At 36.8% G+C, this 72,089-nt stretch overlaps 1 protein-coding gene and 2 long non-coding RNA genes across 7 annotated transcripts; all 3 read right to left on the bottom strand.

Annotated features, from left to right (window-relative positions):
- Positions 1–17,349: 17,349 nt before the first annotated feature.
- LOC140837336 (uncharacterized) lies at positions 17,350–19,576 on the bottom strand. Its single transcript, XR_012119307.1, has 3 exons — positions 19,511–19,576; positions 18,124–19,410; positions 17,350–17,941 (listed from the first exon to the last, which is right to left on the bottom strand). It is a non-coding gene; the product is annotated as an uncharacterized lncRNA (long non-coding RNA).
- A 16,292-nt stretch (positions 19,577–35,868) lies between these two features.
- Positions 35,869–54,639, bottom strand: LOC140837335 (uncharacterized). Of its 5 annotated transcripts, none has more exons than XR_012119306.1 (8): positions 53,932–54,639; positions 53,688–53,759; positions 53,345–53,470; positions 52,132–53,042; positions 51,841–52,024; positions 36,638–39,702; positions 36,201–36,288; positions 35,869–36,101 (listed from the first exon to the last, which is right to left on the bottom strand). XR_012119306.1 is itself a non-coding variant. In XM_073203467.1 (8 exons), exons 4-7 carry the CDS (start codon positions 52,717–52,719, stop codon positions 36,644–36,646), a joined length of 3,726 nt encoding a protein of 1,241 aa, XP_073059568.1. In that variant the 5' UTR covers positions 52,720–53,042; positions 53,345–53,470; positions 53,688–53,759; positions 53,932–54,639; the 3' UTR covers positions 36,108–36,288; positions 36,638–36,643. The 5 variants fall into 5 exon arrangements, 4 of the variants coding, with proteins under 4 accessions (XP_073059568.1, XP_073059566.1, XP_073059569.1 ...); XM_073203467.1 differs by lacking the exon at positions 35,869–36,101 and having other exon boundaries at positions 36,108–36,288; positions 36,638–39,327; positions 39,433–39,702; XM_073203465.1 differs by lacking the exon at positions 35,869–36,101 and having other exon boundaries at positions 36,108–36,288.
- Positions 54,640–56,417: 1,778 nt separating this feature from the next.
- LOC140836198 (uncharacterized) lies at positions 56,418–57,095 on the bottom strand. The gene is made up of 2 exons (XR_012119019.1): positions 56,830–57,095; positions 56,418–56,726 (listed from the first exon to the last, which is right to left on the bottom strand). It is a non-coding gene; the product is annotated as an uncharacterized lncRNA (long non-coding RNA).
- Positions 57,096–72,089: the final 14,994 nt, after the last annotated feature.

Raw genomic sequence — 72,089 nt, 5'->3', positions numbered from 1 at the left:
ACCCGACGCCCCAGCCCTCGAGCCCACGTGTTGTGCACCTCCTAAGGACACTAGTGAACCACCCTTGCTCCGTCCGTGCCTCACGCATCGAGCCTACCACGCCTGGAGGAGGCGCGAACCCTGCACAAATCTGTGCAGGGCTCTCGGGTGGAGTCCTAGCCGCGCTAGGACTCTTTCCCGATCCCTTGGTTCGAGTCCTAGCATGTCTAGGACTCTCACCCCGACTCATGACATCCCTGGCTATGTCTCGGCCCAAGCCAAATCCAAGCCTTACCCTTAAACCGATGATACCCGAACCCAAGCTCATGACAGCCACGTTCGGCTTTTGTTTTCTTTGGTTTATTTTGCTTTATGCCGATCGTGTGTGGGTAAGTGTGGCCTCGTTCCGTTATTAAATCCTTGTTTAAACATGTATAGCATCATGGCAGTCCCCTAAAACATGCAAGACATGAATCGACACAAGAAAACGTTAGGTCGTAACGTGAATACGTAAAAACCGTAATAAAACTTCATGATCTTTGCACATACAGTTATTAAATCGATATATGATGTAATGGACGAGAAAAAGGAAGATATTGGCGTGCCTTTGCGTCGTAAACGCACGATATACCGACGGCGACGAAGAACGGGGAGAACCGAGGCTAGTTTCTGTCAAAGTTTTGAAAGAAACGCTGCTTTCCTTCACGGCCGAAGCCTTGCAGCGCCGAGGAGAAGACTTTTGCTTTTGTTAAAACTCTCGTGCGGCGTGAAAGTGAGTGTGCGTGAGTTTGTGCCCTGATCTAGGTTTAATTGTTTTTATATATAATAGTTATTTTATTAATTAGGCTTAAGGCCTAATAAACTCTTATTAAGCCCACTAGTACAAGCTAGACTTTAATTAAATTTAGAAAAGCTAAAAAAAACGTTTTCATAAAAAGAAATAGTGAATTAAATAACCGGACTGCTTAAAAGATTGAATTTTAGTTGAAAGTCCAACACCGATAAAAATATAGTCCCGTCGTATAAAATCACTGTAAAATTTCTTGTTTTCAAAAAATACGAGAAGCCATCTCCCTTAAATTAAATAAATAAAATTAATTATTTATTTAAAACATTTTTCAGCCCCCGGTCTCCGTTCCTCGATCGTCACTTGAATAACCTTAAAAAAATGCAATTTCATGCAGAATGACAATAAAATCATAATAAGCATGCATGTCACACAATTAATTAGCCATTAAATTAAATTACTCATTTTTCGTATTTTCTAGTGTTGCATGCAGTTGGATTACGTCGTCTTAATTTTGGACCTTACAGACGAAGTCTTGTATTTTGATCTGTCCATACCCAGTCTGGCAATGACAATCACATAGATACAATATCAGTATATATCTCAATTCAAAACCTGTTCTGATCAATACTCAAATCAGTATATAATCTGATCCATATCTGAACAAGGTACAATCTAATTCATATCAACGATATCACGATACAATCGAAATCATTACTGAATCTGATCAATCTAATTCAACTGATGTTTCGACGGCATAACGATACAGTCTCGATAACCCCGTCAATACAGTATCACCAGATATCCATTACAAATCATAACCCATATCCGATACAATTTGTAATCAGTCTATAATCGAAATCTCTCCAATCTCAATCAATATAATCAGAAAATCATAACAATTCCATAATCAATCTGTTCTTCAATCCGGTTTCGATTCTACGATTTGTAGTATTCCCAGAACACATAATAATGATCAAATAATAATTCTCCCAATATCATAATTTCAAATGATAACAAAACTCAATAAAACTTACATCCAGTTGTAGCGGTCAACGAGAGGAGTACAGTACCGTGTCCGGAAATCAAAATCTGATAATCGAACTCACAATCAAAATTCTAAAAAAAATGATGCTTTGAGGGAATTTCAGAGAAATTGTCTCGGTTCTTGCTGGAGGAAAGTGAAGGAATTGAAACTTTTATACGTCAAAGCATGACAAGTGTCCCACCAAGTCATAATTTGCACTTTAGTCCCTGGATTCTTCACTATTTGCAATTCAACCCTCAATAACTCTTTTTAATTCAATTTCAATCCTACTTAATTATAAAAATCGTGGAATTTAATTCATCATTCCAAAATTCGTAAATTAAATAATCTCGGATTAAAGTGATATAATCTCGGGCCTTACAAAAACTGATTTAATCAGTTCAAGCTGTTATGAGTTCAGTTCTCACCATAAAATGTAATGATATATGCAAGAACTGATCTTCCCTTATTTCAGCTGTTCAGTTTACATAAGTTAAAAGCTTTAAACTGATTAGCTTTCTTAACAAAAGATTGTTTCAATTTTTTTCACTTGATTTAAAATCAAACTAGATCTAATTCATCGGTGTTTACATTCTTAGAACACGAGCTATTGCAGCTCATTGAGAATATTGTGTTTGAAGCACCTTCAAAGGTTCCCAAACCGATCCATAATAGCTCCCACTTAAATTTTTTTGCTTTAGACGATTTTAGTTTTATAGGATGAAATTATCTGTACGTATTGTAATGCCAAACGCTTGTTATTTTACAAAAAACATAGTCGATAATAATGGTGCAACTCAAATTTTTTGAAAAATACTGAGAATTGATTTGTTTAACATAAAATTACAAAAAATATTGAGAATATGTGCATCAGATTTTAACTGTTGTGTACAAGTGTTGTAACACCTGTGCACAACATGCAACGTAATATATTAATTAACTACATAAATAAACTTTAAAAAATAAATAATACATAATAATTCACGCACAAGTATAAAACTTGTGTGGTGTTTTAGGACAAAAATGTTCAATAGAAAATTGTAAATAATTTGCAAAACCAATATTTGTGAAACTATGAAAACTATCTTCCTTAACAAGTCAATTAAGTAAATTTCATCGCAAATAAACATAAACATAATCAAATATGCAACAATTGTATTGCCGAAACTCGGAATCACAAATAACTGTTCGACCAACACTTTACATAAGTGTTGTCTTCGAGTGTCTCTAACGCCTCACGACAACACAACGAGCAGCGTGAATCGATCACGCGAAATCTTTGCTGATATAATTCTTTTCTCTTCTTGCAATTCTTGACAAACATCAATCAAAAGCAACACACAGTTGCTGTCATGATCTCTATTATTTATATACTTATTTTTCTCGAGAATTTATTCCTTGTATAGAGTTCTATACAAATAGGAAAACAAGAATTTCAATAGGAAATATGCTCTTTTGAATAATAATATGACATCTAGAGATCTTATCATTAATATCGATAATATCACAAGGTAAATATCAATAGAAAATATAATTAGTATAGAAAGACAAAACTCCATATTTAAAGAAACCAATATTATCAATAAGGAAAATTTTATTAAGCAATAAAATATTAATTTCAATCTCTCGATTTTTGTCTTTCTGGACAAAACATACAAAAATTAAATTGTCATTTTGATATGCATTATCTTTGCCAATATAATAACTCCCCATGAGTCAGATATCTCCCCCTGAATTCAAACATGTTAGTGCAGTGTTGTCAAATAGGTGTTGTAACACATATATTATAACACATAGAAAATTCATTAACAGAACAAGATAACTAAATGAAACATAACTAAAAACTTTAGAGATAATACGATAAAAGAAAAATCAAACAAACTATAGATCAAGAGAAACATCAGATTCATGCATTTTTGCATCAGCAACTGCTGCTTCAGCTTCTACTCCCCATTTTTGTTTAGCAAAAGAATGAACACCAACTTCCAACAACTCATACTCACTTAATTGGGCTTCATAGAATGGATAACATCTCGTTCAGTCTGAATTTGTTGTCAGCCAAAATCTATTTGGGCTTGAATATGGGAGGTAGAGAGAATAACATACTCTTCAATATGTTTGATTCTAGATGTTGAATCATCCATGTTGTCAACATTTTGGGCAACACCAGGCTCAAGCCAGTGAAGATCAACATTCTGGTTTCCCTTGAAAATATGCAGGTGCTAACTTCAAGTTGTCACCTGCTGTGGTGACCCGGGCTCTAACTCAATTCTGTCTGGGATTAAATGAATCTGTGAGAAAATGTGGGTCAAATTTTTTCTTTTTAACATTAAATCAAATGTTATTACTAAGCATAATCTTTCTTTATTAATTTACATTATACATAATGTACAAACATAATAAACGATTCTTGTTCTAACACATCACTCTAAACTAGTGTTTAATATACAATACCAAAATACAAGTAGTCCAAGTCTAAATACAGCCACTAGTCATCTTCTGCGCCCGTAGTCACCACGCTATCTCGAACTCATCTCTGTCGTGACCCAGATCCTGCCCCACCTGTTGTTATGCACACATACAGACATAACAACAGCCGGAAACTCCGGTGAGAACAAATCCCAGTATAAAACATGTATACATGCATATGCATAATAAAATCATAAAACACAATATCATGCATGTAACATAAATCATGGGTCCCATAGTCTATGAAACCAATCCATATTAGCATGCAATGCAATTCAAATCATGTCTTGACTCAACTCGACTCTACTCTAGGGATCCCGGGGTGAATAAGACGTCACTGTCTGTTACCTACCCTCCCAATCGGGGTAACTGTACGTCTTACTCCTAGACTTCGGTCGTGTCTGTATCGAATGTCTACAATCGGAGGAAGTCTGCTCATATGCGTCGGTACACCGAACGTCTAGTTTTGACAAATCTGTCAATGACTCTCCTATCTCAATGCTTGAATATAAATCTATAGACAAAGCATGATCATATCAAGAGATTTGAATATAAATCTATAAACAAATCCAAATCATATCAAAGACATAAACAATAAATCTAGTATGTGATTTTGTTGGGAAACTCCAATCAAATCTGATTCGAGTCGTGTCTTCCCTATAATCACATGAGTTATACCTTTCTTGTCGTAGTCCAAGCCTCGATGACGAATCTGTCAATTTCAATCTGAAATGGCAATATTGATACACATTTTATCAATCTCTAACTCAATCAACACATATCTAATTCAATATTTGATTTCGGTATCATTTGACGGCATAACGACGTAGTTCTCGATACCGGTCAATCCAACTCTCATCATATATCAATAATTAATAACCTCAACTCATATTCATCACAATCTATACATCATAAGCTCATATCACTTCTGAAATCTCTATCTTTTCAATCAAGACATGCTAAAATTCATAACAATCACGTAAGGTATCATTTTCTCGATCCGTTTACGAATATACGTTGCTTATAATCATAAAAACATATATCTAAAAGCATATCAAGATTTTTCCAACATCAGTATCTCAGATCATGTTGAAAGTTAATGAAATTTACATCCTCTTGTAGCCCTTGATGAGAGGAACTCAAAACCGAAATCGGATTTATGTTTGGATGATTGAATCTTGTAAAATCAAAGTCCTAAAATGATTGAAGCTTGGAGGGAATTTATGAAGTTTCTTCTTCTTTCTCTCGGTGCTAACTGATGAAATGAAGCCACACTATACATATCTTGCATGTCTAAGAACACATGGCTCATTTTTCAAGTGGCACGCATGACCGCGGGTGCGGTAGCTCAAGGAGCGCGGGTGCGCTGTGCTCTCGGCACCAATTTCATTTTCTGAAATTCAACGACCGCGGGTGCGGTCCCTCCATGACCGCGGGTGTGGTCTTGCTTCGGCAATCCATTCATTTTCCAAAATTCAACGACCATGGGTGCGGTCCTTCTAACACCGCTGGTGCGGTGTGGCTTCGGCCTTTCATTCAAAATTCTGAATTATGTAACTGCGGGTGCACTCCCTTTCTAAGTGCGGGTGCGATCTATTCTTGTGCTCAAAACTCTAATTTCTCATGCATTTTCTCCCCTCATTCCATGTCATGCATTCTCATATCTTTGTGTATCATATTAATGAAGACTAATGATCTCGAGCCTTACCTTTCTCTCCCTCTAAGAAATGATTTCGTCCTCGAAATCGCAGGCAATCTATCAAAGCATGAACATAAGCAATATAATCAAAACTGAATATTTACTTACATCATATGAATAACTCGGGATGTTTCTGTCTCATTTCTGATTCTGTCTCCCAAGTTGCTTCTTCGAGGCCATGACGACTCCATTGGACCCTTCCACTAGCGGAATAATCTTCGTTCTGAGTTGTTTCTCTTTTCGATCCAGAATCTGTATCGGTTGCTCGACATAACTCAATGTTTGATCAAGCTCAGCTTCATCAGGGTGAATGACATGGGAAATATCCGGCATACATCTACGCAACATTGATACATGAAAGACGTCATGTATCCCGGATAAAGAAGGAGGAAGAGCAAGTCGATATGCTCGATCGCAAATTTTCTCAAGAATCTCGTAAGGACCGATGTATCTAGGAGACAACTTCCCACGCTTGCCAAATCTGACAACGCCTCTGAAAGGAGAAATTTTCAGGAATACTCAATCTCCTGTTTCAAATACTAACGGTCTACGTCTGACATTGGCGTACTTGGGTTGTCTATCATGTGCCGTCTTCATTCTTCTCTGAATTATCTTTACTTTCTCAGTCATCTCTCGAATCATATCAGGCCCAAGTTCTGGTACCTCAGATACATCATCCCAGTAAAACGGAGATCTGCACTTCTTGCCATACAAAGCTTCAAACGGTGCCATCTCGATACTCGTCTGATAGCTTTTATTGTACGAGAATTCACATAATGGCAGTGAATCTTGCCAACTAGTACCAAAATATAGTACTACAGCTCTCAACATTCCCTTTAAAGTCTGGATAGTCCGCTCTGACTATCCGTCTGTCTGAGGATGATAAGCAGTACTCAGGTGCAATGTCGTACCTAGAGCCTGCTGCAAACTGTGCCAAAAGTGTGAGGTGAATCGTGAATCACGATCTGATACGATAGACTTCGGCACACCATGCAATCTGACCACCTCTCTGACATATAAATCTGCCATCTGATTGTGTCGGTAGGTCATTCTGTATGGAATAAAACATGCTGATTTGGTCATTCTATCAATGATGACCAAAATCGCATCACAGCCTCGGGATGATCGAGGTAACTTCGTCACGAAATCCATGGAAATGTGATCCCATTTCCATTCTGGAATGGACAAACTCTGAAGTAAACCTCCGGGCTTCTTTCTCTCAGCCTTCACCTGTTGGCAATTTAAGCACTTAGACACATATTCTGCGATATCCGTCTTCATCTGTTTCCACCAGAATTGTGTCTTCAGATCATTGTATATTTTACAGCCTCCAGGATGAATGCTAAACCGACTACAGTGCGCTTCTGACATAATCTGTTGTTTCAATTCTGAAACATCTGGCACTACAAGACGGTTATTCACATACAGAACATAATCATGTACCTGATATTCGGATATATGCACTGATCTGACCATATCAATCGATTTCTGAACATTCGGATCACTTCTTTGTGCTTCTTTGATCCTCATAATCAAGTCTGGCTCAAATTGAATGGAAGCAAGTAGCAATGGCCTACTACCTGTATCAAATGATAATCCAGACAAACAGCAATCTTCAACTAAATTCGAAACCCCTATCGTCGACAGGGATAAAGCACAAACCTTTCGACTCAAGCCGTCTACTGCTGCATTGGACTTCCCTGTATAGTATTTGATTTCACAATCAAAGTCTTTCAACAAATCGAGCCATCTACGCTGTCTCATGTTCAACTCAGATTGAGAGAACAGGTATTTCAGGCTCTTGTGATCGGAGTAGATCTCAAATTTCTCGCCATACAGATAATGACGCCAAATCTTTAATGCAAATACGATAGCCGCCAATTCAAGATCATGAATTGGGTATCGAGTCTCGTGTGTCTTCAGCTGTCTCGAGGCGTACGCAATCACATGACCTCGCTGCATAAGAACACACCCCAACCCTCTATGAGATGCATCACCATTCGCCAGTACCTGAAGGAATCATCAAGACAGGTGCACTGGTCAGCCTCTTCTTCAATTCTAAGAAGCTAGACTCACAATCTTCAGACCACACAAATGGCGTATTCTTCTGTGTCAACTGGGTAATAGGCTTCGCAATGCTGGAGAAATCTTTGATGAATCTTCTATAGTACCCTGCTGGACCCATGAAACTGCGTATCTCTGGCACCGAAGTCGGTCTAGGCCAACTGATCACAGCCTCAACTTTACTCGGATCAACAGAAATACCATCTCCAGATATAATATGACCCAAGAAGACAACATGTCTCAGCCAAAACTCACACTTGGGCAGTTTAGCATATAATCTTTCATTTCTCAGTGTTTGCAACACAATTCTCAAGTGATTGGCATGCTCATTCAAATTCTTTGAATATACCAAAATATCATCAATAAAAAAAATCACAAACTCATCCAAGTACCTCTGAAAGATGCGGTTCATCAAACTCATAAACACCGCTGGAGCATTCGTTAAACCAAAAGGCATGACAACAAACTCGTAGTGTCCATACCTGGTCCGGAATGCTGTCTTCGGTATATCAAAATCTCGAACTCTGAGTTGGTGATATCCCAATCGCAAATCAGTCTTAGAATAAATAGAAGATCCCTGCAACTGATCAAATAAGTCGTCGATTCTAGGAAAAGGGTATTTGTTCTTTATCGTTGCCTTATTCAATTGCCTGTAATCTATACACAATCTCATAGAACCATCTTTCTTCCGCACAAATAGCACTGGTGCACCCCAAGGAGATACACTGGGTCTGATATATCCCTTGGCTAGAAGATCTTCTAGTTGTGCTTTCAATTCTTTCAGTTCTATCGGTGCCATCCTATATGGAGCTCTCGAAATAGGCACGGTACCTGGAATCAGATCAATGCTAAAATCTACTTCTCGAGCTGGAGGTAACCCTGGAATTTCGTCTGGGAATACATCTGCAAACTCCCGCACTACTGGCAAATCTGCCAATGCCGGGCTCGATTTCTGTAGATCTACCGCATAAACAAGGAACCTCTCTGCTCCTTTCTGCAACAATCTACTCATAGTCAGAGCAGATACTAAGGGAATCCGAGATCTGGAATCCTTTGCATATAATTTCCACTCCTCTGTCATCTCAGGTCTGAATCTGACAATCTTGTGGAAACAGTCTACGGTAGCTCTGTACCTAGTCAACATGTCAATTCCGACAATGCAATCAAAATCAGATAAACCAAGTACAACACAGTCCAAATCAATTTCATGCCCCTCAAACTGTAGTATACAATGTCTAACTGAAGTCACAGATATAAGACCACTTCCCAACGGAGAAGAAATAGATACTACAGTAGATATTGACTCAATAGGCAAGGAATGCAACAATGCAAAACGTTCTGATATGAATGCATGTGATGCACCTGTATCTATCAATACATATGCAGGATAACCGCAAAGAAAACAGTTACCTGCAATCACGTCATCTGGCGTGTCCTGTGCCTGTTCCTCTGTCAATGCAAACACCTGAGCCTGTTGTCTGGGAGGTTGGCTCACTGTCTGGCCACCTCTGGCTCTAGGCTGGGACTGTGTGGGCGTGGGCTGGAAGGAATGGGGACAGACGAAGCTTGCCTCTCGGGCTGAGCTACTGAAGCTGATGACCCTGCACTCTTAAATCTCTGGGCACCTTTTTGGGGACAAACTCTGGCGAAGTGTCCCGGCTGTCTGCAATAGTTACATCTGCCCATCACTCCCTGGCACTGCTCAGTGGCATGCCTACCACCACACGAACTGCAATAGACACCACTGGACTCTGAACTCTGACCCTGACCTCTCTGTCGGGATCCGCTGGAGCTCGAAGAACTGCTCCCTGCTCTTTTGAACTGCTTACCCTTAGGTTTCAAAAACTCCTTCTTGCCACTACTGCTTCCACTATCATATCGAGGAGGAGGTAGTGGAAACTGTGCGGCGGGCGGTGGCGTCGGTCTCTGACCTGGAACACTCTAGGAAGCTCCTCGCTATCTGATCAAATCAGCCTCTGCTCCCTTTGCTCGGTTCAGCGCCTCAGAGAAGGTGTTAGGTCGCCCCGTGTTCACCAAGGTGAAGATATCTGGATTCAAACCATTTATGAACTGATCGGCAACTGCCTCATCATTCCCTGCTACATGTGGTGCAAATCGAAGCAAGGACGAAAATTTGGCGACATACTCCTCTATGTTCCACTGGCACTGTCTCAAATTGGCAAACTCTGCCCCTTTGTCTTTTCGGTATGATACTGGAAAGAAACGTTGGTAAAATTCATCTTTAAAAACTTTCCAAGTAATATCAATACCTCGATGTTCTAGGGCTCGTTTCGCCGTTCGCCACCAACTCTTGGCCACTTCTTGCAATTGATGCCCAATCATCTTTACTCTACGTTCATCTGAACAGGCAAGTGATTCAAATAACATTTCAATATCATCCAGCCAGCTTTCGCAATCCGCTGCATTTTCAGTGCCTTTCAAAGTCGGGGTTCGAAACGACTGAAACCGCTTCAACAGAGTCTCCATCGCGGTAGCGGTTACGTCCATCTGAGTACCGGACGTACTCCCCTGTTCTGGCACTTGTCCTGCAGCTGGTTGCGGTATCCTTCTCGGCGGCATATCTGGTTATCAAATAGGTTAGTACACAGTCTATACAAGCTGTCTCAGCCCTCCTCTGATCATATACCTCTGATCCAGAATCGGTTCTGATTCAGGCTTGACAATTATATGCTGTAAATCAACTCAGATACAGTACAACACATAATAAGGAAAGCAATAAATAATGCTAGCACATCAAAAGCAAGGAAGATGACTCGATCTACCCCTCTCATTCTATTCTATCTTAGTCTACAGAACCTACTGCTCTGATACCACCTGTTGTGGGGACCCGGGCTCTAACTCAATTCTGTCTGGGATTAAATGGATCTGTGAGAAAATGTGGTGCAAATTTTCGCTTTTTAACATTAAATCAAATGTTATTACTAAGCATAATCTTTCTTTATTAATTTACATCATACATAATGTACGAACATAGTAAACGAGTCTTGTTCTAACACATCACTCTAAACTAGTGTTTAATATACAATACCAAAATACAAGTAGTCCAAGTCTAAATACAGCCACTAGTCATCTTCTGCGCCCGTAGTCACCACGCTATCTCGAACTCATCTCTGTCGTGACCCAGATCCTGCCCCACCTGTTGTTATGCACACATACAGACATAACAACAGCCGGAAACTCCGGTGAGAACAAATCCCAGTATAAAACATGTATACATGCATATGCATAATAAAATCATAAAACACAATATCATGCATGTAACATAAATCATGGGTCCCATAGTCTATGAAACCAATCCATATTAGCATGCAATGCAATTCAAATCATGTCTTGACTCAACTCGACTCTACTCTAGGGATCCCGGGGTGAATAAGACGTCACTGTCTGTTACCTACCCTCCCAATCGGGGTAACTGTACGTCTTACTCCTAGACTTCGGTCGTGTCTGTATCGAATGTCTACAATCAGAGGAAGTATGCCCCTATGCGTCGATACACCGAACGTCTAGTTTTGACAAATCTGTCAATGACTCTCCTATCTCAATGCTTGAATATAAATCTATAGACAAAGCATGATCATATCAAGAGATTTGAATATAAATCTATCAACAAATCCAAATCATATCAAAGACATAAACAATAAATCTAGTATGTGATTTTGTTGGGAAACTCCAATCAAATCTGATTCGAGTCGTGTCTTCCCTATAATCACATGAGTTATACCTTTCTTGTCGTAGTCTTGTCGTAGTCGAAGCCTCGATGACGAATCTGTCAATTTCAATCTGAAATGGCAATATTGATACACATTTTATCAATCTCTAACTCAATCAACACATATCTAATTCAATATTTGATTTCGGTATCATTTGACGGCATAACGACGTAGTTCTCGATACCGGTCAATCCAACTCTCATCATATATAAATAATTAATAACCTCAACTCATATTCATCACAATCTATACATCATAAGCTCATATCACTTCTGAAATCTCTATCTTTTCAATCCAAGACATGCTAAAATTCATAACAATCACGTAAGGTATCATTTTCTCGATCCGTTTACGAATATACGTTGCTTATAATCATAAAAACATATATCTAAAAGCATATCAAGATTTTTCCAACATCAGTATCTCAGATCATGTTGAAAGTTAATGAAACTTACATCCTCTTGTAGCCCTTGATGAGAGGAACTCAAAACCGAAATCAGATTTATGTTTGGATGATTGAATCTTGTAAAATCAAAGTCCTAAAATGATTGAAGCTTGGAGGGAATTTCTGAAGTTTCTTCTTCTTTCTCTCGGTGCTAATTGATGAAATTAAGCCACAATATATATATCTTGCATGTCTAAGAACACATGGCTCATTTTTCAAGTGGCACGCATGACTGACCGCGGGTGCGGTAGCTCAAGGAGCGCGGGTGCGCTGTGCTCTCGGCACCAATTTCATTTTCTGAAATTCAACGACCGCGGGTGCGGTCCCTCCGTGACCGCGGGTGCGGTCTTTCTTCGGCAATCCATTCATTTTCCAAAATTCAACGACCGCGGGTGCGGTCCTTCTAACACCGCGGGTGCGGTGTGGCTTCGGCCTTTCATTCAAAATTCTGAATTATGTAACCGCGGGTGCACTCCCTTTCTAAGGGCGGGTGCGGTCTATTCTTGTGCTCAAAACTCTAATTTCTCATGCATTTTCTCCCCTCATTCCATGTCATGTATTCTCATATCTTTGTGTATAATATTAATGAAGACTAATGATCTCGAGCCTTACACCTGCATTAGTCAGTTCTTCATCTATGTCCTTGAAAAATCCTTGCGATTCCAAAATCCCATAGATCAAGGATGGAAAAGGTAGTTTGGTGGATTTGAATCCTCCATCCGCCAGCTGCAGGACTGTATTAAATACCATCCGACCGAAATTGAAAGCAGTACTGCCATTACCATTCAAGTAAAGAACAACGGCTATTTTTTTCTTTAATAAATTCCCTATTGATGTACAGTGGCCAAAAAGCTAAAGAAGCTTCAGAGTAAAATTTGTTGAGCAGGATTTGCTCACATTATAGTCCACAGTGTCCATGATGTCTTCAGTGTTGACAACATTAGCCTCAACATAGACAACAACATCAGCTACATCAATAAAATAACTTTCATTACAATCACTATCTTCTGACTCATCATCATCATAATGTTACTCAGTCTAAAAATTAGATTCAGAAGAGGGAGTGTTAAAATATTTAGGACGAATGTCCCCAAATTCTTGTCGCATCTCTTCATCGGGTTCGTTATCACTAGAGAGGCTTTTCTTTTCTGGTTTTTCTTCTTTTAGGTGAGAACGAAACTCAGGCAAGGATTTTTGTAGTATGTAGAATCAAAAAGATCACTAGGTCCTGGAACATCCTTTGGTTCTTCTGGAGATTATGATTGAACAGTAGCAGTAGATGATATTGTGTTCTTCGCTGCAACAGCAGGTTTTGGTCTTGCGACCAACTCAAAATCTTCATCATCAGATGATATTTTCTAGAATTCTGGATATTATAAAGTTATTTGCGTTCAAAGGCACGAAAATTTATAAGGTACGATATCTTCTTTCTTCTAATTTACTTATAATTTGTGAAAATATTTAGTTTGAATGAAACATAAATACATCTCATAATAAAGATTTTAGCCAAATGATTTATTTTCAAATAATTTGCGAAATTATTTTGTTTTTCTCTAATATTAATTTATCAATTTTTTTTTCCGTTGACATCTTCAATAGATTGTATTAGTCAGTTTAATTTTTTCCATTTTGGAAAACTAAAATAATGGATTACTAAGTATTTTGAAAAATAGCTCAAAAATCCGATATGGTTGGGAGTTTGGTAAACCCGTTGGGAATAATCGAAAGACAATACAAAATAAATTTTTTGTGTAAAAGTTGCAAGCGGAGGAATCGAGATAAGAGTCATATAAATTGATTGAGTAAATATAAGGATCTAAGTTAGAACTTTCTAATTTTAATTATTTTTTTAAGTGTGAAAATACCAAAAGTGAGTGGACCTAATTTGCTGGAAATATTCTTGTTTATAAACTTTCCCATAAAATTGTTCGTTTCAAAATTATAAATTCGATTAAATCAATTTTTTTCTTAAAGTTAATAAATTTTTCAAAAAAGGATATATATATTGGATAAAAATTTCACAAGTACATATAAAAGGAATGTTTTCCCCAAATTACATAAATGTTATTTCAACCATAATTTTTGTTTTGTTTATGCTACTCCAATGTTATAAGTAAAATATTTTCTCCGGTGATAGTTTCAGTAGATTGTATTTATCAGTTTATTTTTTCCATTTTGGATAACAAATATCATGAATCACTAAGTATATTGAAGAATGCCTCCAAAACTTGATATTGTTGGGAGTTTGGTAAACCCATTGGAGATAATCGAAAGACATTACAATAAAAATTTTATGGAAAGTTGTAAACGGAGGAATTATAAAGTTAAAACAGCATATTGCACATGTTTTTGAAAATGTTGAGTCATGTAGTAAAGCTCCAAAGGAGATATTATTGATGCTACGGATATATCTTCAAGAGACTAAGTCGGTGAGAAATCTAACCAAAAAAGAAAAAAAAATTGCATTAAGTGCAATTCAACATAGCAAACATGAATTCGAAAGTGCCAGTGGCAGTGAGGATGATTATAGATTTGATAATGTCAATGAAGAAACTTTAGAAGAAGTGGAAAATAGAGCTTTGCAAAAAGCAATGAAAAAAGTCGTAAAACAAGAGCATTCGAGGAGGAGATGTGTAACAAGTATGGTTCAAGTAAATTAATTATGTTATCATTTTACTTGATGAACAACCATATTTAATTACAAAAGTATATATTTATTACTCTATATTCTTGAATTTCATGAAATTTAGGTGGCAGTTCATCACTTGGTATAAATCTCAATTTTAGAAAAAAGATGTATCATAGCTTTAGCGTAAGAAAAGGAGCTCAGCTACCTTCGAAAGGAGTTGATTCTTACATGTTTCCATCAAAACGAAAGAGTATAAAAAATTGATTTGCTCCTGAAAAGATATTTATTTAATTAATTTATATATTTTTCCAAAATCCTCAATTTATATTAATTTTTAAAAAATATACACACCGTGACCGTTCCGCGAAATGTCATAAGAACTGAAACAGTGACCTCTGCGACAGTCTCCGCGACCGTGATTGCGAACCATGCCTCAAACCAACCTAATAGTAGGGCATATAGAACTTAAGGCAGGGCATGGAACCGGAATGCCAAGCCAGCAAGTGGTAAACTATGATTTGCATTGTTTTAATAGCCGATTTTTGATCCACTAGCTTAAGACTAAGACTTATCTGATGAGCATGATGACGCAATATTACTTTAATGACTTAAATGACATTGAAATCTTGTATTTCTGATTGATGAAACCGCAGTTAGGTTTAGCTTCATGGCGAAAATCGTGATCGACTAGACAATGCTTGTTATTGTTTGGAAGGGAAGAAAAAAATCTCAAATTTTAGAGGTTACTTTCAATCCTTGGGCAGATACGACGCATTGGCAAATTTCTTGCTGATAGTAGCAGAAGCAGAACAAATGTTGTTCTTTTCGTCAGATTTCATACTTAATTTATTTTTATTTTTTTTCAAATATCGATCTTGATGCGCTCAAAAAATGTGCATCCATAAAAATACCTTGAATCGATGATCACGAACCAATTCTTCAATATATCGAATCAAAGCGCTCCAAAAATATAACTGTGTATCAAAGAAAATGGGTGACATGACTCCGCCCGGAGGCGAAGCTACTCCGACGCTCAAGTCAGTATCGTGTTTGAGAGAAAAATACAAGACTAGCGTAAATAATGGTAGTTGAAAGCGTACTTTAATTAGGGTTAGAAGCCCTTTATTTATAGGTGTGGAGTCTTAGATGATAAAGAATTTTGTAATATATGGTAACAAGATTTGTGAATATTCATGCAATATCTTGTAATATCTCTAAAATATAAGTAATGATATGATAGGATTTTTACCATATCATCACTAGTACCACCCACAAAAAATTGACGAAGAGTGAAATGATGGAGGAACGTTAAATGAATGAATTATATTTTAGAGTATGTAAGATAATATTCTCGTTGCATATAATAGTGTCCTTTGAGCGTTTGTTGTGGAGTGTGCTTTCTGAGATGAGACAAATTAATCGCTCAATGTAGTCATCTGATATTGAATAGATAGTCAAATGATTTTTCCTCTCGAGTCACTAGAGAGTCAAAAGAGCCAAGAGTGGCTATATTCCTCCATAAGAAGTCAGGTCAAGATGTCGAGACCAGCATAAATAAGAAGTTCGAGATATATCGACAACTGAAAGTCGAGCTCAGATGAAGAGCCATAAAGAATATCCTGCTAATAACCGAGCTAAAATGATGAGCTATAAATAAGATCCTGTTGAAAACCGAGCTCAAATGAAGAGCTATAGATAAGATCTTCCTGAAAATCGAGCTCAAATAAAGAGCTATAGATCATAGTCTGCTGAAAACCGAGCTAATGATGAGCTACAAATAAGATCATGTTGAAAACCGAGCTCAAATGAAGAGCTATAGATAAGATCTTCCTGAAAATCGAGCTCAAATAAAGAGCTATAGATCATAGTCTGCTGAAAACCGAGCTCAAATAAAGAGCTATAGATCAAGGGATCATAGTCTGCTGAAAATCGAGCTCAAATAAAGAGCTATAGATCAAGGTCTGCTAACAACCGAGCTCAAATAAAGAGCTATAGATAAGATTTTCTTGAAAATCGAGCTCAAATAAAGAGCTATAGATAATATCTTGCTGAATACCGAGCTCAAATAAAGAGCTATAGATAATAGTCTGCTCAAAATCGAGCTTAAATAAAGAGTTATAGATAAGATCATGCTGAAAACCGAGCTCAAATAAAGAGCTATATATAATAGTCTGCTGAAAATCAAGCTCAAATAAAGAGCTACAGATAATAGTCTGCTGAAAATCGAGCTCAAATAAAGAGCAACAGATTAAGAATCAAATTAAAGTTGTCGAGTGCGAGATCTAGCTTATATGTTTTCCAAGCCGAGTTGGACTTCCTAACTGACGAACACGAGGTTAGACTTGTATATTTGCCAAGCCGAGTTGGGCTTAATGAGTGCCGAGCGCGAGGTCGGACTTGTATATTTTCCAAGCAGAGTTGGGCTTACTGAGGTTCCGAGCAAGGTCGGGCTTACTGAAGTGCCAAGCAAAGTCGATTGATGCGCTTAAAAAATGTGCATCCATAAAAATACCTTGAATCGATGATAACGAACCAATTCTTCAATATACCGAATCAAACCGCTCCAAAAATATAACTGTGTATCAAAGAAAACGGGTGAGATGACTCCACCCAAAGGCGAAGCCACTCCGACGCTCAAGTCAGTATCGTGTTTTAGAGAAAAATACAAAACTGGCATAAATAATTGAGCGTAAAAGCGTCCCTTAATTAGGGTTAGGAGCCCTTTATTTATAGGTATGGAGTCTTAGATGGTATAGAATTTTGTAATACATGACAACTAGATTTGTGCATATCAATGCAATATCTTGTAATATCTCTAAAATATAATTAATGATATGATAGGATTTTTACCATATCATCAATAGTACCCCCCGCAAAAAGGTGACGAAGAGTGAAATTGTAGAGGAACGTTAAATGAATGAATTATATTTTAGAGTATGTAAGATAGTATTCTCGTTGCATTTAATAGTGTCCTTTGAGCGTTTGTTGTGGAGTGTGCTTTTTGAGGGGAGCCAAATTAAGCGGCCAATATAGTCATCTGTTACTGAATTGGTAGTCAAATAAATGTTCTTTCCAGCTGAGTCGATAAAAAGTCAAAAGAGCCAAGAGTGGCTATACTGCTCAATAAGAAGTCGGGTCAAGATGTCGAGACCAACATAAGATCAAACATATATAAGAAGTTCGAGATATATCGATTGTCGTGAGAAGATAATATGCGTCCGAATAGACCATGATTAAGATTCTGAACAAAAATACAGTCTGATATGATGTTCTGATATGTTTGAAGTTCATACTCAAATAAGAGTTGTTGATGAATATCTACTGAGAGTTGAGCTCGGATGAAGAGCGATAAAGAATATCATGCTAATAACCAAACTAAAATGATAAGATATAGATAAGATCCTGCTGAAAACCGAGCTCAATGAAGAGCTATATAATATCCTCCTGAAAATAAGCTCAAATAAAGAGCTATAGATAATAGTCTGCTGAAAATCGAGCTCAAATAAAGAGCAATAGATAATAGTCTGCTGAAATCCGAGCTCAAATAAAGAGCTATAGATAAGATCCTCTTGAAAATCGAGCTCAAATAAAGAGCTATAGATAATATCCTGCTTAATACCGAGCTCAAATAAAAAGCTATATATAATAGTCTGCTCAAAATCGAGCTTAAATAAAGAGTTATAGATAAGATCATGCTGAAAATCGAGCTCAAATAAAGAGCTATAGATAATAGTCTTCTGAAAACCAAGCTCAAATAAAGAGCTATAGATAATAGTCTGCTGAAAATCGAGCTCAAATAAAGAGCAACATATTAAGAATCAAATTCAATTTGTCGAGTGCGAGATCTAGCTTATATGTTTTTCGAGCCTAATTTGACTTCTTAACTGACGAACACGAGGTTAGACTTGTATATTTGCCAAGCAGAGTTGGGCTTACTGAGGTGCCGAGCAAGGTCGGGCTTACTGAGGTGCCGAGAAAAGTCGGGCTTATGTAATTGCCAAGCAGAGTTGGACTTACTGAGGTGCCGAGCAAGGTCGGGCTTACGGAGGTGCCGAGTAAAATCGGGCTTTCTGAGGTGCCGAGCAAGGTCGGGCTTACTGAGGTGCCGAGCAAGGTCGGGCTTACGGAGGTGCCGAGTAAACTCGGGCTTACTGAGGTGCCGAGTAAAATCGGGCTTACTGAGGTGCCGAGCAAGGTCAGGCTTCTGAGGTGCCGAGAAAAGTCGGGCTTACTGAGGTGCCGAGTAAAATCGGGCTTACTGAGGTGCCGAGCAAGGTCGGGCTTACGGAGGTGCCGAGTAAAATCGAGCCAGGCTTACTGAGGTGCCGAGAAAAGTCGGGCTTACTGAGGTGCCGAGCAAGGTCGGGCTTCTGTAATTGCCAAGCAGAGTTGGAATTACTGAGGTTGCCTCAAAGTTAAAAGTTTATTCTTTCTGTTTACGATCCATGTCTTGTATCCTATATTTCTCGAGTCATCGAGTAGGACCTGGCTATGTTGTCGCGAAGTGCCAAGCTCATGTGCCCACTAGTAAAAATGACATAAGTTGAGTCCGAGCCCAGTGTGTAGCAAAATATAATACGCTTGAATTCTGCACCAAAACGCAAAGTGCCAAGCTCATGTGCCCACTAGTAAAAATGACATAAGTTGAGTCCGAGCCCGGTGTGTAGCAAAATATAATACGCTTGAATTCTGCACCAAAACATAAAACCAAGACACAAGGAATCCAAAATAATAATAATTTTAATGTATATCTTGGCATCTACAATTTATCAAAAACTATCACGATTCGAGTAATGATCAAATCCCAAATAATTCGATTTAAGTGTGGGCCATAAGTTTTGAGTACCTAACATAGTAAGTCTTGAATTATGATAATCTAATGTACGTAGAACTGTGAACTCTCGTTCACACTAATCATGGGAGAAAATTCAACTGCATGTTTGAATGATTCTTAATTCCTAAGACTGCATAGGTAGGTCGCTGGCGGGAGTATAAACAGAGTGAAATTATATATCTCAATTGTTATTAAAAAAAATAGGAATGCAACTCTTAAATTCATCTAATTGACCCACATAAGGCATATTTCTAAAGAGCCAAACTCATCATAATTTAATTAAAAATTAATTTGAGCAAAACAAAGATTGGTTGCCCAAGAGAGCAATCGGATGATCTAGGTGTATAAGACCAAATGCCCTTACTAATTTTTATTAGAAATAAGATTTAATTGAAAAATATCTTTCGACCAACGTGAAGTTTATCGTGAATTTTAACCAAAACTTCAAGAATTTAGAGCAAAATTCCCATAGGCACTAACAAATTCTCAAATCCCCCTCATGAAATGAATCATCGTAGAACAATCTATTATTATGAACCAATAGACTAGGTATTCCTTTGTCAATCATGCGGTCACTTGAGTCGAGTTAATTCCCAAAGAAAGACCTGGTAAAGTGTGAAGAAATAAATGTTCCGAATGTGATAAACATGCAAAGAAGAACTAAGTATCCCATCCCCTTAGGCCAACAGACAAGAATATAACAATGGGAGTCACTTTGATCCGGTCCACAATATTTTCTCAAACAAATTTACTTGTGAAAGCAAACGAGGTGCTAATATTCAACTGGTTTTTTATTTTATTTTATTTAAGTTTACTGACTTAATGTACATAAAAATAGTAAGTCTAAGGAAATAATAAAACTAGGAGCAGAGATGGTGCTCAACCAAGAAACATGTGGTGAGGATATGAATGTTGAGAGGCAATTTTTTTTCATGACTAAGCTAAACTGAAGCTAACAGGAATCAAATCAGTAGAGTAGGCAACGAAAACGCCAATTCAAGCAATTGATCAATCACTTAAAAGTGTGGCAGAAGTGGGAACAAAGGTGCCTAGAGCAGGGGAATAATCGAGCACAATTCCAAGACAAACAGACCAAGTTGACAATTGAAAATGAACCAGAGGTCACACAAACAATACAATAAATCTGTAGAACCCGTAATTTGGACCGCGTATAAACCATGCATAATTCCTAGTAATTTAATTGCTTGAGTATTTAAATTCTTTTCTTTGAATTTATTTATGTTACCCAGTAGTTTAATCGTCATCTTTTCAGTATATAAGTGAGGCCGGACTGGAGATGGAGTTTTGAGATAAGCTAATAAAGATTTATTTAAGAAGTGGTATTCTAACATGTTTATTTCATTACATTTCAAAAGTTCGTGCATTAAGATTTTTAAGTTACATTTCACGCTCGATCGAGGATCGGAGACCGGGGAATTTTCAGGAAAATTATTTTTATTTCACGATTAATTTTTATAAATTAATTTAAAGCATTTTTAAGTGTATTTTTGAAAAATGGGAATTTTGGATATTTCTACCCGCAAATTTTAATTTTTAGCGGTACGATAATTTTATCGAATCGGGGGACTTTTTAATGGTTCGGCTATTATTTTCAAAATCTTTCCAACTCGAAATATTTTTCGAGACTGTGTTTGAATTTAATGGGCCTATTTTTAAGCTCGTCGGGCTAAAACTCTTTGAAGCTTTTGATTAATCAAATTTAGGGCCCATTAACTACTAATTTATTATATAATTAAGCACCTAAATCATTTTTAACCTAAACCTAAAGCATCTAGCCGACACCTCCTCCACTCACAATCCATCCTCGTGAATGGCTGCTGCTAGGTGTCGGTGAAACCATTTTCTCCTCCAAGCAAAGAGTTTCCTCCTTCGGTTGTTGGCTCTCAATCATTTGTCCAAGATTTATTCACAGGCACGCGAGGTATTCATTGTTTCTCATCACACACGTTTATATACTGCTGAATGTGCTGGCGCATGCAAAAGAGTTTCGATCCAGTCCTTTTCTTGACTTTTGTGTTCGGTTTTCACATATTCATGCCACCCCATGTTTTGTGCTCACGTTTTTTTTAGTTTTGATGCAAGGGACTGCCACTTTCGGTTGGTAAGGAACTGTCTAGACTGTGTCTTATGAGGCTTAGGTGTTGGTGAGCAGATCCGATCGAGTAGTAGTGTTTGAGGGTCGTACGGGTTAGATCGAGTCGTGAGGGAGAGCCGGCCGTGCATGGCTTGACCCAAGCCTTGAAGCTGACCCTCTTGGGTCCGTGGAAGGTCTGGGAGATGGCTGGGAGCGGCTGGTCTCGGCCTGCAAGGAGAACCGAGAGGCTGGGTTAGTTGGAGAGTGGCCGCAGGTTTGCTCCCTCTCGGTTGTACGCCGTTCGGGCTGCATGGGGTCAGTATCACGGGTTGAGTAGGACCAGTAGGATACTAGGAGTGGACCACGGGCACTTGGACGAGGGAGAAGTTCAGATCTTGGAGGTGTTGCTCGATAGGGAAGAAATGCAATAGTTGCTCGGGTTATGCGTATGATTTTACAGCAACATCTCGCGTGGGTTGGGCTTGGTTTAGGAGGTCCTTAAAGCCTTAAGAATGAGATTAAAAGGTTAGACATGTGGAGGGGTTAGGGGACCGAAAGATTTTAAGAATTGTAACCATGTGTTGGAAGATGATTTTACAAAGAGGGGGCCGAGAGTTTGGCTTGTTCTAGGATTTTGGCCGTGAGTTAGGGGCCTAATGACATTGGTTTAGGAGTATTATAATGTTTGTAAATTATGGTAAAAAAAAAAGATGGGAAAATTTTAGTTAAATTTTTTTGGTTCGATTCGGGTTAAAATCGAGACCCCGGTCTAGGTTTTAAAGCAATTCGGTTAAGTTATGAAATGTGCTCGAAATTACGTCTAGGAATACTTTTAAAAATATTTTGGGATATTTTAAGGAGTTTGGTAAGCTTCGGGTCAATTTTAGAGGTCTAGGGTTGAAACGATAATTGTTGGGTTTCCAGGGGCAAAATGGTCATTTTGGACCCGGGGTAAGATTTTGGTCCTAGCAGCGCCCTGAGCACAAATCATGATATTTTTAAATGTTCATGCATCACGTTTACGATTTTTTTCTCTATTATAATAATTATGGTGCATGCTTGATTTAAAGGAATTAAGAGAGAAAAAGTAAGAAAGTGAAGAGCACTCCATCTCCGCCGCGCCGCGTCGTTATTTTGTTTGTTTTCTGTCAAAACAAACCAAGGCATGTTTATATCTTCTTTCACTCTTCAATCAAGTCATATAGGTATTTTTAAATATAGCAAGTACATGATTTTAATACAAGATATTTCAGTATGCGATTTAATTATATTACGTGCATTAAATAGAAAATGATTATTTTTGAGATTTATGCGATATGGCTTGTGGTTCATTCACTATGTGGGAGCATTATTTATACGGTCGCCAGTGACCGCTCAGTTCAGGTTGGTACCACCCGGTCGCCAGTGACCGATCAGTTCAGGATGGTACCATCGGGTCTTCAGTGACCGCCAGCTCAGTTCCAGGCTCCCCGGTAGTCAGTTACCGATCAGTTCAGCTTAGTGCAGTGGCCACAGACGTAAAACATAATCTCAACAGAAAATTTTACCAGTTATTTCAATACAGGCTCCAAGGAGCAAATATTTTTACTATGATTATCAGTTCAGTTATGCACGTATTATAATTGCTCAGATCAGTTTATTTTCAGCATGATTACAGATCATTTTCAGTATGCCTCACGACATGATATTTTGCCCCATGCATATTTTACTTCAGATTTTATTCGTTACCTGCGATATATGCATGCTGAGTCTTTAGGCTCACTAGACTTGATTGTTGTAGGTACTGATGAGGTCAGGGCCGAGGGCGGGGACCAGTGAGCTAGCTTGGGTCGGCAGTAGTGGCACCCAAGGACCTCAGTGCAGCAGTTGCTATTTTATTCCGCAAATAAATTTTTATCAGTCATTGGACATTTTTTTAAATTGTTATTGTGGACAAACAATTATTTCATTCCGCTGCTTTTATTTTAAACATTGAACTTGATTCATCAGTTGGTTTTATGAGTAAGGCCATTTAAGTTCTTTTAAAAAGAAAATTTTTAATTTTCCGCAAAGTTTCAAAGCAAGCGGTTTTAGGGCCTTCACAAAATCCATCAATAAGCATGACTGAACAAGGAAATACGACAAACGATTCCCAAGAGAGATAGATGCAAAAACAAAGATGCTTAAGTTATTGAATGTTGCTGAAAATCAATGGTACCATGATAAATCGTAATGAGAATATAGACTTATCTTTGTTCCTCGATTGTGAAGGCAGATTCATCAAAGAACCGTCAATCCGCCAAGCCGCGATCTCTCTAATTTTCTAAAGGAAAACGCCAAAATGTTGAATATTCTTATCACTTTTGATTCTTTGAGATTCAATATATCAGTTGTGTCCACGGGGATTGCTCCATTAACAACTGAGCTTAGCTGCAGTGTTAGATAAAATAATACATGTCCTGTTCAACAAAGCTACAGACCGGTCCCCTTAAAGCGATTTCATCGAACTGTTGGGGGATGTGCAACTTTACATTCATGTAATGTGTTGATAGGGTTGTTGGGACTTGGGACTCCACAAATTTTTTTATCAAAGGCTCGCAAGTGTCGTGCAACGAGTGGTTAAAATCATGGTGGGCGCTTTGACAAGGCCAACATAAGCGAGAAGAGATGATCAAAGGAAGACATTTGATGAAGTGGGTGGTGACGGTGAGGCGTTTGGTTGCACACTTAATTGTAATAGAGGTCGAGAATAGTCTTGGCGGCCAGCCTTTGCCCTGGGCTTTGATAAGGTGTGGTCGGATTTAAGTTTGGCGACCAATGAGATTTTAGCGAAATCCTATAAAGGTGGCTTTTTGCTCGGTTTCAACAATAGGGATTTCTGTCTTGGGTTATTTTATGGGAGGTTCTGTAGGTGATTAGTATATGCAATCAAAAAGAGAATAATATTGGAGGATTGGCGGCGAGGATGTCCAGTATCTTCCTCCATGGTATTTTCTTCCTTTCTTCATTCTTAAATCAACCGTGGAGAGTATAATCATGGGATTAAATTTCTTCCCACAGACGGCGTCATTGATGCGCTTAAAAAATGTGCATCCATAAAAATACCTTGAATCGATGATCACGAACCAATTCTTCAATATACCGAATCAAACCGCTCCAAAAATATAACTGTGTACCAAAGAAAACGGGTGAGATGACTCCGCCCAAAGGTGAAGCCACTCCGACGCTCAAGTCAGTATCGTGTTTTAGAGAAAAATACAAAACTGGCGTAAATAATTGAGCGTGAAAGCGTCCCTTAATTAGGGTTAGGAGCCCTTTATTTATAGGTGTGGAGTCTTAGATGGTATAGAATTTTGTAATATATGGCAATTAGATTTGTGCATATCAATGCAATATCTTGTAATATCTCTAAAATATAATTAATGATATGATAAGATTTTTACCATATCATCAGATCTTGAATGTCATTATAGTCGTGTTCAAACTGTATTTTTTCTAGCATAGAAACCACCTAAAACATTTATGATGTAGTTTATTGAATGTATCAGATAAAAACGTCGTCGTTGCATTCGAAAAAAATGGGAAGTAAAAGAATCCCTACCAGGTCTTCAATCTTCTTTTGATTTTTATTTTTCAAGGGAACTTAGTTTTGTCATTTGAACAAGTGATTTAATTTAAGTCGATTAATTACATTGTGCTCGCTTTAAATGCTTACATATGCGAGACTTGTGAAATTTAAAATAAGTTTGACACATTGTAAATTTAAACTATGCTATTTTTCAGAACCATAGGAACATGCTAAAGAAAAATGGATAGAATGTTCAAATTGCTCTGTAGAAATGCAAATGGAAAAAAGTACATGATTGAGAAACCAGGACATTTGAAAATAAATTTTTTATCTGTAAACATAAAAACCTTCTGAGGTCAACTTACCTAACGATCCCATATAATATCTAAATAATTTAGATGAAATAAGAAATAAATAACACTCAGGAGTCATTTTTTAAATGAAATAACGTTCTACAACCAGATTTACTTAGATATGGCAATAGGATGGATTTGAGACGAGCTTGGTCAAACTCAAGACCCACCATGCCACACTTCTAGACCCACCCTAACTCGAAACCCGACGGGTCCAATCCGCGCTGGACCTGTTGGACCCGGTACATAATTTTTTATTTTTTAAAAAAATTGTAATTTTTAAATTAGTTACTACACAATAAAAAAATTATTAAATTAATAAATTATCAATTTCAACTCATAATCAAATAAAAATATCATAATAAAATAAAATTATTAAAATTCTCAAATATGAAATAATATTATATATTAAATTATTTGTTATTTAATATAATAAAAAAAATATGGATTATTAATAATATATATACCTATACGTATATTTATATATATAATTGGAGGGTGGTTCCACGTAGAGTTTACTAAATCTCAGGACCCATCTCACTTGTAGGCCCGCTTAACATGGTCTAAATCCATCCAGAACGGGGTGGGTTTAATGCAGAGCCGGATTTAAACTCGGCCCAACCCGGTTCCGTTTTCATCTCTAGATTTATTCATCCAAAGTTGGGCAAGAATATTTACCATCACTGCTCTATTTGATAGTCATAATTTCAACAAAGAAATCGTTAGCTAAGTCGGAAACATCGAATAGCTAACACATTGTTTTGTATGCTATTTGTGAATTTTTTTCCCAATCCGTTCACTTTATTTAGTAAATTTTTGATTTTGTAAGACCCGAGATGCTATCAATTTTATGAGACCCCGAAAAGAAAATATTATTGATGGCATTTTTGTAATTAAGTGGAAAAATACTTAATTTAAATTTGATGGCAATTTTGTAATTAAGTGGAAAAATACTTGATTTAAATTTGATGGCAATTTCGTAATTATTGGGGGGCCGAATTGCAAATAGTGAAAAGTTAAGGGACTAAAGTGAAAATATGGAAAGTTGAGTGGGACACTTGTCACCACCATACAACTTGTTATATACATTTGCAATTCCCTTTAAATCTTCTAAAAAGAATCGAGACTTCCATAGATGAAAATTCCTCAAGCTTCATTTTGCCTTAGAAAATTGGTTGTGCAAGATCCGGCCATCCGATTTTTAATCCGAGCACAGTTTTGAGATCTCCTCGTCAAGAGCTACACAAGGACGTAAGTTTTGTTACGTTTTGAGATGTTTTGAAAATATGATGTTGTCAGAATTGAATATGATTCAGATATGGTGTTTCTGCTGCAGTAGATAATGTATAATCGAAGTCAGATTGAAGAATAGACTGTTTATACAGTTGTTCTGATTTTCAGAAGATATTGATTGAGATGGAACACTAGAATTGTATTGTTCCTGATTCAAGAATAGAGAAATGATTATTCTCATGTATTCTGAATAGACTAGTCAGTAGATATGTGAAATCAGATCGAAGAAATTATACCGTATGTCTGTATTATGGATTTCAGTGTTTCTTGAGTTGAAATTGATAGATATTGATATGATGGAATTAGAAGAATGATAATATGGTATTGATTATGAGTTCTGATATGATATCTGTGATATTGAGATTGACAGAGTTATAAGACTGTATTGCTATTTCCGTCGAAACGTCAGCTGATTCAGATTGATCAGATTCAGTTATGATTTCGATTATATCGTGATATCATTGATATGAATTAGATTATATATTGTTCAGATATTGATCAGATTATATACTGAGTTGAGTATTGATCAGAACAGCTTGTGAATTGAGTTATACATTGATTCAGTGTATTTGATATTGTCATTTCAGATTTGATATGGACAGATTCGAGACTTCGTCTTCGTCAAACCAGGAAGACAAAGGTATAATTCATGTGATATTCGGGAGGACACAACTCAAATAAGATCCTATTTGAGTTTCCCAGCAAAAATCACATAGTAGCTTTATTGTTTATATTATGCTTTGTTTACAGATTGTTATACATTGCATTTTAAGATGATTGTGCTTTGTTTACAGATTGTAATACATTGCATCTAAGATAGGAAAGTCTTGACAGCTCAGTCAGAATTCTAGACGTTCGGTGTATCGTACATAGGAGCAGACACCCTCCGATTGTAGCACCACGATACAGCCATGGCCGAAGTCTAGGAATAAGACGTACAGTTACCACGATCGGTTGAGTAGGTAACAGCCATTGACGTCTTATTCATCACGGGATCCCTAGAGTTATAGTTGAGTCGAGTCTAGACATGATTTGACTAGAACTGCATGCGTTTATGGATGTGGTTTCATAGACTATGAAACCCATTGTTATTGCTTTCAGTTATGATAGCATGTTTTTATGATTTGATTTGAGTAGCATGTTTAACTGATTTGTGTTGCATGCTTATTTTGAGTTGATTTCATAGATTATGAAATCTATTGTTTTTAAGTTTATTCATGATAGAATATTTCATGATTTATTTTATGTATATGCATGTTTACCATGTTTTATACTGGGATTTATTCTCACCGGAGTTATCCGGCTGTTGTCTTGTTTTGTATGTATACATGACAACAGGTGGGACAAGATCGGGGTCAGAAAATGATGAGAGAAGATGAGTTTAGCGTGGTGATTCCGGACTTGGATATAGATAGGTTTTATTACTAGAACTTTAGTAGTTGAACCTTAGATTAATTGAAAGACTGTTGTACATTATTGTACTTTTATACAGATATGTATATTATTTAGATGCCGTTACCTTCCGCACTTATATTTTAAAAGAAAAATTTTTAGATCCTGTTTATCAGAACTGATAATTAAATCCCAACAATGATTAAGAAATTGATTAGCGTCCGGGTCCCCACAACAGGTGGTATCAGAGCAATAGATCCTTTAGATTGAGAAAGTCAGAACTGATAGATCCCTTAGACTGAGATAGAAGAGAATGAGCGGGGTAGATTGAATTTTCTTCCTTGCATGTGATTGCTAGCATGAAATTGATTTTAATGTTGATTGACATTGTGTGTGCTAGCATGAATGATTGCTTTCCCTATTACATGTTGTTTGTATCTGAGTTGATTGCAGCATGTAATTGCTAAGACTGAATCAGAACCGATTCTCCATCAGAGGTATATGATCAGAGGAAGGCTGAGACAGATTGTATAGATTGTGTACTAATTTGTTGATATTCAGATATACCGCCTAGAAGAATTCCAGAAAGGGGTAGTACTTCGACTGAACAGATAGATATGTCAGAAGCTCAGATGGAAACGCAGTTGAATAGGTTTCAATCGTTTCAACCGCCGATTCTGAACGGAACTGAGACGTCAGTAGATTGTGACAATTGGCTTGATGAGATAGAAATGTTATTTGAATTTCTTGATTTCACAGATGAGTGTAGAATTAAATTGATTGAGAACCAGTTGCAAGAGACTGCAAAAAGATGGTGGTTACTAACCAAAGGAGCCTTAGAACAGAGTCGTTCAGTGATTACGTGGAAAATTTTCAAGGTTGAAATTTATCAAAGATTTTTCCCGTATCATATAGAGAGGACAGAAGTGCAGAATTTACAAACCTGAGACAGGGTCAGATGAGTATTGATGAGTATTTGGCACAGTTCTTCACCTTGTTACGTTTTGCCCCTCACGTGGCTAGGAATGATGAAGCTATCTCTAGTCAGTTTATACAAGGATTTAATTAGGAGATACGTTCATTGGTGAATGCAAAACGATCGATTAATTTTGTTGATACCTTGAACAGAGCCAAAAGAGCAGAAATCGTTCTGATGGGACGAAAGGGAGCATCGTATGATCTTCCAGCACAGAATTTACAGAAACTGCCTTCCAGAGTTGAGATTGGCAGTAGTAATAGAGAACAGAGAGAACCACTGAAGATTCGAAAAAAGCAAGTTGAGAAGTTAGAAAGTGGTTCGGCTAGTTCCAGTGATTCCAGTCCGAGTTATACTGGAGTATATTGCAGGACCTGCGGAGGGAGACATCCCACAGAGCACTGCCAAGGAGTGCCTGGTAGATGCAATATCTGTAAACAGTCGGGACACTTTGCTAGAGTTTGTACCCAGAAAAGTTCCCGAAGATTTTAGGGAACAGAGTTTAATTGAGAAACAGATTCAGAACGCACAACAGGTACTATTCTGTATGATTATATTGCCTATGTATTGATATATACTAATGCATTTCATACGAATATCTGTGACTGGGTTGCATGGAGATATGCTGTATCTGTTGGGTCTGTTTGTACTGTAGTATTAATTCCCTTACTTGTAAGGAAACTGTTACTATCAGAGATTTCTGATATGTTGTATCCTACAGTAAGATGAGAATGAAATCGAGATAGAGTATAGTGTACTGGTGTTTTCTGATAAAAAACGCATTATTGATATTTGTATGCTAAACCAGTACAGACATATTGTAGAATTTGTTCCAGAAATGGTAAGATTCAGATCAGAGATGACTGATCAGTGGAGATACCACAGTAAGGATTATAGATTTTAATTCCTTTGATATCTGTATTGTATATGACTCGATTAATACAGAAAGGAGCAGATTGCATCCTTATGTATTCAGTAGACCCACTGAAATCGAGCCTAGCATTGGCAGATTTGCCAGGGATAGACGAGTTGGCTAATGTTTGCCTAGATAAGATTTCAGATCTGTAAATAGATTTCAGAATTGAAATGAGATCAGGTATTGTTTGTATGTTAGATTCAGTACAGAATGATATTGAATATACAGAATGATACATACCGAATTGAAAGAATTGATAGATCAGAAGTATTCATATGATTGATGCTCATTATATCTATGATATATTGATATAATTATAGCATCTGACTGATTGAATCAAATATTAGAAAGCCTGTAGGGAATATTTGAAGATTTTGTCGAATATTCTGAGAACTATGATTAGTGTATACAGAAATTGTTCAGATAAGAATTTTGCTTGAAACAGATGGTATTCAGATTAGGCAATATCTGAAGTTAGTATACAGATTGACTGTGATACAGTTGAAATTAGGATCAGTGACAGAAAATGATATCGATGTCAGAAAGATCAGAAATGTCAGAATTGTCAGAAATTTATTGTCTGATTTGGCAGATTATTTATTCGACTGTTGCTTCATATCTGCTGAGTATTGTTATTGTTCTAAATCAGTATTTGAGACATCTTCGATTGTGTTGGGAGCATCTTTTAATTGCAGATGAGATATAGCAGTTGATCAGAAGGACATAAAGATATTTACCAGAAATCCTTATTTACTGAGTTCACTGAACTCACTAGATCTGTATAGGATATTGATATTTCGTTTCTGATTTGTTATTACTGTTGTTTTGAATCCGTATGTGATACAAATTGTGGTGAACCGTTGAGATTGTATACAGTTCAGTTGTATCAGAGTTGATTTCGAGAGTTACAGTAGTTCAGAAATATGATCAGAATGTTCAGAACTGTATTTTGATAATCAGAACAGAGCCTCAGTCAGAATAACAGATATGTGATTCTGTGTTTTGTGTGAAACTGATTATTTTGTGGTATCAGAATGTTTCAGAATTGTATAACAGAATTGATATCGATAGTCAGAGCCGAATACCAGATAGGTATTTCTTCTTTAATTTATGTTATTAACTGAATTGTTTATGTCGAATGGTTCGAATATGAAATCACAGATAGTGTCAGAAATGCACAGTAGTGGATTCAGTTTTCATTCTGACGTCTGAGAATGTATTGTATTCGAACAGATAGTTTTGATATAGACAAATTAGATCAGTCGTAACAGAATTTGTCTGAAATGTTGGCAGAAATTGTACTGATATGTCTGAATCGCTAACAGAAAAGACAGAAAGATAGAAATCAGAAGATTATTACAGATTATGTATATTTTTGAATAGAAATGGAAGTACATTTCTATTGCTTTCGTAATGAAATTACCGCCATTTTCTACAGATTGTGATATGCTATGATTATGATTGACAGATTGTTCAATCTATATCTATTAGTTTGTACAAGATGATGTACAAACATGACCAAATGACAAGATCGATGTCAAGAAAAGGTCAGATTAAACAGAATGTTGAAGTAGATTATATCAGATTGTGATTTTTGATTTATTTTGCACTTATGGCAGATTACCCCATAAATTATGTCGCAGATGATTCACCGACTGATAGATAGTCAGAGTTTACTATCCAGATATTAGAAGACATTGGTAGAACTTTAGTGCTGGATGTTAGCACTAATTGAGATGATTTATTGTCACTGTATGACTTACTGCATGACGATAGCTATTAAGATAAGTTCAGAATAAACAGATTTAAAGAACCAACGTCGGATGATGACGATTGGTATTTGAAACTGAAGATTTCATATGTCCTTGATTAGGATAAACAGAATTGATAACAACTTATAGTACTGATATGTTATAAGCTGTGGATTGGCATATACGGCTGTTGTATAGCCAGTAAGATAAGATTGATTTTGTCAGAAGGAATTGGAAAAGTATTATGATGATATACTTAGTGAATTCTTATTCCAGATTGGAATCAGGGATTGAGTTTCAAGTTAAACTCTAGTATACACTTCTTCTGATATATCTGAATTGATTAATTGCGAGTTCGAGGACGAACTCAGATCTAATAGGGGGAGAATTGTAAGACCCGAGATGTTATCAATTTTATGAGACCCCGAAAAGAAAATATTATTGATGGCATTTTTGTAATTAAGTGGAAAAATACTTAATTTAAATTTGATGGCAATTTTGTAATTAAGTGGAAAAATACTTGATTTAAATTTGATGGCAATTTCGTAATTATTGGGGGGCCGAATAGCAAATAGTGAAAAGTTAAGGACTAAAGTGCAAATATGGAAAGTTGAGTGGGACACTTGTCACCACCATACAACTTGTTATATACATTTGCAATTCCCTTTAAATCTTCTAAAAAGAATCGAGACTTCCATGGATGAAAATTCCTCAAGCTTCATTTTGCCTTAGAAAATTGGTTGTGCAAGATCCGGCCATCCGATTTTTAATCCGAGCACAGTTTTGAGATCTCCTCGTCAAGAGCTACACAAGGACGTAAGTTTTGTTACGTTTTGAGATGTTTTGAAAATATGATGTTGTCAGAATTGAATATGATTCAGATATGGTGTTTCTGCTGCAGTAGATAGTGTATAATCGAAGTCAGATTGAAGAATAGACTGTTTATACAATTGTTATGATTTTCAGAAGATATTGATTGAGATGGAGCACTAGAATTGTACTGTTCTTGATTCAAGAATAGAGAAATGATTATTCTCATGTATTCTGAATAGACTAGTCAGTAGATATGAGAAATCAGATCGAAGAAATTATACCGTATGTCTGTATTATGGATTTCAGTGTTTCTTGAGTTGAAATTGATAGATATTGATATGCTGGAATTAGAAGAATGATAATATGGTATTGATTATGAGTTCTGATATGATATCTGTGATATTGAGATTGACAGAGTTATAAGACTGTATTGCTATTTCCGTCGAAACGTCAGCTGATTCAGATTCATCAGATTCAGTTATGATTTCGATTATATCGTGATATCATTGATATGAATTAGATTATATATTGTTCAGATATTGATCAGATTATATACTGAGTTGAGTATTGATCAGAACAGCTTGTTAATTGAGTTATACATTGATTCAGTGTATTTGATATTGTCATTTCAGATTTGATATGGACAGATTCGAGACTTCGTCTTCGTCAAACCAGGAAGACAAAGGTATAATTCATGTGATATTCGGGAGGACACAACTAAAATAAGATCCTATTTGAGTTTCCCAGCAAAAATCACATACTAGCTTTATTGTTTATATTATGCTTTGTTTACAGATTGTTATACATTGCATTTTAAGATGATTGTGCTTTGTTTACAGATTGTAATACATTGCATCTAAGATAGGAAAGTCTTGATAGCTCAGTCAGACTTCTAGACGTTCGGTGTATCGTACATAGGAGCAGACACCCTCCGATTGTAGCACCACGATACAGCCATGGCCGAAGTCTAGGAATAAGACGTACAGTTACCACGATCGGTTGAGTAGGTAACAGCCATTGACGTCTTATTCATCACGGGATCCCTAGAGTTATAGTTGAGTCGAGTCTAGACATGATTTGACTAGAACTGCATGCGTTTATGGATGTGGTTTCATAGAATATGAAACCCATTGTTATTGCTTTCAGTTATGATAGCATGTTTTATGATTTGATTTGAGTAGCATGTTTAACTGATTTGTGTTGCATGCTTATTTTGAGTTGATTTCATAGATTATGAAATCTATTGTTTTTAAGTTTATTCATGATAGAATATTTCATGATTTATTTTATGTATATGCATGTTTACCATGTTTTATACTGGGATTTATTCTCACCGTAGTTATCCGGCTGTTGTATTGTTTTGTATGTGTACATGACAACAGGTGGGACAAGATCGGGGTCAGAAGATGATGAGAGAAGATGAGTTTAGCGTGGTGATTCCGGACTTGGATATAGATAGGTTTTATTACTAGAACTTTAGTAGTTGAACCTTAGATTAATTGAAAGACTGTTGTACATTATTGTACTTTTATACAGATATGTATATTATTTAGATGCCGTTACCTTCCGCACTTATATTTTAAAAGAAAAATTTTTAGACCCTGTTTATCAGAACTGATAATTAAATCCCAACAATGATTAAGAAATTGATTAGCGTCCGGGTCCCCACAGATTTCTTGCAGTTTGCGTAACCGAAGGAATTGTAAACGAAAATCGAATTAAGATCCACATTTTTTGATTTTACAAGTCGGATCTCAAGTTGGAACGATTTCGTGCCTGGCCCCATGCAAATTTTTCTGTTCAAACATTTTTGGCACGCACAATGGAACCATGCCGCCAAAGAAACGAGGAAACACCGATAATTATGAAGGGAAGAATCAACCATCAAAGAAAGAGATCCATGAGACAGAAAGAGATGAAGAATATAGTAAAAGATAACTTTAGGGAGGAAGTTATGAGAAAAATGTTTTCAGAAAAGAAAATCTTGGCCACACATCATAGGAAGTGTTGACGAATAAAATACGTTGGATGTTGCGGATGTTAACTGTAAGAATTTATATATACTAGCCACCGAGGCACACGCGTTGCGTGTGTTATGAATATATGAGGTTAATATAATAAACCTTCATGATTTTGCAACACCATGAAATTAAAAAAAAATTACTTGATATATTAGAAGCAAGGGATTCCAAAATTTAAATATATTTGCCAAACTTAATTTGTTACCTCACATGATATAAGTGTTGATGTTCAAAAATAATATTCTTTTGAAGCAATAATATCATATCATGTAAAATAATGATAGAATTCAATGTAAAATAAGTAAACAAATAGTCAAAAGAGGGTCTAAAAAACATGAGAATATCATCTCAATTTAATTTATTGAATATCAAAACCTAAAATTTATCTTTTATATTCATCTAATAAATTAAAAAATAAAAAATCAAGTTGTAGATATCTGTAATCATTTTATGCATAATCGAAACCCTTTGGTCAAGCGTAATAAGAAAATATTAATTTTATCGAATCATACCATAGTAAAACATAAACATACAAATCAAATAGAACAATCTATTAAAGCGTGCTATTAAAAATCGATATGACAGAACAAAATGTAAACTACTGCCAGTATTTCGCTAAATACATGGCAAATAAAGTAAAAATGGGCAAACTATTTTTATTTAAAAAAAAAACTGAAATATTGTAAGTAGATGACTTGACAAAGAGGAAGAATACAAATTGGTGCAATAGTGGCAGAATGTAAATTTAAGACAAACAATTATAAAATTAACCTTGTTACAATTAAATCATGGTCGGAATACACATAAAATATTTTGCTTAAGTTTAAATAGAAATTAAAAAATTAAGTAGATAGAACAATGAAAATTATAAATTTGTAAGTCCATGCTGAGGTAGAGTTTATTACTGTAATACAAAAAATGTTAAAAAACCGCGGCTTTGGCTATTGATGGAGATTATTTGTTGGATTAATGCCTCCATCATACATGTTCTTTATGTACCAATCTTCATATTTAAATACATATGCGGCAATATTCAAATATGTCAGATAAGTAAATATGCTCATCTGGCATATAAAAGTTCAGATTTTGCCATCAGGACTCTGCTAGATATTGAAACATTTGAGTTTACTATTTACCAAGCAAAATGTAAATTTGTCTCTAAAGATTATAATAAAACTATGTCTAAGAATAAATAATATAATGATTTATTGAATCTGTTGAGAGTATGTGAGAGATTAGATCATAAGATCTTGAAGCTCGTAATAAATATATTATCTGACCTGCAAGATCAAAACGAACAGACGAATATGATATAACCATTAATATAATGCAACATAATAAATGATAGGTCATAAACTAATTCACTGTTAAAAACAAACCAGATGAAGATGGGGGCGAGTAGATCTGATCCATTGAATTGAGTATGTCATTTATACAAATACTTTGTTTGCAATCAGTATCCTTCAGCTTTTGAGAAAAAAAACACAAAGGCAATTCATAATCAACAAAGAAATTAAAATTAAGCCAACAATCAAATAATCATAAATAATATGTTTATATATTAGGCACTACCCAAGATCTGTTTAGATTTGATTCAATAAATATAGAAAGTATAGTAGAAATGCCAGAAACGGTTATTCGGGTTGCGTGATAAGATAGATGATGAGAAATAGATAATTATGGGCAGAGATAAAAACGTAGACAATAAAATTTATTAGCATCCCCCAAATTATAACGTTGAAACATGTAACACATAATGTTTGTACATAATGTATTTTTTGAAAAAAATTAGAATAAAGAGAGTTGAATTGCTCACAATTAATTATTCTCTATTAGGTAGCAATACGTCTTTGAAAACCACGTTTCTTGTGAATATTCCAGATTGACGCTCTAAATTCCCATCTTTTACCAGAATTTTTGTAGAATTTTGTGAGACTCCTCTAGAAAGTGCCACATATAGCCGACCATGGCTGAACACATGGTTACGCAAAAATATGCCAATATTTGGGATTGTTTGACCTTGTGCTTTGTTTATTGTTAAAGCAAAACTAAGCCTTATGGGAAACTGTCGACGTGTCAACTCAAATGGTAATCCAGAATTATCTTCACTTTTCAAGGGCATTCTATGTAGAAAGAATCTGGTACCCTTGTGAGTACCTGTTATGATCTCAGCATCTATAAAATTTCTACCAAGACTATGGCATATTAATCTTATCCCATTGCATAGACCAAGTTCGGGCGCAACATTTCTCAAGAGCATGATAGGGCTTCCTACTTTCAATATGATTTTATGTGGTGGCAAACCACTTGGACAAAGGGAATTCAAAAATTTTTCTTGAAAGAGGTTGTGATTGTCACCTTCTACACTATCCCAAGAGGTATACTCTTTTTCCTCTCCAGGAAAATTGATAATGAGCATTTGATTAATATTGTCGACATCAACATTTTTTGGTGTGATGATGGCTCTATCAACCATATAGTTTTCATCGTTAACATGATTTATCATATTAGGAAAAATAGAATCAATCAAAATCTGAATTGATTGTTCTCCTTCCCATGGTATGATAATTGAATCTGGTAACTTTATGAAATCACGATTCACAGTATGTTGCAATCCATCACCTATGCGCAAGAGAAATTGCGAGAAGTCAGTATCTTGAGCAGATCTCATATTTTGCTGAAGGTGTATTATCTTTAAGCAATGCCAGAATGTTGACCTTGAAATACTTGCAGCAATTTGTTCTGCCTTTGACCCTCGTTTAACAACCGGTAACACTTGTCGAAAATCACCACCAAAAACCATTGTCTTCCCCCCAAACGCTATATGATTGTCCATAATATCTTGAAAACTCATACTGACGGATTCAAAAGCATAGCGATTTGCCATTGGAGCCTCGTCCCATACTATAGATGATGCACGTCTTATTAGATCTGCAAGTTCTGATTGTTTTTTTATTTGGCACAGTGTTGATGCTGTTGGTCTAAGTGGAATTAGAAATCGTGAATGTGCAGTTCTTCCACCTTGCAACAATGTTGTAGCTATTCCAGATGTTGCTACGGCAATTATAATTTTACCTGTTTTTCTCAAATGTGCCAACATTGAGCGGTATAAAAAAGTCTTACCAGTAACTCCAGGACCATCAATGAAGAAAAGTTTTGATTGGTTTTGCATAATACTTTCTACGATGGTGTCAAACGCAATCCTCTGCTGAGCATTCAAACGTTCAATAGCTCTCAAATCATCATCAGAAATATGATAAGAAAGCTCATCCTCAATGATTCTTGGTAGTGTTGTGTCTTCTAAAAACTCAGCACTTATTGTTGGCAAATCAAAATCATCAAGTTTCTTTTTGTACTGAAGCAACAACCTTCGTATCTCAAGCAATAACTTATTGATGATTAAGTTATTTGATGAAATGTCTAGACCATAATCTTCACACATGCAAGGATGGAACTCATCCCAGAGTTCTCGAACTGTTGTTGGTTGACAGAACACCAGTATGGATACAAATAACCTTCTAAATGAAGATGACATTTTAACAGCACGTGCTTCTTCCAGACATTGTATTATATAATCATCTTGCTGAAGAAGTCCTCTCATTTGAGCAGACTCCTTAACTGTTGAATATGTTACCCCATTCACAATCATTAGATCTTCAAAAGATGTTGGGCCTCTGACATGGTTTAAAAGGATACGGAGATAAAACCTCTCACCTTCAGATGGTGACACAACATATACTCTCCCAACCACTTTATTGTTGCTTCTTCGACGAATCCATTTTTTCCCAGATTTCACCCATGTGTAATATTGTGGAAATTCTCGATATAAATACTTTCCAATCAAGTCAGGATTACAATTAATTTTGAAAAATTCTGTAAGCATAGTCTTCGAGTTGTCATCATCTGCTAGTAGATCACTTACATGTTGTTGGGGGACAAAATAAACCAAATGTTGGTTTAGTGTATGTAGTTGTAACCTAATGACTGAAGGATACATCCTACTGAACTCAAATGAGAAAATTCGCCACAATGCTTCAGGCGCACAAATCCACCTTCCATCCACGTACTGTTGGATTTCATCACAATTTTGCCCATTTCGTAACTCTAGTGCGACCCGATCAGGACCTTTATGGATGTACTTGTATATGTACTTGACACATTTAATCCCTCCACATACTTCAACATTAATATGACAATCATATTTTAATAAAAGCCATGGATTGTATGGGACAACCCAACCATTATCAATGAAGACGTTGTCATTGTTGGTAATTGATACTTGGCCACCTTCACGTCTTCGATACAAAGGATATGAATCATTTCCTCGAGATGTGTATTCCACAAATGGCTTTGGAAAGTTCTTACATTTACCATTTACCATGCATGGACAATTTGGATTGATTGACCCACAGGGCCCATGTATCATATGGTGGACTACTGCTTTGTGTAGATTGGGTTCTTCTGTTTGTGAAGGTATTTCAGCACGCACAACTGAGTCAAAGTGATCTGGAGTACACAACTTGTCATTATTTTCAAATATGACCAGCATATGAACATGAGGAAGCCCTCTTTTTTGATACTCAATGACGTACGAATAAGAGCGGACCTTACCCAAAACCCCCCTATCCACAATGTCTTTTTTAAACTCTTCAAATTTAGATTTAAATATCCTTGTAATCAAATCTGGACGGTCTTGAGATGATTGACCAGGAAGTAGTTGATATTTTATCTCATTCCAATTCGGATTGCATGTCATGGTAAGCATTATATCTGGTTTTCCATATGTTTGTACCAAAGTCATGGCATCTTGATACCGATGGTACATATCACGTGGGCTGCCACCGAAAGATGATGGCAAAACGATTCTGGTACCAACATTTCCTGTAATGCATTTTGATAAGTGCAAGATTTGCACTTAATCTATATTAGAATCCATTTGAATCATGCTTGTTTCGAACAGAATTATGCGTTTTTGGTTTGTTTTGATTGTCATTTCAGGAATGGAGAAGATAGCGGACACGATGCCAAGTGGACAAGAAATGCAAGACCACGAGCACGCCATGGGACAGAAGTGTGCGCGCCATCGCGCCGCAGTCGCGCGCACATTCACTCAAGCCCTCGAACAGAGCCTCGCGCGCGCCCGCGCGAGATCACGCGCAGCCGCATGCAATGATGTGCAGAATGATCGACAGTGGCATGCGCGCCATCGCGCCAAATCTCGCGCACCCGCGCGCACCCATACAAGCGAATGACCAGACACCTAAGCGCTGTGGCGCCAGTTCATGCGCACCCACGCGCACAGACCTGAGAGCGACGCGCGCAAGCGTGACTTCATGCGCTACCGCGCGAACATGCATGGCCAGAGGAGCAGCACCGAGCGCGCCACCGCGCCGTTTCATGAGCTACCGCGCGCGCGCCGCATCCAGAATATTATAAATTGCACGAATTAGGTCATACTCGGGGGCAGCCGTCACTGGAGAAACAGAGGAGATCTTCAGCCGTCCAGGGAGAAAAAGACGCGAGAAACGGAGCGCATACTGGAGACAAAGATTCATAGTGTGAAGAACAGTTACAAATACGAAGAGCGACGGATCTGGGGACAGAGACGACACTTCGGATTTGTTATCTTTTCCTTTGTTTCTTCACTTTATTGTGTAGCGATGTCTAGAACTACGAATATGTCTTGTTTTCTCTTGGATTTCGTGATGAACTAAATTTCCATTTTAGAGGCTGACGTAACTTTTTCTATACGATTATTTGACTGGATATTTTTATGATTGAATTCCGTTTTATTTAGTTGTGTTCTCTACTTTTATTTCATTACAATTTACTGGCCATAAATTGTATGTGGTTTGATTAATTCTACAACTCGGGAGAGGGATTAGGATTATAGATCATTAGAGACGCATCGTTGACTGTTTATATCGTTCAGAAGGCGTATAACTTTAGCGAGGCTTGAGTAAGAACATTATTTGCATTTACCAATTAAACGTGGATTTTATTAGGAATAATTGAATCAAAGTTTGATTGGTACAATTTATTCGTCACTTGGGAAAGGGGGAATAAAATACGTAAGTGTTATTGGCCATTAAATAATAGGAATTCAGGAATTTAAATACAACCAGATGAATTATCGTAGAAACTTAGTGAAATCATTCCTCTAGATATTTTCTATCATTGGTAATTCTCCATTCGGTGATTAATTTAATTCATTGTTTTCACATACTTCGTTCAAACAAACCAACCTTTCATTTGATTTTTCTAGATAAAGTCTTGGCTATTTGAATTACGAGCATTGATATAGATTTTATACACACTCCTCGTGGGATCGATATCTGTACTCTAACCAGTACTAAAACTTGACACCGTACACTTGCGGTAGGAAAACGCGCAACAAGTTTTTGGCGCCGTTGCCGGGGAGTGTCAAATTTGAATTTATATCAGTATTGTTACCAATTAGTCTAGATTTTAATTTAGAGCTTTTATTTTTTTTTATCTGATATTGATTAAGCGTTTTATTTTTCTTCCTGTTTGACAGTGTATTTTAAGATCGCAAAACTCAGACTTGCTTATTTTTTATCCGGAGATCGAAAGAACTGCGAGAAGATTAAGAAAAGCAAGAAGAGAAGAGATTCAAGCAATGGCTGAGAACAGAGAAAATGACAGACGCGACCAACCAGAGGCGATTCCTATAAGAGATCACTTCAGACCAGTGATCAGCAATCATTACTCTGGGATTGCAAGAGGGACAATCAACGCCAATAATTTCGAATTGAAGCCCGCTCTAATCAATATGGTTCAGCAAAACCAGTTTGCTGGAACAGCCACATCTGATCCTCATGTTCACCTGAGAACTTTCTTGGAGATAACGGACACGGTAAAGATTAATAATGTTTCTGATGATATTATTAGACTGCGTTTGTTTCCGTTTTCTCTCAGGGATCAAGCACGAGGATGGCTACAATCACTTCCCTTGGGAAGCATCACGACATGGCATGAGCTAGCCACGAAATTCTTAGCGAAATACTTTCCCCCTGCAAAATCTGCCCAGTTCAAGATTGAGATCAGCACGTTTAGGCAGACTGAATTCGAGCAATTGTATGAAGCATGGGAAAGATACAAGGAGCTGTTGAGAAAGTGCCCAAACCATGGCTTCGAAGGCTGGGTGCAGATTGAATTATTCTACAACGGTCTAAATGGGCAAACAAGAGGAACAGTGGATGCTGCAGCTGGTGGTACGATCTTTGCCAAATCTCCGGAGCAAGCTTATGACTTGCTCGAACAGATGACGATAAATAGCTACCAGTGACCGTCGGAAAGGGCAGGAGTAAAAAGGACAGCTGGAATTTATGTTGTGGATCCTATTACGTCACTCACTGCTCAGGTATCTGCATTGCCCACTCAAATAGCAGCGATGAACAAAGTGAGTACATCTGAAATCGAGGGTCCATCGATGGTTGCTGAAGAACTATCCACCCCTGAAGAAGCACAGTATATCAACAACAGAAATCAGGGTGGATATGGAGGATATAGAGGTAACCCTCCCCCTAACACTTATCATCCTGGATTAAGAAATCACGAAAACTTTTCTTATGCAAACAATAAAAATGTGTTGAATCCTCCACCGGGGTTCAATACATCAAAAAAGATTTGGTAGGTACATTCGTTGCTGAGTCTGGAAAAATGATGGCGAGAACTGAATCTCGTCTTGACAATATGGAGACTCACATGGGAAACATGGGTGCCACAATGAAATCTTTGGAAACGCAAATCGGACAGTTGGCCAATGCTCTAAAAGATCAGAACAAGGGGCAATTTCCCAGTAACACAGAGGTGAACCCAAAAGAACAGTGCAAGGCAGTCACTTTGAGGAGTGGGAAGGACTTAGAGGTACAGAGTCCCAAAGAGAGAGTGGACAGTGAGAAGACAGTTGAAGAAAGTGAAGTGGAGGGATCCACGGCTGAAATCAAAGTTGAACCACCTCCAGTGTATAAGCCGACTCTACCCTATCCTCAGAGATTCAAGAAGAAGAATTTAGATGATCAGTTTGCAAAGTTCTTGGAAATTTTCAAGAAGATACACATCAACATACCATTTGCTGATGCTTTGGAGCAAATGCCGAATTATGCAAAGTTTATTAAAGATGTGATGTCTAAAAAGAGGAAGCTGCAAGAGTTTGAGACAGTGAAGCTTACTGAGGAGTGCAATGCCATACTACAAAAGAAATTACCACAAAAATTGAAAGATCCAGGGAGTTTTACTATTCCTTGTTTTATTGGTGGTTCTCATTGTAGTAAAGCTTTATGTGATTTAGGAGCAAGTATTAATTTGATGCCATTTTCTATTTTCAGGAAATTGGAGCTTGGAGAAGTTAAACCAACTACTATCACCCTACAGCTTGCAGACAGAAGTCTCACGTATCCGCGTGGGATCGTCGAGGATGTACTGGTAAAAGTGGATAAGTTTACTTTTCCTGCTGACTTTGTGATTTTAGATATGGAAGAAGATCATGATGCTCCATTGATCTTTGGGAGACCATTCTTGGCGACTGGAAGGGCATTGATTGATGTTCATAAGGGTGAACTCACCTTGAGAGTTGGCGGAGAAGAAGTTATTTTTAACATCTATCACGCCATGAAGGGATCGAATGAGGTAAGCACTTGTAAAATCATTAATGTTATAGACTCATGTATGTCTCTTGATTGTGCAGGAATGAGGGATCCTTTGGAGAGCTGTCTGATAGGTGCGGCAGGAACTGTTGATGAAGATAATTGGGAAGTGAAAGAGCAATTAGTGGCTCTTGAAGCACTACAAAAAGAAAAGAGAAAAGATGCACCGCACGAGGAGTTGGATGTAAATGAGAAACTAGAGGCAATACCACCTTCCCCTGAGTTGAAAGAGTTGCCAAGCCACCTGTGTTATGCTTTTTTAGGTGAGAAGTCGACGTATCCGGTAATTATCTCTTCCTCCCTTTCGTGTGATGAAAAAGATAAATTATTAAGAGTGCTGAGAGAATACAAAACTGCTTTAGGATGGTCGATATCTGATATTAGGGGAATTAGCCCCACTATATGCATGCATAAAATTTTGATGGAGGAGTCGTATACTCTTTATGTGGATCACCAGAGGAGGTTGAACCCAGCAATGAAAGAGGTTGTGAAGAATGAGGTACTGAAATTATTAAATGCTGGTGTAATTTATGTTATTTCTGATAGTAGCTGGGTATCTCCTGTCCAAGTAGTACCAAAAAAGGGTGGAATGACAGTGGTAAAAAATGAAGATGATGAATTAATATCTACTCGAACTGTAACTGGTTGGCGAGTATGTATTGATTATAGAAAGTTGAAAAATGCCACACGAAAAGATCATTTTCCATTGCCTTTTATTGATCAGATGCTTGATAGACTTGCAGGTTATTGTCACTACTGTTTCTTAGATGGTTATTCAGGTTATAACCAAATTGCTATAGCTCCGGAAGATCAGGAGAAAACAACATTCACATGCCCCTATGGCACGTTTGCCTTTAGGAGGATGCCTTTTGGGCTATGTAATGCACCTGCCACTTTTCAGAGGTGTATGATGGCCATATTTGCAGACATGGTGGAGGAGATAATGGAAGTCTTCATGGACGACTTCTCGGTATTTGGCTCGTCATTTGATCATTGTTTACATAACTTATCCCTTGTTTTGCAGAGATGCCAAGAAAAGAACTTAGTTCTTAACTGGGATAAATGCCACTTTATGGTCCAAGAGGGCATAGTCCTTGGACATAAAGTGTCGTCTCGGGGATTAGAAGTGGACAGAGCCAAGGTGGTTGTCATTGAAAAACTTCCTCCACCAAAGAACATCAAGGGAATAAGGAGCTTCCTCGGACACGCGGGGTTTTATCGTAGATTCATTAAAGTTTTTTCTAAGATCACTAAACCCCTGTGCAATTTACTTGAAAAGGAGTCGACTTTTATATTTGATGATAATTGTTTGCAGGCATTCGAGAAGATAAAAATGGCATTGGTGACTGCACCAATTATGATAGTGCCGGACTGGGAGCAGCCCTTTGAGCTGATGTGCGATGCAAGTGACTATGCAGTAGGTGTAGTGTTGGGCCAGAGACGTGATAAATTCTTTAGATCAATCTACTACGCAAGTCGTACCATGGATGCGGCACAGCAAAACTACACAACTACCGAAAAGGAGATTCTTGCAGTAGTATTCGCCTTTGCAAGTTCAGACCCTACTTGGTAGGTACAAAGGTAATCGTTTTCACTGATCATGCAGCTATCCGATACTTATTTGCCAAGAAGGACGCAAAGCCACGCTTGATAAGGTGGATCTTGTTGCTCCAAGAGTTTGATTTTGAAATAAAGGATAGGAAGGGATGCGAAAATCAAGTGGCTGACCACTTGTCAAGACTTGAGCTAGAAGAGAAGGAAGAAGAGGGAGCCATACAAGAGACATTTCCAGATGAGCAGCTTTTTGAGGTAAACTTTGTACTTCCTTGGTTTGCTGATATTGCTAATTTTTTGTCTTGTGGAACCCTTCCCCCAGACATGAGCTACCATCAGAAGAAGAAATTCGTCCATGATATAAAGTTCTTCTATTGGGACGATCCGTTCGTGTATAAGAGGTGTGCTGACCAAGTGATTAGGAGGTGCGTGGAAGGTCTTGAAGCACAACAAATTTTGGAGAAGCGTCATTCTTCACCATATGGTGGACACTTTGGAGCGTCACGAACAGCGGCTAAGGTATTGCAATCCGGTTTTTACTGGTCTAGTTTGTTTAAGGATAGTTATACCTCAGTAAAATCATGTGATAGATGCCAAAGGTTAGGAAACATCTCTAGGCGTCACGAATTACCACTGACAAATATTTTGGAAGTGGAACTTTTTGACGTTTGGGGCATAGATTTCATGGGACCTTTTCCCCCTTCCTCTGGTTATTCTTATATTCTGTTAGCTGTTGATTATGTGTCGAAATGGGTGGAAGCAATCGCCACCAGTACTAATGACTCTCATGTTGTAGCAAAATTCGTACAGAAAAACATTTTCACCAGGTTTGGAACACCGAGAGCCATCATAAGTGACGAAGGTACGCATTTTTGCAATAGAATTTTCAACTCACTATTGGCCAAATATAATGTGAAGCACAAGGTCGCACTAGCATATCATCCGCAGTCGAATGGACAAGCTGAAGTATCCAACCGGGAAATTAAGCAGAAACTGGAAAAGACTGTCAACACAAACCGGAGGGATTGGGCTATAAATTTGGATGATGCGCTATGGGCTTATCGGACTGCATTCAAGACGCCTATTGGGATGTCTCCCTATCGGCTGGTATTTGGAAAAGCATGCCATCTACCATTGGAGTTGGAGCATAGGGCATTTTGGGCTGTATAGAAGTTGAACTTTGATTTGAAAGCGTCTGGCGAGGTTAGAAAACTACAATTGAGCGAGATGGTCGAATTCCCAAATGATGCATATGAGAATGCCAAGATCTACAAAAACAGACTAAGAAGTGGCATGACAAAATCATAGTTCGAAGAGAGCTCAAACCAGGACAACAGGTACTGCTGTACAACTCTCGTCTGAAGTTGTTCCCTGGTAAGCTTAAGTCGCGATGGTCGGGGCCATTTGTTTTGGAAACGGTGTCGCCCTATGGAGCTGTCGAGCTGAAGTGCAGTGATGGACGAACTTTCAAGGTCAATGGACAGAGGGTTAAAGCATACTATGGAACTGAAGTGAGGAATATTGACAATCTTAGTCTGGGTGAACCCAATTGACAGGACTGGTAGTCGGGCTGATGACGTTAAACCAAGCGCTGTGTGGGAGGCAACCCACATTTATTTATTTTTGCATTCGCTCTGCTTCATTATGTCATTTCAATTTCATAGTTAATATTTTTAACTTTCTATATTTAAGTATTAACTTGAATTGTTTTATTTTTGCAGGTTATTAAAAAAAAAAAAGAAGAAAAAAAAAGGGGAGAGTACAGAGGCCATCGCGCGGCAGCGCCATATTACGCGCGATGGCGCGCACTCATATATTGGAAAAATACAGTGGGGTACGCGCGGCAGCGCCATATCACGCGCACCCGCGCGGCGTAAAACTTCACTCAATTACAGTAACGCGCGCGCGGAAGCGCCACATCTCGCGCGGCCGCGCGCTCTCAATTCTTTCCAAAATACAGAAGCGCGCGCGCGGCCGCGCCACTTCTCGCGCGACCGCGCGCAGCGTACCAGATGTTTTTTTTAAAACCCTACCCACCGAATTTTTCACACACAAAACACATCCTCCACCACACCACAGCCGCCTCCCTCGATTTTTCTCTCCTAAAATTCATCACCCTCACAAATCCTCTTCCAATTCACTCAACCCACAACCCTCCATCAACAAAACTACTGCATAACTCCTTCAATCCACCTTTTTTCTCTCATAAACACATAACCCATCTCTCCCAAAACCAAAAACACCGCCGCCGCCGCCGCCGCTCAGGCACGCCGCCGCCGCCGCCCTTCGCCGCCGGTTGTCATCTCAAGCTATTGTCTTCAAGGGTATCTTTCTTCCTCATTATTATTGTTTGGGGTCAATTTTCAGAATTCAAGCTTTGTTGGTGGCATTGTGCTCTTTATTTTTTGATTATTGGTGTGGATACAAATTGTTGAAAATTATGCCGCCTCGAAAAAAATCAAAGGACGGGGCTTCCTCGTCTCGTTCCTACAATGCTAACAAATTTTGGAACGAGGAAGCCTTTCGGGTATATGAGAGCACCATGTCTAGGTCGATTATTCCAGAAAGAGGGCTAGATATGACATACCCCGATTGTGCATTCATTAGAGAGGTCGGGCGACGAGGGTGGATGGATATAGCCCAGTCTCCGCCAGACGCTGTGATATCCGTAGTCCGTGAATTTTATGCGAATTTGAGAATCAAACATGAAGAATACGGAGTTTTGGTGCGAGGGCAACTTGTATATTTTGATTCGGCCACTATTAATGCAATCTACAATCTGCCGGATTTTGAAAATGACGGGTACACTGAGTTGATCACTGGGGATGTGAACTACGATGAGATTATCAGGACCTTAGGCTTCGAGGGTGCAGAGTGGCGATTGAATCAGGGCTCCCCAATCACTTTGAAGAAATCTGATTTACGCCGTAAACCACGCAGTTGGGCATCTTTTATTCTCTCACGGACCATGCCCTCCTCACATCAGACAGAAATTACAAAAGATAAAGTGGCGTTGATTTACGCCATAATGACTGGGCGGACCGTGGATTTGGGGAAGCTTATTAACAGTTATATCATGTGTGCTGGTACAGGACTTATGACCGTCAGCCTCCCTTGCCCACATACTATCACTGCATTATGTCTTTATGCCGGTGTGCAATGGAGCGCAGATGAACAGGTCTTGAAAGCCAAAGGCCCAATCTTGGTATGTGAAGTAGAACGTTCGCGCTTTGGAGACGAAATAGAACGGCAAGAGGCCAGGGCAGAGTACAACCAGCGAGCCAAAGCACGCAATCCACCACCACTACCATCGATTACTCGTTCTAGTTTGCGAGATAGGATGTTCCGACTGGAACAAGAGTCGCGGGCTGAGCGCCGAGAGCAAGCCGAACACCGACAAACCACTAATACTTTCATGTCCTACATGATGGATTTCACATCGGCGCTTGCCCAGCGATTCCCACCTGGACCCGAAGATGTTCCTTACCCACCACAACCAGCCTGGCCACCACAGTACCCGCAGCACATGGACGAAGATGATGAAGATACTAGGAATGATGATTCGAGCCCCGAGTTCTGACACTCGGGAGCGAGGTATGTGTTGTCATGTTTTTCATTTCTATACATTGAGGACAATGCATACTTTAAGTTTGGGGGGTAACAAATTGCTTGTTGGAATTTTTATGAATTTTTTTATTTTGAACAGTAGTTAGTTTGATTTTTTTTATTGCATTCTTTATCTGTTAGGAAAAGTCATGGATAAGTAAAATGTGTGATCGATGATGAAAACTGAATTGCGATCCTGAAATGTATATGTGTTCCTGATAACTTAGGAGTTACAATTATTTTGCACTGTCGTGTTTGTTGATATTATCGTTGCTTAGAGACAAGTTGCATGTCTGTGATGCTAAACAGATGAGGGAAATCTGATTATTGGTAATTCTTGCATGACATTGACTGACGCTTTTGCAGATATAGAAATGATCTAGGCATTGTTTTCACAACATCTTTGGGCCTGTGTTCTTTGTTTACTGTCAATTGTAGCCCTTTGAGCTTAAAAGTTAATGGAGATGCTTACTTTTTCTTCGTGCACCTATTTCATCTATCATTTTTATTGAAAAGTGCATGTGACTGGTTTGTATGAGTTGACTAATGGATTGACGGTAGTCTAGAACTTGTTTGAGCACTTTTCGAGGCGAAATACGGATATCATGTGACATAGGAATGATTTAGGCGATCTTTGAAACCATTGAGCCTTCGAGCCTACCAAATGAACATGAAATATCCTTAGTGTCCCATTTTGAGCCTACTAAAAATCAAGTGGTGTGTGTCAATGACATACAATTAGCCCCCACTTGTATCTATTCTATATCCCACAGCAACTACCAAATGAAGCTTATACACTTATTTTCCTACCTGATTTTGAGAGAAATAAATTCATTGGTGTTGTAATGATTCAAATGCTCCTTGAAAAAAAAAAAATTAATGTACAGAAAGGAGTTCAAAGAGAAGGAAAACAATGAAAAGAATGAATCAAAAGTGGTAGAAAGAAAGCTTTTGGGAAATGAAGGATATGAATGAAAAGAAAACAATAAGTGGGTGGTGGTTGAAAAGAAAATAAAAATGGGTGAAGTTGATGAAGTTCAAATATTTCTCTCAAATTTTGATCTTCATGCCTTTATTGTAGCCATGAGCCGTAGCCTAACATTACAAGCCTACAAGACCTATTAACCTTGTCACATTTATCCAATATACTAGTGGAGAAAAGTTGCTCAAGTCAAGCCTATGGATACCAGAAAAACACTGTCATCAAGTATAAACTTTAATCACTTGCATGCAAGCATCTCAAGGGGTGATTTCATCTTTGGTATATTTCTGTTGAATATTTATTGAGCCAATTAAACACCGATAAAGTCCTATGTGATCTGCGAATGCAAATTTATATTTTGATGAAGTGTGAGTTGAACTAAACTGATGATGTCTTGATTCTGTAAGGCGAATGGGCATTACAACTCTATTTGAGCATTCGATGGGGTAAACGAACATTGACTTATCACACACACACGTGACTCTTGGGAAATCGTGAATTACATGAAATTAGATGAGTCGGAGGTCAATATCACTTTTCGTATATCCGTGACTTTAGTAGTGGCGTTAATCTTTTCTTTAGTTATTAGCTTTTATTCTATTTTGCTCGGGACTAGCAAAAGTTCAAGTTTGGGGGGTTTGATATGTTCAAGATTTGCATTTAATCTATATTAGAATCCATTTTGAATCATGCTTGTTTCGAACAGAATTATGCGTTTTTGGTTTGTTTTGATTGTCATTTCATGAATGGAGAAGATAGCGGACACGATGCCAAGTGGACAAGAAATGCACGACCACGAGCACGGAATGGGACACAAGTGCGCGCGCCATCACGCCACTTCACGCGCAGTCGCGCGCACATTCACTCAAGCCCTCGGACAGAGCCTCGCGTGCGCCCGCGCGAGATCACACGCAGCCGCGCGCAATGATGTGCAGAATGATCGACAGTGGCATGCGCGCCATCGCGCCAAATCTCGCGCACCCGCGCGCACCCATACAAGCGAATGACCAGACACCTAAGCGCTGTGACGCCAGTTCATGCGCACCCGCGCGCACATACCCGAGAGCGACGCGCGCAAGCGCGACTTCATGCACTACCGCGCGAACATGCATGGCCAGAGGAGCAGCACCGAGCGCGCCACCGCGCGCGCGCCGCATCCAGAATATTATAAATTGCGTGAATTAGGTCATACTCGAGGGCAGCCGTCACTGGAGAAACAGAGGAGATCTTCAGCCGTCCAGGGAGAAAAAGACGCGAGAAACGGAGCGCATACTGGAGACAAAGATTCATAGTGTGAAGAACAGTTACAAATACGAAGAACGACGGATCTGGGGACAGAGACGACACTTCGGATTTGTTATCTTTTCCTTTGTTTCTTCACTTTATTGTGTAGCGATGTCTAGAACTACGAATATGTCTTGTTTTCTCTTGGATTTCGTGATGAACTAAATTTCCATTCTAGAGGCTGACGTAACTTTGTCTATACGATTATTTGACTGGATATTTTTATGATTGAATTCCGTTTATTTAATTGTGTTCTCTACTTTTATTTCATTACAATTTACTGGCCATAAATTGTATGTGGTTTGATTAATTCTACAACTCGGGAGAGGGATTAGGATTATAGATCATTAGAGACGCATCGTTGACTGTTTATATCGTTCGGAAGGCGTATAACTTTAGCGAGGCTTGAGTAAGAACATTATTTGCATTTACCAATTAAACGTGGATTTTATTAGGAATAATTGAATCAAAGTTTGATTGGTACAATTTATTCGTCACTTGAGAAAGGGGGAATAAAATACGTAAGTGTTCTTGGCCATTAAATAATAGGAATTCAGGAATTTAAATACAACCAGAAGAATTATCGTAGAAACTTAGTGAAATCATTCCTCTAGATATTTTCTATCATTGGTAATTCTCCATTCGGTGATTAATTTAATTCATTGTTTTCACTTACTTCGTTCAAACAAACCAACCTTTCATTTGATTTTTCTAGATAAAGTCTTGGCTATTTGAATTACGAGCATTGATATAGATTTTATACACACTCCTCGTGGGATCGATATCTGTACTCTAACCAGTACTAAAACTTGACACCGTACACTTGCGGTAGGAAAACGCGCAACACATTTGGTCGATATGTGTAATTTGTCAGTTGTAATATATGTTTTGAAAAATGAATCTTTAATAATTAAGTTATAATACCTGCATTATTTTCACCTCCATGTAAACAATCTTGCAATCCTTGGTAAAGTTCAGAACGTATATCACGTTGATTTGAACGTATCCATCGTAGTCTATGTGTTTCAATCTTTACGTAATTGTCAACTACGTATTGTTGAAGTAGACGGCCTCCTCTATGTAGCAAAGATGACGAATTTTCTCTTATCTGAATAAGAAGATAATTTACAATATATGAGTATAGGTGTATATGTAAGTTATAAATTGTTTTTAATTAAAAAAATGAAGCATAAAGTAAAATGTTTTCTCACTGACCTGTAGCATATATGCATAGTAATTTAAGCATGTTAACCGGGTACCATTGATATTTCGGCTATTTATATCCCAACCATATGTACCATATGGCAGAAGGAGTGGATATTGCAGAGGATCATAATAGCCAACTACATCTTGAATGCTGATAAGATTTCCACCTATACCTTGTATAGTAATATCTCGACCGCTCAAAGTTTCTTGAAATTCGTTGTCAACAATTACAGCTACTACTTGAGATGTTGTTGGTAAACTATATTGATGTTCATTAGGTTTTTGTTGCCTGATGATGAGCCTACAGTTAGGTATGTCTTGACATTTGCCAATTTGTCGAAACACGTGCACAAATGGATTGTGTTGATCAAGAATGTTTTGTATCTTAAGAAGTAATTCTCGCCTTAGTTCTGGATTTTCATGAAGTCTATTGTCTATATCATGATCTGTGTCGACAATCCACATCTGCATGTACCGTGGCCTACATTTCTCATTTGGTAGAAGACTTCCAATCGAGTGATATATTGATCCATGGGCACGAAATGCGTAAATTCCATGTGTACTGGTTGTTAAGGACTCATCTAAGTTGACTCCCATCGATGTAAAAGAGAAAACATGATTGTATGCCCTTATGAACTGTCGAAAATGCCTGCCTTCCTCATTATCCGCTTTATACAACTCTTGCAATTCAATAGGAGAAGGGATATGATCCAAATTTGTATTTCCATTTCTACAGCAGAATTGTCATGTTTCACCATGAAACAACAGAGCTTGGCAATGCATACAAATTCTTGTGTCAGACAATTGCCATAGATAATTTATCCCACTTTCACAGAAATTTCTTGCTAGATTACGATATCGACGTGGACGTGGATATCGTTTTATGTTAGTAATGACATTGTTTTCACTGAAGTTAATTCCTGCAATATTGTTCAAATTAATCTTTAAACTAACAAATTTAAAAAGAAATAGTTGTTGGAAGATTGAATAAATAAGCTTCCTAGTTTATTTTCAAATCAATCTTGAAACGTTTAAATGATTAAATTTTTGTGCATGAAATTTTGAAGATTATATTAAAAAGATTAAAATCGATCAATTGGTTCATGGAGTTTTATCAAAGTTAGTAAATAATATATTGAGAGAACATAGATGACATAATGCAAAGTCATTAAAAAAATGGTACATGTTACATCCAAAGGAGTATTTGAATTTAGTAGATTACCTTGCTGATTTAAATCAGTTAGACGTTGATATGTGCTAGTACTCCCTTGCTCAAAATTTGATGTCATTGTTTGATAAGATAATGTCTGTATACGACACACTTGTCCAACCGTAGTTGCGGTGATTCCTGACATGAAAAATGAACGTTAAATAATTAATTATGTTGTTGTTCAAATTATTAGATATGAAAAATATGTAAATGATGATGTTAAATTAATAAAATATTATAATTTTATTTATTACATGTGGATGTAGTATCAAATATTGTTTTGCATATATTATAATATAATATTTAAAAGAAATGTTCAAAATCGTTTGACTTTATACATGTAAATGAAAAATACCATATTGATTTGAAGAAGTTTCTGTTATTGCATGTGATGTGGTAGTCTTAGCCAAATTGTTGTTGAGGGGAACTGGAAAAACATGTAAGAGCGTTATATGTTTGTAGAAGAATGAATAAATAAATAAATTTCTGAAATAATAATATAAATAAGAATACGTGATTGAGTTATATAAAATTAAAAGTATTAAAAATGAAAATAATGACTGATAAATAGGAAGCATTACATATTTTATGTAACATACCATTCAAATGTGTAGTAACATCTGTCATTTCAACGTTGGATTCATCAGAATTTGTAGCATGTGCACTTCTATTTATACGTTTTTGGTAGTTTGACCGACGTCGATCTAGATTTGTTTGTCGTTCAGCTTGTGTCATTAATTGTCTTTGTGTTCGTCGTCGCGCTGTGTTTAATTGACGCCTTTCATTGTCATTGCGATTGGTATGAGTAGTAGCCCGTGTAGGAGGAGAAGACATTAAAGCTAAATAGTATTTAAATATGTGTAAATATTTAGAAGAAAACTATTAAATATTGGTATCGACATGGTTAAGCTCCAATAATTAAAGAAATGCACAAACATGTTCGTGAATTACATGAATATACCAGCATTAACCTTAAATAGCTCCAATAATTACTCTCACTCAAACATTACTAAGTTGAAAATTAAAAAATGCAATAACATATTCGGGAAGAAAGTTGATGGCGGAAGATAGTAACATGTTTTAATTGGATAAACTATTATGGGAACATGAATAAGATTTATGTCAACTGGTGCAAACTTTGTATAACATAAAAAAAACCCTTATTATATAATGGGAAACCTTGAACAACATTAATAAATTAAATAAATATTATACCGAAATGAACGAATTGCAAGGAAGCCTTAAATCTACACTTCTTTTGCAACCATTTGCATTACAACCCATAAACCAAAACAAAATAAATAGCAATATAAACCAAAACAAAATAAATAGCAATGAAGGAAATTAAAAAGTGAGTAGATAGTCATTACCTTTTAGGGCCGGCGAATAATATTTTTCTTTCCTGCGATTCGTTTATGGTGGTTTATGAATACAAAATAGAACAATTTCATGTTTTTAGTATCAACTGATATTTTTCATCAAAGAATAGGTGGAAAGGAAAAACCGTGTGAATTGTGCAAAATAGGAAACAAATTTAAGAGAATGTTCGATAAATCAAACATTATGTTTTGTTGCCGAAATCTGAGGGTAGAAAGTGTCCCTTGCTCATTGGTTCGTCAGAATTTAGTTATTTGCGCTGTGTAATTCAGACAAATAAAAAAATTAAATTTTGTTTTATCGGATTCAATTTGTTTCCTAGAAGAGTAGGAGGAGCACAATCTTAGAACCATCTATTACCAATATGGCTTGTAAAATAATTCGTAAATTGAAACGAACAACGGGAGAGATTGATGGCAAAAAGTCACAAACTAACATGTTTCAGTGTCTGATCGTGATTGAAATTTATAAAAGAAATAATGGCTTGAATGGAAAAGATAAATGAGAAGTATCACCCACGAAACAATTAATAAATGCAACAATATAATGGAAAACAATGAATGTACATTAAATAAGAGAAAAGAATGATGGAAAAAAGTTATCATGTAGGATACACAACTAAGTTATTATGAGTTAATTAAAATAAGATTCATAGTAGTTGTGATATTTTTACTATAAATAAATGTTATTGAAATAATTATTAACTTTACCAGATTGATTCCTTAAAAATAGTTAAGAAATTTTTTTTTTCTTTGCACTGTTCAGAATATTATATAAATTTTAAACCTAGTAATGTTTGAGTGAGAGTAAAAAATATTATTGTGTTTACAACAAAGATGGAGAAAAGGTAATTATATAAGATAGATAGGGTTTGGTGGGACAAACAAAGAAAAAGAAGGTACGAAACGAAGCTTACCTTTTATTAAACCTTGAAAGTCAAATTTTTTTAGAAAAAATCTATAGTACTTGTATATTACAATAGATAATACAATAGAGAAAGCTAGGCAAGAATTGGCTTAAATTGTAATCATAGAGAAAGCCAACCAGTATCACCTAATTAATTTGATCTGGTCAACCTCCTGAATAGCCACTGAATGATATCGTGCCAAAACTACCCAATTGAATGATATTGGGAGCGTTTGCAAGTAATGTCATCAAAGTGATATTGGGTGTAAAAAGTAATAGTAATTTAATTTGTTGGATAACTACCCTAGAGTTCTCTTGAAACGGACAGACACCAAAGGTATATTGTTCGAGGTTGTTTGGACAATTATGGGACATATTTTCAACCAAGTAAGGCGATTTTGATTAATTGTGATCCATTCTTTAGCCACATAAATTGAATAGATTATACGAAATTTGCAGCAATCTAGTTCCCTTGGATTTTTTGTCTTTAACATGTATTTTGATAAATTAAGATTATTACTTGATGTGTTTTTCATACAAAATATAATTGACGGTGTTGAAATTTCATATTATTTGTTTGATTGTGATATTAAGGTCTTGTTATTATGTAACATTATTCATATTCCAGTCACTCATATTACTGATAACAGATTCCTGTATAATACTTTTCGAGTCAGTGCGAAAAAATTGTACATTATACGGCAAATAAAAATACGGTTCAATGCCATATTTTTTTTCCAAAATGAAAAATAGTTAAAATAGAAGACAAAGTGGTGACGTATTTATCAAAATTGAAAATCTATAGCATGAAGAATAATAACATAAAAAACTTGAATCCACGGCCAATATTTTACTAACCCTAGATTTGAAAAATCTATTAAATTTTTCGCCAATGTGAATTCCCTATCAAATTGCAGATATTACATACCTCTGTGAGCAGCATCATTGTTGCATAAGAAACACAACAATTATTTCTCTCATTCTACCATCAACGGTAATGGTGATGTAAACATCTTTGCAGGTTAAATGGAGTCCCGGAACAAAATTTTCAGTTTCTTTTTGAAAGAAATATCCTCTTTCCTTTTATGGCGAATATATCACTGTTATCAAGCTGCAGCAGAGATTTAAACCAATAGAACCAAGTTTCAGAATTGTAATCAGGGAGAAATACAAATAACAATTCTAAGCAAGCAATATAACAGAGTAATTAATACCTTGTGTTTTAAGGAAGTAAGCGCCTATTCTGAAGAAATATTGGAGAATGTATAAGGTGAGTGTTCATCAATAGTTTCTTGAGCGTGCAGAGAGATGATTTGAAGGGGTAAATAGGAGAGGACCATGCAGAGAGAAGAAGATTTGTGAGGGTAAATCAGAGAGAATCGTGCAGAGAGTTGGTGGTTGGTTGGAGATGAGGAGTTATTTTGAGAGATAAATATGTTTGAAATGAAACAAAAGGATAAAAGGGGGAGAATCGTGCAGAGAGAAGGTGGTTGGTTGGAGATGAGGAGTTATTTTGAGGGATAATTTGAGAGATAAATATATTTGAAACGAAACAAAAGGATAAAATGGCAAAACAAAAGGGCAAAAGGGTAAACCAAAATTTGGTGTCCGCACTGGTAGTTATTAAGTGGGTCTCAGCTTTAATAAATAGTAGAGATATGGGTTAAAGGTAATGGGTCACCCATGAGGGCCGACCCGACCCGACCCGACCCGACCCAAACAATTCAAATTGGTAAATTGAATTTATGGAGGGAGTGGTTATTTTTCTAAATAACTTCCCTAATCCTACTCCACAATATTATTGATGATATACAAAGGGCCGAGACTTAGTTCTTCAAATTATTGAAACAAAATCATATCACAATTGTTAAGCATTTGGATTGTGAAATATCGATTCCATTCCGTTCGTGATTGGCGTCGTGACATTGAAGTGTATTAATATATTCGGAACAAAGTTAGTAATTCAACTACAAAGATCCTAAATCAAAGTATGAATTATACGATATTCGAGTTAGATTTTCCGTCATTGGTATCAGAGCATATGTTAGTTGATGTTCTAACTTATTTTCCAATTTATTAATTTGATTCGGAAGTTTTTTTGTTCATTAATTGAAAATGATGGGTCCAAACGAAAGTGAAACGATTGATCCAAACGAAAGTGAAACGATAGTGATATATTTGTTGTTTCAATTGAAAATTGATATTCGGTCATTGTGTTTTTCCAAAGGACAGAGAAAAAAATGAATGACTTCCGTATAAAATATATTTGTTGCAATATAGTCAAGCGGTGAATTTTTTTTAACTTGGATTGTAAAATATTGAATCTACTTCATCGAATCAATTCATGAAATTACCGCATGCACCACGTTTTCATCTTGCTTCATGGTGGCACGTTTTCATTTTTTTTAAAATGAACCACTGGACATTGGACATGACATGGTTATGTAAATATTACCTATATATTTTACATGCAAAAGTTAAAAATACGATGCTTCATGATTATGAATGTGAAGAGATTTACAAATTTTATTTGAGAAAATTGAATATTCTTTGTTCATATATAGATGAATGTGGGTCTGTCACCGTTTTAAAATGGTATATGTTGGTAACCATTTGAAAATGGTGCAATTTTTTTTGAAGTTTATGAATGGCATAGATAAATAAAATAAAAATTTTTTATGGCTACATGTGATCCATAATAAGAGTTTCATGTGTTTAATATCAAAAGATAGTTTGCCAATAATATTGAGAATGAGAGATTGTTATGATGTATGAAATTTTTTCATTTTGAATATTAAATATTAAGGTTGGTTTTTTGTATCCAATTTAACATTTCCTCTCATATTAAAGATATGGCAAGGATTAAACACACTCTAAGTATTCTCCAGGGAGCAGCTAAAGTTCAAAAAGCTCCTGAACGAATAGCAAATATCATATGTTTAAGCATTATAAAATGGATGCCACACACACCTTGCCTCAACATATTAAAGTTTGGGATAGCAAACGTTTATATCTTATGCATTTGGGTCATCACTTTGAACATGATATAATAGTTGGACTATTATGAGATTCTCTAACTGGACGTTGGAAGAGCATAATCGATGATATACTTAACCAAAGGGGATCAATGATCTACCTTGATGAGTTGAAGTCATCATTGATTAAGAGATGGGAGAAAGATGTTGAACTTGAGATGAAGAAGACATTATCTTTAAAGATAAATTCTGGAGTTCGTCTTTTGAAGTTCGCTCCATCAAATATGCTCTCGAAGAGAATGACCAAAATGATATCCCGCATGTGTAAACATAAAAAGAAATTAGATTTTCTTTAGAAAGATGACTTGTTATTATGTATGTTTATTTTAATCTTTAATATTTGAGCATATTATGTGACATATGTAATGTAGTGTGTGTTTTATCTATGTTTAAATAGAAGCATGCATGTATTATAAACTTTGATGTTAGTTTATTTTAATACATGTTTATCTACATATGTTTATTTGGAATTTATTGATATTTTCCAAATTAAGTGGGAGTTTTTTAGGTTGGAAGATTTTGAGTTATTGTGGGGACCCGGACGCTAATCAAGTCCTTAATCATCATTGGGACTAATTAATCAATTTATAAAACAGGGTCTAAAAATTTTTCTTTTTAAATTGCGGAACGTAGTGAAATAAAACATATATACATCTCAGTATATAAAATACAAATCCTGTATTACAAAGCATTTATTCAAACTAGAGTTTAACATCTAATATCAAGTGTTCAAACCCTATCTCAGATCAAAGTCCGAAGTCTCCACTCTAACTCGATCTCTCCTCATCTCCTCGACCCTGAACCTGTCCCACCTGTTGTCAAGTACACATACAGACAAGACAACAGCCGGATAAACCGGTGAGAATAACTCCCAGTATAAATCAATAAAACATGCAATCATATAAACAAATACAAAACATGTAATCAGGTATCAACAACATGTAACACATCTGAAACATAATCAATAGCACACTGTCAACAATACTCGTAGCTACAAAATTCAGACTAGACGCAATCCTAATCTAGGGATCCCGGTTCCAGACGTCGGTCTGCATATATCGACTAACAGTAATAGAAAAGACTCCAGTTCTATCCACACCGATATCGATTAACAGTAATAGAAAAGACTCCAGTTCTATCCACACCGATACAGTATCGATTAACAGTAATAGACGAAACCCTTATTCTATTCACATTGATATATTATCGATTATCAGTAATAGAGCAAGCCCTGATTCTATTCACATTGATTTGATATCGATTACCAGTAATAGAACAAAGTCCGATTCTATCCACATCGATATAACATCGATTAACAGTAATAGAAGGAACGATGAATCTATCCACATCGATATAATATCAATCAACAGTAATAGAATAAGCTATACATCTATCCACATCGATGTAATATCAACTAACAGTAATAGAAGAAGTTATCAGTCTACCCACATCGATAATCCATCATCTAATGACAGACTTTGGCACTACCGTCAATACACCATCTTATGACATCGTGCAATGTGCCCGTGGCGATCCCACCACTAACGGCACTTCTGTCATAAGATTACTCTTCTAATACCTGTAATCTATAACTCAAGAAAACAAGTATATCAATCAATCAATGCAAATATCAATGCAATAAAGTAAAGTATGTGATTTAGGGAAACCCAAGTCTAAACCGACTCAAGTCCATCTCCCGATACCACATTGACTTATACCTTTGTCCTCATGATCTGATGAAGACGAAGTCTCAAATTCACGTCTGTCCATATCAATCTGAAATCACAATATTGAATAGGATGTGTCAATCTACAGCTCAATTCAAAGCCTGTTCTGATCAATATCGAATCAAGACACAATCCAATCCATATCGACAATATCACGATATAATCACAATCAACACTGAGTCTGATCAATATCAATTCACTGATGTTTCGACGGTATAATAATACAATCCCAGTAACCCCGTCAATCCCAACATCACAGATATAATACAGAACTCAAAATCAATATCAATACTAAATTCTATATCAATTCTGTACAATCCCGCAATCCCGGCAATACAATATCAGTACAAGCAATTCAACAACTCATCTAATCCCAATCTGGTTAATATCAATATATCCAGTGATACAATACAAATCAGATATTAATTCCAGTATCACAAAATCAACAATACCCTGATTCTGATATCAATTCAGTATATTACAATCGAATAAACTCTGAAAATTCATAACAATTCTATACACAGTCCGTTCTTCAATCTGACTTCAGATATACGATGTCTACTGTGTCAAGAACATCATATCTAACTCCTATTCAATTTAGACAATATCATAAATTCAAAACATGTCTAAACGTAGCAAAACTTACGTCCAGTTGTAGTCTATGTTGATAGGAACTCGGTACTGAAGTCGGATTTAAAATCTAACGGGCGGATCACTCGAAAATCACGATTATAACCCTCGAAGAAAACTTGAAACTCTCTGCCCTCGATTCTTCTTTTTTTCTTTCTGAATTCAAAGATTGATATGTATATATATATATATATATATATATATATATATATATATATATATATATATATATATATATATATATATATATATATACACACGTAGCATTTCGAGAGACCAAATGGCAACTTTTCCTATTGCATGCCGCGCGCTCGGGCGGTAAGAAAGTACCGCTCGGGCGCGGCATTTTCTGTCCGGTTTCTAACTTATTATCCATTGGCGCTCGGGCGGTAACTTTCTACCGCTCGGGCGCCACATGTTCTGTCCCAAACTTCTTCTTGTGGGACGCTGGCGCTCGGGCGGTCCTTTTCTACCGCTCGAGCGCCGAAGGTTCTGTCCAACTTCTTGGCTAACCATGCCACGACGCCCGGCCTCGTCATTTGAGTTCTTATAACCTCCATTATGTCAATTAATCAACGTCTGATTACAATACTTAAATCTCGGGCATTACATTTCTCCCCCTCTTAGATCTGAGTTCGTCCTCGAACTCGCCAATAATCTATTCAGATATCTCAGAAGAAATGTATAACAGAGTTTAAACCAAAACTCAAATATCTGATTCCGGTCTGGAATAAGAATTTACTAAGTATAACGTCATAATACTTCTTTAATCCTTCTGACAGAATCAATCTCGCATTACTGGTTATATGACATTCGTGTAAACCGATCGACAGCTCATCACATATCAGTACCATCAGCTGTTATCAAATCTGTTTATTTCAAGCAAAGACATATACAATCTTTAGCTTCAAATACCAATTGTCATCATCCGATGTTGGTTGCTTCAGTCTGTCCATTCTGAACTGTCTTAATAACTATTGTCATACCGTAGTTCATTTAGTGACAATAAGTCATAACATCTAGTGCTAACATCCAGCACTAAAGCTGTACCAACATCTTCCAATATCTGGCTAGTACATTCTGACTATCTATCAATCTGTGAATAATCTGCAAAATAACTTATGGTAGGGTCTGCCATAATTGCAAACTTACTCAAAATCACAATCTGATATAGGCTACTTCTACATTCTAGTCACTCTGACTATGCTCTGACATCAATCTGTGTCATTTGGTTCTGTTTGTACATCATCTTGTACAAACTAATAGATATAGATTGAACAATCTGTCAATCATAATCATATTATATCACAATCTGGAAAATATTGGGATAATCTCATTACGAAATTCATCGAAATATACTCCCCATGTCGAATCAGAAATATACTAAGTCTGTAATAACTCTTCTGATTTCTCTCTTTATGTCTTCTCTGTTAGCGATTCAGACATATCAGTACAATTTCTGCTAACATTTTTTTGTACAAATTCTGTCACGACTGATCTAATCTGTCTATATCAACTCTATCTGTTCGAATACCATACATTCTCAATCATCAAATTGAAAACTGAATCCACTACGGTACATTTCTGACCCTATCTGTGATTTCAGATTCGAACTATTTGATACAAACAAATCAATTAATAACATAAATGAAAGAAAATATACCTACCTGGTATTCGGCTCTGACTATCTATATCAAGCTTTGTTGTACAATTCTGACACATCTGACATCACAAGATAATCAGTCTCATACAAAATGCAAAATCACATATCTGTTTCTCTGACCGATACTCTGCTCTGATTATCGAAATGCCGTTCTGACCACTCTGCTCACGTTTCGGAACTGCTGAAATTCTCGAATTCATTTCTGATACAAGCTGAACTGTATATACTCTCAACGGTTCATAAAATCTGTATCAATACTGATTCAGAATAACCATAATCTATACTAATCTAGTAAATATATAGGATTGTAAGTTCTAACAATACTATCGATTCTGAGAAATCAATCAGATCTTCATGCCATACTGATCAACTGCTATATATCATCTGCAAATATAATATGCTCCCCAAACAATACAATCTGTAGAAAATACTGATCTAGAAGCAATAATTCTCAAGTAATTTGAAATACAATCATATCAGATAATATGTCAACTCATATAATATCAATCTCTGACAATTCTAACATTTCTGACTGTCTGATCGTTCTGATATCGGTATCTGATCAGTCACTGATCACAATATCAACTGTCTTAAAATCAATCAGTATACTAACATCAGATATCATCTATTCTGAATACAATCTGTTTCAACAAAATACATATCTGAACAATTTCTGTATACAAGAATCATAATTCTCAGAATATTTAATATGATCTTTCAAATATTCTTTCAATTCATTTTGTATTATTCTGTATAGTCAATACCATTCTGTACTAAATCTACTATACAAACAATACCTGATCTCAATTCAATTCTGAAATTTATCTTTCTGATATAAAGCAAATCTGCAATCTTATCTGAAAATTCATCAGTCAACTCGTATACCATTGGCAAATCTACCTATGCTAGGCTCGATTCCAGTACATCTACTGATTACATAAGGATACCATCTGTTCCTTTCTGTAATAATCGAGTCATATACAATCTGAGTATCACAAGAGTTCTGAATCTAGAATTCTTACCGTGAAATCTCTACTCATCAACCATATCTGGTCTGAATCTTATATTCTAGTTCTGTACTTGTTTAGCATATTAATATCAATAATGCAATCAAATCTGAAAACACAAGTACATCATCATCTAATTCAATCTCATTCTCATCTTACTGTAGTTTACAATATTTCACAGAAATCTCTGATATAAATCTTTCTTTCCTAACACAAGGAAATTAATACTACAGTACTACCAGACTCAACAGGTACAACATATCTCAATGAAATTCTTTCAAAAATACTCATAACCAATGCATTAGTATATATCAATACATATGCAACATATCATAGAGTAACAGTACCTGCCACTATATCATCAAGTGTCTCCTGAGGCTGTTCTTCGATCACCATATCCCGATGGTCCTGCTCCCTGAAATCTTCGGGAACCTCTCTGGGAACAAATTCTAGCAAAATGTCCCGGCTGTCTACAGATACGGCAACTACCAGTCACTACCTGGCATTGCTCTGTGGAATGTCTTCCTCCGCAAGTTCTGCAATACACTCCGGTATAACTCGGACTGGAACCACTTGAGCTGGAGGAACCACTCCCCAACTTCTTGAATGACTTCTTTCGAGCTTTCAACAAATCTTGTTTTCCACTCGTGCTGCCACGATCAAATCGGAGAGGGGATTGCTGTGTCTGGGATTGCTTCACACACAACCTCCCTAGCTGTCTAATCAGACTCGCCTCAGCTCTCTTCGCTCTACTCAAGATATCCGCAAAATGGTAAGGTCGCTGTATATTCATCAATGCAACTATCTCCGAGTTCAACCCTCTGATGAACTGATTCACTACAGCTTCATCATTCCCAGCCAAATAAGGAGCAAAACGCAGTAGAGTAGAGAATTTAGCAATATATTGGTCAATATTCAGCTGCCCTTGGCTCAAATTCTCAAACTCTAATTTCTTGTCCTCTCGGTACGAAGCTGAGAAAAATCTTCGATAGAATTCAGTTCTGAATATTTCCCACGACATCACTGTACCTCTCTGTGCCCACATTCTTCTACTGGTAATCCACCAACTCCTGTCGGCTTCTCGTAACTGATAAGGCACCATTTTAACCCTCTGTTCATCTGTACAGTTAAGTAAATCGAACAAGATTTCTATATCATCAAACCAGTTCTGACAATCTTCAGATGTCTCGATACCACTCAGAATCGGCGGCTGAAATAACTGAAATTCTGTCAACTTTACTTCCATCTGAGTTTCTGATGCATCTATCTGTTCAGATGAAGTACTACCTCTTTCTGGAATTCTCCGAGGCGGTATATCTGATTACCAAAACATTAGTAACCCAAATACAACAAATCTGTTGCAATCTTTCTCTGATCATCTTACTGCTGATCATGAATCAGATCTGATTCATACTCAATAATACACAATACCAATTCACATCAGAACATCAGGTAACAGGTATTTTTAAAGCAGTAAACATAATGTCAATGCTAGCATACACAATGTCAGTCAACATTATAATAAATCTCATGCTAGCAATCACATGCAAGGTAAGAATATTCAATCTACCCCGCTCATCCTTTTCTCTTTCTCAGTCTAAAGGATCTATCGCTCTGATAATCTCAGTCTAAGGAACTATCGCTCTGATACCACCTGTTGTGGGGACCCGGACGCTAATCAAGTCCTTAATCATCATTGGGACTAATTAATCAATTTATAAAACAGGGTCTAAAAATTTTTCTTTTTAAATTGCGGAACGTAGTGAAATAAAACATATGTACATCTCAGTATATAAAATACAAATCCTGTATTACAAAGCATTTATTCAAACTAGAGTTTAACATCTAATATCAAGTGTTCAAACCCTATCTCAGATCAAAGTCCGAAGTCTCCACTCTAACTCGATCTCTCCTCATCTCCTCGACCCTGAACCTGTCCCACCTGTTGTCAAGTACACATACAGACAAGACAACAGCCGGATAAACCGGTGAGAATAACTCCCAGTATAAATCAATGAAACATGCAATCATATAAACAAATATAAAACATGTAATCAGGTATCAACAATATGTAACACATCTGAAACATAATCAATAGCACACTGTCAACAATACTCGTAGCTACAAAATTCAGACTAGACGCAATCCTAGTCTAGGGATCCCGGTTCCAGACGTCGGTCTGCATATATCGACTAACAGTAATAGAAAAGACTCCAGTTCTATCCACACCGATATCGATTAACAGTAATAGAAAAGACTCCAGTTCTATCCACACCGATACAGTATCGATTAACAGTAATAGACGAAACCCTTATTCTATTCACATTGATATATTATCGATTATCAGTAATAGAGCAAGCCCTGATTCTATTCACATTGATTTGATATCGATTACCAGTAATAGAACAAAGTCCGATTCTATCCACATCGATATAACATCGATTAACAGTAATAGAAGGAACGATGAATCTATCCACATCGATATAATATCAATCAACAGTAATAGAATAAGCTATACATCTATCCACATCGATGTAATATCAACTAACAGTAATAGAAGAAGTTATCAGTCTACCCACATCGATAATCCATCATCTAATGACAGACTTTGGCACTACCGCCAATACACCATCTTATGACATCGTGCAATGTGCCCGTGGCGATCCCACCACTAACGGCACTTCTGTCATAAGATTACTCTTCTAATACCTGTAATCTATAACTCAAGAAAACAAGTATATCAATCAATCAATCAATGCAAATATCAATGCAATAAAGTAAAGTATGTGATTTAGGGAAACCCAAGTCTAAACCGACTCAAGTCCATCTCCCGATACCACATTGACTTATACCTTTGTCCTCATGATCTGATGAAGACGAAGTCTCAAATTCACGTCTGTCCATATCAATCTGAAATCACAATATTGAATAGGCTGTGTCAATCTACAGCTCAATTCAAAGCCTGTTCTGATCAATATCGAATCAAGACACAATCCAATCCATATCGACAATATCACGATATAATCACAATCAACACTGAGTCTGATCAATATCAATTCACTGATGTTTCGACGGTATAATAATACAATCCCAGTAACCCCGTCAATCCCAACATCACATATATAATACAGAACTCATAATCAATATCAATACGAAATTCTATATCAATTCTGTACAATCCCGCAATCTCGGCAATGCAATATCAGTACAAGCAATTCAACAACTCATCTAATCCCAATCTGGTTAATATCAATATATCCAGTGATACAATACAAATCAGATATTAATTCCAGTATCACAAAATCAACAATACCCTGATTCTGATATCAATTCAGTATATTACAATCGAATAAACTCTGAAAATTCATAACAATTCTATACACAGTCCGTTCTTCAATCTGACTTCAGATATACGATGTCTACTGTGTCAAGAACATCATATCTAACTCCTATTCAATTTAGACAATATCATAAATTCAAAACATGTCTAAACGTAGCAAAACTTACGTCCAGTTGTAGTCTACGTTGATAGGAACTCGGTACTGAAGTCGGATTTAAAATCTAACGGGTGGATCACTCGAAAATCACGATTATAACCCTCGAAGAAAACTTGAAACTCTCTGCCCTCGATTCTTCTTTTTTTCTTTCTGAATTCAAAGATTGATATGTGTATATATATATATATATATATATATATATATATATATATATATATATATATATATACACGTAGCATTTCGAGAGACCAAATGGAAACTTTTCTTATTGCATGCCGCGCGCTCGGGCGGTAAGAAAGTACCGCTCGGGCGCGGCACTTTCTGTCCGGTTTCTAACTTATTATCCATTGGCGCTCGGGCGGTAACTTTCTACCGCTCGGGCGCCACATGTTCTGTCCCAAACTTCTTCTTGTGGGACGCTGGCGCTCGGGCGGTCCTTTTCTACCGCTCGAGCGCCGAAGGTTCTGTCCAACTTCTTGGCTAACCATGCCACGACGCCCGGCCTCGTCATTTGAGTTTTTATAACCTCCATTATGTCAATTAATCCACGTCTGATTACAATACTTAAATCTCGGGCATTACAGTTATTCTCACCTAAAATCAATTGATATTTTTTTTGTTACTTAGAAATTAAATTAATAATGATGCAACATTAGGATTGTGGATGATGATTGGGAACTTAGTGAACTTTCGAGTCTATGCCTTATGTTAATTCGTTATAGATGATAATTTTAAGTACAAAACCAAAGTGTACATTTAATGAGCATTAACATGTGTTATCACCTCTAAAATAAACAGACCATGGCATCAAAATCTATCATTATTGATCTCAACAAGGGTGACAAACTGAATGGTGACAACTATGATACTTGGCGCCATAAGATTGGGTATGTGCTTGATGAGCAAGATGCCTTAGAAGGTATCAACCAAGTCATGCAGTATCCCGGTGTGGGTAACACTGCTCAGCAGAGGAGAGATCAGGAAGCTTACCAGGCATGGAAAAAGAAAGATTCCACTGCTCGTGAAATACTGGTAATTTCTGTGATTGATGATCTCATTCATGAATGTGAACAACATCTCACTGCTCATGACATTTGGGAGTACCTAAGAGAGAAATATGGAGGTACTACTGTCACTTGTCTGAGGCAATTGACTATCAAGTTTGACACTTACAAGAAACAGGCTGATCACAGCATCAAACAACATTTGAGAACTATGTCAAACATGATACGTGAATTGACTTCAGCTGGTCATATCCTTTCTGATAAGCAACAAGTTCAAGCTTTGATTGGATCTCTTCCTGAAAAGTGGGAGCATCTGAAAGTCAATCTGACTCACAATGATAGCATTAAGACTTTCTCTGATGCTGCTCGACATGTTGAGCTTGAGGATGAGCGGCTTGGTGTTGCTAAGTCCATAGCAAGTGCTTTTGTGGCTGAATCTAGTTCCAAGAAATCTTCGGGCTTTAAACGCTTTAAGAACTGGAAGAAAAACTGGAAAGGGAAGAATGTTATGGAAGGGTCTAAGAAGAACAACTTCAAGCCAAACCAAAAGAACAAGCGTAAGAGGTTTGGGAAGAAGAAAAATAAGAGCAAAATGAAGTGCTTCAATTGCCAAGCATTTGGTCATTTCGCTCGTGAGTGCCCTGAGCCTAAAAAGATAGCACTTACTAACACTTTTGTGAGTACTATATGTGTCTCCAGTACTGTTTTACTAACTGAATCTTATCCTGTGTGGATTGTAGACTCAGGAGCAACAGACATGTAACTAGAGATCGTGAAGCATTTGTAGATTTTCGTCGAGTTCCTTGTGGCACGAGATGGATATATGTAGGAAATAATGCGAAAGTAGAAGTCAGAGGCATCGGTACTTGCAAACTAGAGTTGCATGGTGGCCGGACTATTATCTTACATGATGTCCTCTATGCACCAGAGATTCGACGAAATCTAGTATACGTTGTTGTTCTTTTAGGACTAGGATTCAGTTTGAACTTTAGTTGTGATCTTGTTCGTATTTACTATGGCAATATGTATTGTGGTCGTGGACATATTAAGAATGGTTTTATCGTGCTGGATTGTGACAGACAAATGTTTAACTATTATGTTGATCGTTGTGTTTCGTTAAATGTTTGTTCATCTAGTAATGCAAATGTGGATGCTTACACTTGGCATGCTAGACTAGGTCACATTGGAAAAGACAGGATGAATCGACAAATCAAAGCAGAACTTTTAGGTTCTCTGTCTAAACTTGATTTGTTGGATTGTGAACACTGTCTTGCTGGTAAAATGACTCGAAAACCATTTGGAAAAGCAATTATGGCAGAATTTCCATTGCAATTGATTCATTCAGACATATGTGGTTCAATGAATGTGAAGGCTAGACATGGAGCTTCTTACTTCATTACATTTGTAGATGATTTCACTCGTTATGGTCATATCTATTTGATTTCACATAAATCTGAAGCATTAGAATGTTTTAGACGTTATGCAAATGAAGTAGAAAATCAAATGGATAAGACAATAAGGGCCTTGAGAACTGACAGAGGCCGTGAATATCTATCTGATCAATTCAAGGATCTATGTAATGAAAAGGGCATAATTAGACAATTGACCATTCCTTACACACCTTAGCAAAATGGTATTGCTGAAAGAAGGAATAGAACATTGTTAGACATGACAAGGTCCATGATGGCGCAAGCTAATTTGCCTATTTCCTTTTGGGGAGATGCTTTATTAACTGCGGCCTATATACTAAACAAGGTGCCTTCAAAGTCAGTTCCTTCCACGCCTTATAAACTATGGTCTGGTAGAAAACCAGACCTAAGTAACCTTATTCCTTGGGGGTCAGCTGCATATATTTATGACTCAACAAGTAAATATGAAAAGTTGGGTCCTCGAGGAAAGAAATGCATTTTTGTAAGATACTCTGAGCATTCTAAATGTTACGTGTTCATTGGTGAACAAGAAGATGGAAGCATTACTGAAATTGAATCACGAAATGTAAAATTTCTGGAGAATGATTTTCCTAAGAAAGGTGAAATAAAGGGGAATGAACCTTAATTTGAGTTATCTAATTCAGATAATGAGTTGTTGCCAAATGAATCATCAAAAGCTCAAGTAGATGACTCGAGAAATCATGATAACGATGATTCATTTGATCCGAATGGGATTAATTCCAATGGGAACAATCATGATTACAATGGTTCATGTGATCCTAGTGGGAGCAATCCTGATCATTTTTGATTCATCTGATCTCCAACTTCGAAAGAGTAATAGGAAAGGTATGTGTTGGAACTTTATAAGTTCGCAATCTTGATTTTGATGTTAACAAAACTGTTATTGGGTTTCTAACATATTTACTCAAGTGTGAAGTTGCAAACACAAGAAGCTAGCTGAAACTGAATTTTGCAAAAACTGAATTTATGGCGAGTTTCGGTATTTTGATGATATCTCTCAACTAGATTATCCAAATGAAACTGAACCAGCTGAAGACCAGTTGAACCAGTCCAACTGAACCAGACCAACTGAACCAGTCCGACTGAATGACCAGTTGAGTTGACCAGAGTTTACCAGTTGACCAGTCGGGAAAATGCCCAGCAAGCTGAATTTGACCGTTGCAATCTCGGAAACAGTACAGAAACTTTTCAAACGGTCATATTCTTGTGTCTAACGTATATATCAGTGTTGGAGCCTATAAATACAACATCTTGAAGATCAAACAAGAGCTTTGGAAGAGGATTCAAAGCATGGGCAGCTAGCATGAAGAAATCAGCTAGTTGAGAGCACAAGCCCTTGTGTGAGGATACACTTGAGATATACACTGTAAATGATAAATTCCTCACACACAATCACTCACACATATACAAGAGAGTTGAAGTTCAAAGAATTAGTTGAGTGAGTCTTGCACAAAGACGTAAAACTTGTGTATGTAGTCTTTGTATATGAGACATTAAATAATATGCTGATTGTGAGGTGCTGCCTACAATCTTGAGTGCTAGGAGTTCTAGTTGGGTACTGCCCTTCCGGAATGGGTTTGTACAAGTAGTTGTATAAATCAAAGTCTTCTAGTGGATCCTTCCCAAGGGGAAGAATGGGTGACGTAGGAGTGTTGAAATCTCCGAACATCCATAAAAAAATTCGTGTCTATTTGTTTATTGCATTTATTTATCATCTCCACTGTTTTTAAATATGCATTGTTGAAGCATTTTTTTTTTGTGTTCTTCAAATACCAAAATATTGTACACCAAGTGTTTGATAAAATGCTTCAACTGAAATATTTTTACTCATTCAACTTGTATATATTTTAAATACTTTACAAAATATTTAATCGGTTTCTACGAAGGATTATTTCGAGTATCTTCCGCTTGGTTTTTTTAACCAAACATGATTTAATTCATCGGTGTTCAATATTTCAAGAACCGAGCTATTGTAGCTCAACGATTACCCCCCTAACCGATCCTATCAATTGGTATCAGAGCGGGTGTTTTTGAAAGAACATTGAAACTGATTTTGATGTTTAAAATTCGAAATTTCAGATTTTTTACACATATATATGCAAAACTGAATTTTCGCGCAGCTTGTAGCGACAATGGGAAAAATGGCATATCTCCTAGCTCGAGTGTCCAAATGACAAACCGCTTTTTGCGTTGCAAACTAGACTCGTAGAGGTTTACAGCGGTATAAAATTTACAGCCTAATTATGCACGAGAAAATACAGTTTATTTGTTGAAGACAGAGTGTTGGAACTTTTCAAGTTCGCAATCTTGATTTTGATGTTAACAAAACTTGTTATTGTGTTCCTAACATATTTACTCAAGTGTGAAGTTGCAAACACAAGAAGCTAGCTGAAACTCAATTTTCCACAAACTGAATTTCTGGCGAGCTTCGGTATTTTGATGATATATCTCAACTGGATC

This window comes from Primulina eburnea, chromosome 7, assembly GCF_022965805.1.
Source record: "Primulina eburnea isolate SZY01 chromosome 7, ASM2296580v1, whole genome shotgun sequence".
Classification (NCBI taxonomy): domain Eukaryota; kingdom Viridiplantae; phylum Streptophyta; class Magnoliopsida; order Lamiales; family Gesneriaceae; genus Primulina; species Primulina eburnea.
The sequence above is the reverse complement of the archived record's forward strand: the minus strand, read 5'-3'. Positions and strand labels throughout refer to the sequence as shown.

What these genes read in the sequence shown, in the direction of transcription:
- LOC140837335 (XM_073203465.1), bottom strand. Translation starts at nt 52,719, where the DNA reads ATGGGAGTCAACTTAGATGAGTCCTTAACAACCAGTACACATGGAATT. An exon ending in ACTATGCATATATGCTACAG is followed by an intron (nt 52,025 to 52,131) that starts GTCAGTGAGAAA and finishes CTTCTTATTCAG; the next exon opens with ATAAGAGAAAATTCGTCATC. An exon ending in TGGAGGTGAAAATAATGCAG is followed by an intron (nt 39,703 to 51,840) that starts GTATTATAACTT and finishes AATGCATTACAG; the next exon opens with GAAATGTTGGTACCAGAATC.